Source organism: Camellia sinensis, chromosome 8 (genome assembly GCF_055761805.1).
Source record: "Camellia sinensis isolate YWXY chromosome 8, ASM5576180v1, whole genome shotgun sequence".
Lineage (NCBI taxonomy): Eukaryota > Viridiplantae > Streptophyta > Magnoliopsida > Ericales > Theaceae > Camellia > Camellia sinensis.
This window is the reverse complement of record NC_138968.1, coordinates 42,276,418-42,348,506: the sequence shown is the minus strand read 5'-3', so window position 1 is coordinate 42,348,506 and position 72,089 is coordinate 42,276,418. Positions and strand designations below refer to the sequence as shown.

At 34.9% G+C, this 72,089-nt stretch overlaps 2 protein-coding genes and 1 long non-coding RNA gene across 7 annotated transcripts; 1 reads left to right on the top strand and 2 right to left on the bottom strand.

Annotated features, from left to right (window-relative positions):
- The first annotated feature begins 35,530 nt into the window (after window positions 1–35,530).
- Window positions 35,531–50,037, top strand: LOC114309604 (alpha-galactosidase 3). 2 transcript variants are annotated; one of them, XM_082882544.1, is made up of 15 exons: window positions 35,531–35,933; window positions 36,384–36,442; window positions 37,667–37,723; window positions 37,810–37,844; window positions 38,689–38,792; window positions 38,915–38,987; window positions 40,206–40,264; window positions 40,347–40,412; window positions 40,508–40,591; window positions 44,916–44,980; window positions 45,088–45,170; window positions 45,474–45,564; window positions 45,773–45,831; window positions 48,017–48,157; window positions 49,679–50,037. In XM_082882544.1, the coding sequence occupies exons 1-15, from the start codon at window positions 35,734–35,736 to the stop codon at window positions 49,787–49,789; spliced, it is 1,287 nt and encodes a 428-aa protein (XP_082738670.1). In that variant the 5' UTR covers window positions 35,531–35,733; the 3' UTR covers window positions 49,790–50,037. The 2 variants fall into 2 exon arrangements, with proteins under 2 accessions (XP_082738670.1, XP_082738671.1); XM_082882545.1 differs by lacking the exon at window positions 48,017–48,157.
- A 1,503-nt stretch (window positions 50,038–51,540) lies between these two features.
- On the bottom strand, window positions 51,541–54,242 carry LOC114309605 (uncharacterized). Its single transcript, XR_014337617.1, has 4 exons — window positions 52,177–54,242; window positions 52,019–52,085; window positions 51,870–51,928; window positions 51,541–51,782 (listed from the first exon to the last, which is right to left on the bottom strand). It is a non-coding gene; the product is annotated as an uncharacterized LOC114309605 (long non-coding RNA).
- An 8,797-nt stretch (window positions 54,243–63,039) lies between these two features.
- Window positions 63,040–71,390, bottom strand: LOC114309568 (beta-glucosidase 18). Of its 4 annotated transcripts, XM_082882540.1 has the most exons (12): window positions 68,783–71,390; window positions 66,599–68,520; window positions 66,454–66,520; window positions 66,307–66,365; window positions 66,124–66,199; window positions 65,960–66,034; window positions 65,777–65,864; window positions 65,286–65,538; window positions 65,090–65,205; window positions 63,831–64,083; window positions 63,584–63,689; window positions 63,040–63,179 (listed from the first exon to the last, which is right to left on the bottom strand). In XM_082882540.1, exons 2-11 carry the CDS (start codon window positions 66,749–66,751, stop codon window positions 63,636–63,638), a joined length of 1,194 nt encoding a protein of 397 aa, XP_082738666.1. In that variant the 5' UTR covers window positions 66,752–68,520; window positions 68,783–71,390; the 3' UTR covers window positions 63,040–63,179; window positions 63,584–63,635. The 4 variants fall into 4 exon arrangements, with proteins under 4 accessions (XP_082738666.1, XP_082738668.1, XP_082738667.1 ...); XM_082882542.1 differs by lacking the exon at window positions 63,831–64,083; XM_082882541.1 differs by lacking the exons at window positions 63,040–63,179; window positions 63,584–63,689 and having other exon boundaries at window positions 63,837–64,066.
- Between the last annotated feature and the right edge of the window lie 699 nt (window positions 71,391–72,089).

Here is a 72,089-nt window from a genome sequence, read left to right as displayed (position 1 = left end):
TTAAAGGGAAATAATTAACGAAATTTTAAAAACTTAATGAGTAAGAAAGAATCATCATAACATGTAAAACCGCTATAATCACGGTTAAACCAGCAAATCATTCAAACCAAAAACGGTTTAGCTTAATCAGTTAGGTTAAAAGACCAAACAATTTACACAAAAATTGATTAATTAAAACTTTCAAATTTTATTTTATTAAAATTTAAATTGTCACTAAATATGAAAAGCAATCTATTAATTTAAATTTAAAATTGACACAATATAAATTTAAATTTATAATAATCTATCTCATAATTTATAAGTTTTAAATAAAAATTTTAAATTATCATAATTATCTCCTAATTTTTGTATTAAGGAGCAATATAAGTTACATTAAGGTTATCGATATATCTATATATTTTATAAAAAAGTACTTTTAAGGAGAGATATTATGAGAGTTTCAAAATCACATACAAAATTATTTTTAAAATCAAAACCTCTATGTGAGATTGTAAAATAAAAGTTAAATGGAAGCTTACCAATCGAGATTAATTGTTTAAAATTAAGGCAAAAAAAAAAATTTGTATGAGATATTGATCATAAAGCTTTTCACTAAAAATCTTATTTTTCTTATGTAAATAGGAGCATAACCTTCACTTTATGTAAGTGAAACAATTCACTTTTTCCTTCTTTTCTTTATGTGAAATTATTAAAATAAAAGTTAAATGGAAGCTAGCCGATGAAGATTTTTTTAATTGTTTAAAAGTTAACAATTGTTTGGACGGGAAGTTTATTTCGAATTAGACAATTTTAGCCGTTTAATATTTAATTAGGTCAAATTTCAAATTATTTTGAATCAAACAAATTTAACTAATATATTTCGATAAAACCTCTATAATCACAGTTAAACTAGTGAATCATTTAAATTAAAAACGGTTCACCCTATCGGCTAAGTCAAAAAACCAACCTACTTATACAAAAATTAATTAATGAAAATTTTTAAATTTTATTTTAATTTTAAAATTTAAACTGTTTTAAATTGAAATATACACAACATTACAATATTAAATGGGAGCATAATATTTATATAGTGAAACAACTCATTTTTTCCTCATTTTCTTGATGTGAGATTGTAAAATAAAAATTAACAATTGTTTGGACGAGAAATTCATTTCTAATCAAGCAATCTCAATCATTCAATTTTTAATAAGGTCAATGTTAGTTTATTTCAGATCAAATAAATCTAAGTAATATATTTTAATAAAATAGCTAAAACTGCAGTTAAATTAGTGAATCAGTCAAATCAAAAACGATACAGCCTAATTGACTAAGTCAAAAGACTAACAAATTTACAACAAAAGTTAAATGGAAGCTAACTAATAGAGATTTTCTTAATTGTTCAAAATTTAAAAAAAAAAATGATATTGGGCTTCTTACTAAAAATCTCATTTTGCTTATATAGATGAAAGCATGAGATTCATTTTCTATAAGTGAAATAATTCACTTTTTTCTTTTTCTTTTTTTTGACGTGAGATTATAAAATAAAAATTAAATGGAAGCTATTCAATGGAGATTTTTTTAATTGTTTAAAATTAAGAAAATTTAATAATTTATATAAATTGGAGCATAAAATTCACTTTATGTAAATGAAACAATTCACTTTTTTTTTTTCTTTTGCCGATGTGGGATTGTTAAATAAAATATAAATGGAAGAGAGCCAATGAGAATTTTCTTAATTGTTTAAAATTAAAAAAATTTAATAATTTTAGAATGAGAGTTTGGAACTTCTAGAAGGCTTCTCTCCCAAAACCACTTTTATAAGATTCACTTTATATAAATGAAATAACTCATTTTTTTTTTATTTCCTCGATGTAGGATTATAATTATTTTAAAATTAAATATTATGAGGGTTTCAAGATCTTAGGCAAAATTATTTTTAAAATCAAAACATCTATGTGAGATTGTAAAATAAAATTTAAATTTAAAATTAAGAAAATTAAAAAAATGAGTATGAGATATTGATCATAGGGCTTTTCATTAAAAATCTCCCTTATATAAATGGGAGCATAAGATTTACTTTATGCAAGTGAAACAATTCAATTTTTTTTTTCTTGATGTAGGATTGTAAAATAAAAGGTAAATAAAAACTAGTAAATGGAATTTTTTTTAATTGTTTAAAATTAAGAAAATTTAATAATTTTAGAATAAGGGTTTGGAACTTCTAAAAGGCTTCTCACTAAAAACTCTTTTTCCTTATATAATATAGGGTAAATTACAAATATATCTTCTGAAGTTTGATTAAAATATGAATCGCCACTTGTGATTTTGAAAATTACATTCCACCCCTTGAGATGTCTAATTTCATAATAAATTGTCAATGTTATTAATAAATCATCAAGTCAATTAACAATTTTTAACGATCTTAAAAATATGTTCCAATTAATAATTTGGGATATTTTATTATTGTATAGGAGAGCAATTATGAATTTTATTTTTTCAGTTAATTCTGTTAAATAAACAATTATAATAAGGGGGTATTTGTAATTTTTCAAACTACAGGAGACAATTTGTATTTTAAGCAAATTTCAAGGGGTGTATATGTAATTTACCCTATAATATATAGATCGATGGCGCTTCATATACCAATTAATGTACACACTAGTGTACCAATTAGTGTTATGCCATTATTATTGACCCCACCTATTATACAAATTACAAATATCTAAAATTTCTAAAATTATGTCGCATCATCTATTTATATATTAGTTAGTACATTAATTAGTACATATAGCATTATTTTATTAAGATAGATAGATAGATAGTGAAACAAACTTTACTAATGTGGAATTATAAAATAAACTATAAACTAATTAGAGTTTTTTTTTTATATGGTTAAATAGAAGTTAGCCAATAATTTTTTTTTAATTGTTTAAAATTAATAAAATCAATATTAGAAATTGCGATGAAATCGGCGAATCGATCAAACCAAAAATGGTTCAGCCGAATTGGTTAAGTCAAATGACCAACCAACTTATACAAAAATTAATTAATTAAAACTTTTAAATGTTATTTTAATTTTAAAATTTAAACCGGCTTGAATTGAAATATACACAATACTACATTATTAAGATTCATTTTATATAAGTGAAACAAGTCACTTATTTTTTCTTTTTCCAATGTAGGATTATAAAATAAAAGTTAATAATTATTTAGATATATTTCTTTATTTTATCATAAAATGAGAATGAAAAAGTGATATGTGCATATATTTCTTCACATGTATATACACATATATTTATAGAAGAGAAAAATATAAAATTCATCTCAAATTTGAACACAGCTTGGTGAAGTTTTATTCAAATGCACTTGCCTTTTATGTAATGAGGTACCCTCCACCATAGCATTGCTAGTCTTCAAGAATTCCTCTTGGAATATTATTTATGAGAGTGTTGGTCATAAAAAAAATGTATAATAATTTTAAGTTTCTCTTTGAATAACATGAGCATTTTATTTTAAATTCAGGATACTTATTGTATATGTTTGACAACTACTGATATGAACAAATCTTGACAATTAAAACAAAAATTTGAAGATCCGCTAATTAAATGAGAATTGAAGAGAAGTGGATCTCAAAGGATTTTATGGTTTGGTGTAAATGCAAATTAGGTTTCGTTAAGTCATAGTTAGATTTTTTGACTCTCAAAAGAAATCGTAGTCTATTAATTGGGTGACCAATTTTCTTGCAAAAAAAAAATGTATTTTCAAATCTAGAGTCCACAATGACAATAAATAAAATAGTCATGCTACATCCACATAATTTCTTCCTCCACAATCTCCCTAATGAGGTAGCAAAGACAAAATGCATGTAAGAAAAGTTCTACGCTGTAATTGGTTGGAAGATTTAGGAAGAGATTTAGGGCTGGTTTGGCATCCTCTAAATAATCCATCTTTTTATCTTTTTTTCATCACATCACCTTTCTACTTTTCTGCACATCTTTTCGTAAAAAGACAAAAAGTGCACTTATTTAGATCATCCCAAACAACACTTTAGAAAGAGTAAGGAAAAGGGAAAAAATAGGTGAAATGTAAATAAAATATACCTATATTTTACCTAATTTTACACATTTTTTCCCATTTTTTTTCTAAATCCCTTTTTCAAATTCCCTTACCAAATACAGTATTCAGGAAACAATTTTTTAAATTTTGCTTACATTTGAAGGGATTTGAGAACAGTAAAATTATGTGGATGAATAATTTTTTTTAAATAAAAAGAAAAAAAACAAATTAGATGAGATCCACACTTCACATGGATGAATGTCAGCTGCATTTTATTTAATTATGTGTTTGTATGGCCAACTATTAGTAAGATCCCATTCGAAGAAGTCTTACAATCTGTCTACATAGATTATGATTTGTGGAACACTTGTAGAGAACAATGACTCATTCAAAAAAAATTATATCTTCTCGTTTATAAATTTAACAAATAGGGTGTTGATAACAAAGGTCCCTTTAATACAAAAAAAAAGACACAAAATTTAAAAACATAAGACATTTTCACTAATTTCGTATGTCTTTCAAAACACTTTTACACCAATTCTAATATTAAGTAGTAGAGAAATGATTTTTTCCCCGAAATTTCTACCCCCCCTCCCGAATAGCCCGAAATTTACAAAAGAAAGAGAGAGAGAGAGAGAGAGAGAGAGAGAGAGAAGAGAGGGAAAGAGGAGGAGCTCCGCCCGCCGTCGCCTCGCTCGATCGTCGCCCGCTGTCGCCTCGTCGCAGCCCTGCCGTCGCCTCCGCCTCTGCCTCGCAGCCTCTGCCTCTGCCTCCGCTCCCCGCCCCCCCTCCAGCCCGATTTTGTTGGCCCCCTCCAGTTTTTCTTCTTCCTCCTCCTTCTTCCTTCTCTTCTTCTTCTTCTTCTTCTTCCTTCTTCTGATTTTCTTCTTCTTCTGAAAAAAAAATAAAAATAAAAACGACGAAAACGACGTCGTTTTGATTTCGGAAGGGATTTGGGGAAGGGTCTTTCGAGCTACCAATCACTATTGTAAATAGTATTCTACAAAAAAAAAATTACTATCATTTTTGACAAAAGTAATAAAAAAGCTACTATGTGCACTCTTAAAACAGTACTCACAATTACATCACAAAACTCGTAATTTTTATTACCAAAAATAACTATTTTCACCACAAAAAATTGTTTTGCGTTTGGTAGAGTTTTGTAAATATGATTTGAGAGTATGAGTAGTATTTTGAGTTTGTGAGTTTTGGAATTATGATTTGAGTGTGAAAAATTTATTTGGTAAAAGAGTTTTGAAAAGAGTTTTGAATTGAGTAAGGAATTTTTGACTTGACATATGATATTTGATATAAAAACTTACAACTCATAACCAAACATACAAATCAAAATTCTATTAAAGCATATAAAATTTTTTTAAAAATTCAAAAAATATTTTTTTCGAATATATAAAAATTAACATATGTCAATTGCAAAAAAAAAAAATTCATTGTTTCGGTCAACCGGCCGGACGACCGATGGTACGTCCGGTAGGACATCCGGTGGGATGACCGGTTAGGCCAAATTTGAAAAAAAAAATTTGAAAAATGCGTCCCAGATAGAGTTTTTAACAAAGTTGGGAAAATTTGATTTGAGAATTCCAACCAAACTGTAACAACCTTCGTAACTGTTTACCGATTAACTACCGATTACTGCTAAACTAAGATTGATTATGATTGGTAACTGAATTGATTGAAGTACTGAACTGATTGACTGAAATCTGGAACTGAATTAAGTGAGTATATCTGTTTACTTGTACATTTATCTATTTGACTGTTTGATTATCTGTTTGTGTTTTGTGTTTAAATTGCGAATTGAAGGCCTTATCGGCGGCTGAATCTGAAATTGTTTGGTGATTTGTGTTAGTTAGAATTTATGGCATATTTATCTGAAAATCGATTTGGTATGATTAAATAGATTAAAATAAGCTTAATTTCACAAGTTACAATATTTACAACCTTGCCCTATTAGTGGACCACTAACTAAACATTTTTGAGGCTTGGTTTATTTTATCTTGGCATCATTTTGTCCATCTCATTTGAGACCCTTAGCCGACCAAGAGAGCAGAGAGGGATAGGGTGAGAGAAATTGGGTTCCATCTTGAGTTTTGCTTGGTAATTGAAGTAAATTGAAGAGTTCTTTGCAAAATTGAGCTTGTACATCTTGAACTACAAGACCTAAGGTAGATTCATTGCCTCTTGTGTATGTTTTGAATTGATTCTTGCATGGTTTTGAGCAAGTTGAAGTCCAGAGCCAAGTTATGGCTCTTAATTGTTGAATTATAGCTTAATTCATGCATGCATGCCTATACTATTGAATTTTGAGTTGATTCCATGGAAAATTGTCACATGCATGCTCATAATTTTGTGAAGTCCATGATTTCATTTTGTTTTGGAAAGAATTGGCTCCTTGGAGCATGTTTTGGAAGCTTAGAGGCTAGCTAAACTCATGCATGTCATGCTTGGATTATGTTCATGAAAATTTGGTTCGAATTGAGTTGTTTAAAACACCCTTGGGCTTGGATTTTACAATTGAGCTTTGGAATCATGTTAAAGTATGAGTCTTGATGTGTTTTTTGGAAAATTGGTCCAAGAGGATCGAAATTTATGGTTTAAAACTTGGTTTTGAGCTTGAAGTTCATATCTAGAATTTCCAGAATTTGGACTCACGCTCGAGCGGGGTAACTGGCGCTCGAGCGTGGAAATCGTGCTCCCAGCATTTTGTTCTGTTTTGAAGTCCGCTCGAGCGGAATAATTGATGCTCGAGCGTGATGTTGTGTTTTATGCTCGAGCGGGTGTCGAGCGCCCAATCGAGCGTGATTTTCACCTACCCAACACTTTTGACTGTTTTGCAGAACGCTCGAGCGGGTAATTCTACGCTCGAGCGGAAACCTTTGTCTGCATGTCCGCTCAAGCGGAGTAACCTACGCTCGAGCGTGACCCCTGTTTTCTGAAAATTCTGAAAATGCTTTTAAAGTGCATCTTTGCATCCTCATCTCATCCTAGGCATTATTAGGCCTAGTTTAAGGCATCTTAATGAGGATATAGATGTAGAACCACACCAAGGCAAATTAGGGATTAAGTTGTTATTTTTCCCAACTGTGTAGCTTAGTGTGTGTTCAATCTGTAACTGTGTAGGGTTGGCGACTGGGGACGCGCTCTAGCTTTACTGTAGCCCAGAACTCTGTAAGTAACAACTGTGTAAAAATATGTTCAAAATGATTATCTTCTGAACAATTGAACTGTATTGCTTTCTGAACTGTTACTGTTAATTGAATGAATGTATATCCTATATTCTGAACTATATTGTGGCATCCTTAGCAACTACTGTTTACTGTTACTGTTACAAAGATCTCTGTCGGTTCCCTTGTTGGAACCACTACTGTTACTGATTGATGGCCATCATTTACTGTTCGGTCTTTTAAGACCTACTGTTTACTGTACTGTTATGCTAATGGATGTACCACATATGACTGAATGACTGATATACTGAATTAACGAACTATTTTCCTTACTATAAGGACATTCATTCTAAACCCCTTTACGCATTGTGTTATTCACTAGGCTTTAGCTCACTGCTCATATATATATGTAGGTGTACAGACTTTGTAACTTCAAAGTCTATATTATAAATTTGTTACACATAACTTTTATTAAAAAGTAACATTATACACTACAAAAAAAAAAAAAAAAATTATCAAAAAATATTAGAGATCTCAAAAGTTCTATCAAATGTCTCACATAGGTGTGTGATCCACATAGGACTCACATGATATGGGCCTCACACCTATGTGAGATATTTAGGTCTCGTTTGGCATGCAATAGTTTTAGCCTAAAATTCAAAAAGTTACTAAAAAAATCAAAAAAACCTATAATATATACAAAAAATTCAAAAAATTCATGTTCTCTCTACTTTTTACATATCTTGTCGTAAAAAATTAAAAAATCATTCTAATTATATTAATTTTTTTATTTAATATTTTAACTAAAAAATTAAAAAAATATTAAAATAATATATTCTCAAACGAGATCTTAATAAAAATTTTAATATGACTTTTTCTAGCATTTCTCAAAAATTAATATTTTTACCACATAAAATCATAAATTTTAACTATGCGTAGGAGTGCTTGCAGAGAAACGGTCTTTAACCGCCTTTCTTGACCATTGAACATTTTTAAACCGACCAAAGAGATCCCTTTGGTTAGGTGAACAACCATATTACTAATGTTTGATATCTTTTTAAACCTCCCCACATTCTCATTAATAGGAGTGTGAATAATACGCCTTGGAATACTTTGAAGGTGAAAAACCAATAACAAATGAAAAATGTTAGGAATATTAAATATTTTATTTTTATCAAATATTTTATATGGGTGTGAAACCCACACCATATGGGTCTCATGTGAATCTCACACCTATGTGAAATATTTGATAGAATATTTAGCAAAATAAAAGGAAAATGTTTGAGGGCCACAATTTTTGTGGTCACAATGGCTCAAAACTGTCAAAACGACATCGTTTTGGGTGCAAAATATGCCAAAACGACGTCGTTTTGACAGTTTTGAGCCATTATGACCATAAAAATTGTGACTCTCTAGCATTGTTGAAAACAAAATTGCTCATTGTGTTTTTGTCCATTAAGCTGCTTTTGTTGTTGGATTCATATAATTTGGTCCAATAACCAACACTATGTTGTCTCCAATATTTGCTTGTGTGAGAAAATAATTTACCCACATACATTAATGGACAGATCATTGGAATAATGAATTATATAATTATAGACCTACAAAATAATAAACTGTTAATGCCATTTGACTGGCGGTTGTCCTTAGTGTTTCAAGGAGAAACAAAAGCAAGTAAATGAATCAATCAAGTTAAGACATTCCTCTTTCATCAGGTGTTATCTCTATTTATAGTAGGAGATTTTTTCCCCCCTAAGCTTGTCCAAATTATAGTTGGGTTACTTACTTACCATAGCCAATTGGTGGCAAGTTTACCTTTTCTGCGGAGTCAATATTATTTTCTGGCCCACCAAAATGACTCTTTTGTGTATGTATTAGGTAGCTCATTTCACATGGGCTAGAACTTCATTTTTCCTAAACTACTTTTCCGATAATTTACTTTCCATTTCTATTTTTAATTGCCTAATTGATGAGAGAAAAATAATTAATCCATCGAATTTGAGCTCGCTTGAATTACGCGAATTAGATAAGCTGGATGTTCGGCCAGATGATCGGCGACACTCTTGTCAATTGTAGTTGTCACTCTTGTCAACCGCGACTGTCACCCTTATCTACCGGTATGTCAACCCATATCTGTCTGAATGATCAACTTCCTTCCGAATAACTGGCCGAACGACCGATATACACAAATTCGATTAATTCAGGCTAGCCCAAATACAATGGATGTAGTAATACTTTTGATGAGATAGCTAGGAAAGTGAAATTGCGCAATACCATCTTTTAGGCTGCTTTTTTTTTTTTTTTGTCTTTTAATAATCAATAAGATTAATTTTGCCCATTTCACAATGACTCTAGTATTATTACTTAGCCCAAAACACACTAGTTACATGTTTTCTAGGCAGTGATTAATTACTTTAAAACTTCTCTTTTTTAAGATTAGAAGTTCAGATATATTACATGACACAAATATACCAACATATTTATTTTTAAGAAATTCAAGACATGACACATGAGATAAATTTGTAAATATATTATGGGGGTGTTTGGGAACCTAATTTGAGGCTAAAATAGCCTCAAACACACAAAAAAAGCCAAATAGCCCTTAAACTAATGATTTATATTAAAAAAAGAAAAAAAGAAAGCAACTTAACGGTGGGGCTGTCACAGTGACAATGTAGGAACAGCCTACCACTGTCACATTTGCAGGTTGTCCCATTGTTGGTAAATGACAATTTTGCCCCTTCAAATTAATTTTGAAAAAAGTGAGGTTAGGGACAAAATTTTCATTTCAGCCTCAAACATCATTTCAAATATATTTTTCAATACAACAATTTAAATAAAAATCCATCCTATCTTCCAAAACACAAAAACTAAAATAATCTACTAAAATAACCAAAAAATCAAAAAACCTAAAAAATAACCACTTCCCAAACACCTACTATATATTTATTGTATATCATATATATAAATTTTCAAAGACAATACAATTTCAGCCTTTACCACTATAACACATTTTTGCATAAGCTCTAATAAATGTGTTAAAGTCACATGTTAAAATTGTCAATTATTAACTCTATCACTAATTGTGGCTAGCCAAATTTACAAGTAAAAATGAGCCTCACACCCCTCTAATGCTTCACTCTCCCTCTCTCTGTATCTACAAAATAGGTTTTTCTCTATAAAAATTGTAATGCTTATTTGTGTGTATATATATATATATATATATATGAGAGGGAGATTTATAATGTGGCGTTGGGCCATGGTAGAAACCGAGAAAAGAGAGGTCCGAGCATGTTTGGGCCGAGCTAACGTGGGCTTGTCCGGAGTTGGTTTGCTTGGTCGAGGCCTAGATCCCATGTTTGGGCCGAGCTAACTTGGGTTAGTCCAGGTTTGGTTTGCTCGGCCAGGTCCTAGGCCCATGTTTGGGCCGAGCTAACTTGGCCGAGGTGATTGTCGGCCGACCTTGGTTTCACGGTTCGTGCATTTAGGTCGGCGAGAAGGCCTTCTGAAGACCGGCTTAACCTATCTGGAGCTCAGTTGTACCGAAATGCTACTAAGCTCGGTTTTGGTTGAGTTCGGCGAGTGGTGCTGTCGAACTCGTTATGTAGCCCGGTCATATGAGTCCGAGGTGACACCGCTGGGCTGCCCCGTTCCTAGTAACGTTGTCTGTTGGTTTGAGTAGGTGGTGCTTAGCTGGATTTGTGATGACGGATGGGAGAGCAGCTTCACGTGTCAATAAGCGAATGGATGCAGAGGTGAGCCCAGAAAGTATATAAGCATAACTGCGCCCCCCATGTTGGGGATGGAACATCATTTTTGGTGAGAGAAACTTACATTCATTCAGCTTCTCTCTTTCTCTCTTCGAGTGTGTGCTAACTTGACCGTCGGAAGGGTTTTCTGGCAACACACCGCCGGGTAGCTCACCGCCATTGTGTTCTCAGGTTGATCGGATAGACACGGAGCTTGGACAAAAGGAGTACAGACAGCGACGAATATCTCCTCCCCGTACAATATATATATATGTATATGCTCTATTTAATTTTTTTTCTTTTCCTCATGCTTATGCCTTTGACATTTTCGTTTTATTTTAGCTTAGCTAGTCCACTGGAGTTTTTCATGGAACTGTTACATGGCCAACATTTTAACAAGAATCCTATTTTTATTTTTGTGTATACTTTAACATATTTATTTTTTAACTTAGTACATAAATGACAGTTTTTAATGTACAAGCTTGGTGATACTATGAAATGGTGAGTTTAGTCAACCTAATGGCAATGTAGTCAATATATTAGATAAGTATGATTCTGATTCATCATCAATGAAGGGTATGTTTGCAGCTACAACATTAATACAAATTTTATTTTTTATTATATAAATTAAGAAAAGTTCAGAGAATGTTTTTCTTTTCTTTTCTTTTTTCACTTTTAGAGGTAATTATAGAATACTTTTAGAGCACTCATGTGATATTACTTATGAGGTGATCCAAATTAATGACATAGCAGAAAATTTTACAGGCAAGACACGGTGACTCACATTTGTTAAATAATTAAGAGAGACGGAATAACAAACTTAGTATATATATTGTGATTTTTCATTTATCAAAAATATTAATAAATTAAAGGAAAAATTATATATATATAAAATTAAAAAAAAAAAACCTCAATGTTTGACCCTTGAATCAAAACAAATTCTGAATTTTGTATTTTGTATTTTATCAAATTAAATCCTAAATTTAATGATTTAAATATAGTCAAAAAGTCCTCATTTTAAAAGATTTGTTTAAAAATATAGCAACTCTAATATATATATAATAAAGTTTGAAGAAAGTGAGCTTCAAGTGAAAAACTACAAAAAAACAAAAAAAAAAACAAAAACAAAAACAAAAACAAACAAACAAACAAACAAAACAAAACCAACATTGGCAAGTGAGCTCAAGTAAACATTATTTTTCTAGGAGGGTCCAGATTTTGGATTGAATGATGCTATTTGGACTTGAAACGTCTATTATAGGTCTCATTTTGATAATTTGAATTATTTATTTTGTTAGATACTTTATGTATTTTGTCTTTAAAAAAAATTAAATCGTTTTGATAATTGTAACTTGTTCAATTTATTGCGTTTGTCCCTAAAAAAATGTATGGTTTATTTTTAAAAACACAATTGTTGTTTATTTTTATAATGAAAAATTGAATAAGTTACAGTCATCGAATCGACTTAATTTTTTTCATGATGAAATACATAGTGTCCAACAATATGAATGGTTCAAATCATCAAAAAGGGACCCGTGATAGGTCAGACGGGCCAAACAACGCCCTCCAATCTAAAATCTAGACTGAACAAAATCTTTCTCCATTTTTTTATATTTTATATTATGGTTAGCCAAGTTGTAAAATTTTAATTACCATTTTCTGTGCCGACAAAGATACACACCTATATATTATTTATTAATAATAGATCTGCCTGGGGTCTAAAATCACACCAAGGATTCTCTAGAGTATTTTGTTCTTAAAGTTTTCTAAAGTGATGTATTGTGTGGTTGAGATTTAATGCTGAAAAATTGATGTGACTTGTTATTAAATCTTAACCACACAATGTACCACTTTAGAAAATTTTAAGAAAAAAAAACTCTAGAAGATCCTAAAATCAGTCCAACGCACTTTGCAAAGGTTCAATTTTTTAGTTCTTATAAATCTTGTACTTTTAACAACCTCTCCCAAATAAAGTTATTGGATGAGAGATTTATAAATCAACAATGTTAAAAATACATAAATTAAACAAAAAAGTGGACACAAACTATATATATATATATATATATTGAACTCATGATATATTAAAAAATCAAGCAATAGCCTCAGATATATTCAGAGACAGTAAAGCAATTAGAGCATAAGGAGGACGATCAACACAACTCACAGGAAGAGTTTGCTTGGCAAGAGCATTAGCTACCCAGTGAGCTACTTTGTTGTTGGCTCTCCTCGTTATTACTCTCAATTTCTACCACATCCAGGTTGTGTGCTTGAGTGGACACTATTTTATAAAATTATTGACAGGGTCTACTTTTCAAAAATCTTATTTATTTATTTATTTTGTGTATCTGATTTTATGTTTGGCGTATGTATTTCTAGGCTTATTGTTCATAAATTATTGAAAAAAGTAAAGTAATTGTAAAATATAGAATTACAAACGGAGTCTGTGCTCTGATGCAAATAAAATCACAAATTTTTACTTGCATCAGATCACAGTCTCACTTACATCTCCATATTTTTATAATTATTTTTACTTTCTCCATATTAATTTCATAGTTCCTCTTATTGGATTTATGGTTAGAACACTGCCAGCCTTTTCATGGGTTCAACTTTTTATATATATCTTATGAATCATATACTTTAACTTCCCAAAATATAATTATTGGATCTTGTGGGAAAACGCCAAACCCTTAAAGATTAGTCAAATTTCAGCAAAATGAGTTAGAAATTTTGAAATCTCTTTTCCCCTATCTCCTATTTGTTTCCGAACTGTTATTGGGATTGCTTTACTTTGCATGGGTCTGGAACAGCCCCATCAGCCCAAATTATTTAGACCTACTTCTCTTGTAATTTATTATTATTTTTGGAAATATCTCATTATGAAGAGAGTAAGGTATTAACTTAGGGCTCGGTTAGTAGCCAATTTTTTACTAAAAAAGTTACACAAAAAAAAAAAAAAAAAAAAAAAAAAAAACCTAAAAAGCCATAAATATCAAATGTCACATCTATTTATTTGGCAACTTGATCTTTTTAGTAGCTTTTTAGCTTTTTGATTTTTGTTTACGAGATGAAAAAAGTTAACGTGTTTGGAATTTTTTTTTAGATGAATAGATAGTTGTGAAAAAAAAAGAGTGATTAACTAGTGTGTATAATATGATATTTTGGTATTTTTTGGTTTATTTATTTATGTTTTTTTTGAGTGACTTTTTGACTTTTCCAACAAAAAAAAAATCACAAATCAAATGGGCCTTACATGTAAATGTGATGTGTCAATTAGAGTTGCACAATGTAACTATTTATTCCCTATTAAAACTTTAGAGTTTTAAATTCCATCGTTTGTTTTGTTGGGTTGGTTTGAGAAGTGGGTTGACTTTTTGGCTTTTTGATTTTTTTGGCTATTTTAACCTGGGCTAAAAAGCTTGGTTTGGAAATGACTTTTTGACTTTTTTGTGAGAGAATAGTGTAATGATTATGAGTTGGGTGTAATGTTTTGTTTGTTGTGACTAAAATAACCTATTTTATTTTTTATGGCTAAAATAGCCAAAAAAGCCCACAACCTACCTTCACAAAGGGAGCCGTTGTCTACTTATCCTTTAAAAACACTCTCATTAATTTGCTCATACATGTTCTAGGTTTTTAGCTGAACTAAAGTAAAATGTGCTTACGCTTGCCATTTTTAATTTCATATTTAACCTCAAATTTGTTGGATTTTATACCAATCACAAGTCAAAATTTTGTCAAAAAAATAAAAAAAAACCCAAATTTCTTGATAAGCTTTTTCTTGAGCAGAGAAGTGAAAGATAGTTCATGCCCTTCTAAATGGCTCAACTATACAAAAGTAGTATTTTTGGGTGCACACTTGATCAAGTCGGTGTGCTAAGAAAATAAATTAATGAAATTAAGAAAAGGAAGGGGGAGGGGGGGGGGGAAGCAGAATAATTATCAAAATTTAAAATTTGAGCAATTAGTAAATGGGAAGTTATTTTTATTTATTTTTAAATATAAAAACTAAATTAGTTAAAAGCATAATCAACATAAAATTTTCAATTGGCAATTTGGGAAAATAGTAGAATTAAAATAAAAACCCACTTAACAATTTGAGAAGAAAAAAAACCATTTGCTTTATATATAATATAGATATAATAATAAATACATTGTGTTCTAAGCATGATCATTTTCAATAGTAAATATATCAAATTTAGGGTAAACATGATATTGAACAACCCTAATTTTTGTTTGCTCACAAATGCACTCAAGGTTCTTTTAAGAAGAGTAGCGCTAATAGCCCCCACTTTTTTTTTAAGGACCAAAGCCTATTGATATTTTTTTAATGACGATTATAATCTCAATTAAAATTATTATAATGGGCACAAATTGAAATGGAACAATTATCCTCACACAAACAACACTAGAATTGAGCACCCAATCCTATCAAATCAAATTGAACACCGAATACTCATGGTATATCACTTTGTGAGTGATTTTTTTATTCAAGTTCTAGAGTATTAGAGATTGTTTTTTAGAGAGGCATATGACTGATGCTTTAATGAAATTTTGGTGGGTGAAGAAATGTCATGACTACAGGTTTTTCATCATTTGGGCAATGGTCATAATATGTTTGGGTGTTTGGTCTGTAATATGTTTAGGCAATGGTCATAACATGTTTTGGTGCAATGGTCATAATGGCTGTAGATTTTTCATTTATGAGAAGATGATTTGAGACCCCTCCAATCACCACTCCCATCATCCCCACACACACGTGGGGTTGGTGATTGGAGGAGAAGAAAAAAAAAAAAAAAAAAAGAAAGGAAAATTGGCCAATCACAGCCAGAGAGGGTCGTGGGGGTGCCTCTTTGTGGGGTCCAAATCATTTTTGCTTCATTTATAATGTAGTTGTCGATGCTTGGTCTGTAATAGGTCACTGATAGGTCTGGGAGAAGATAGGACAACACTGTCATGGTTTTTGGGAAAGAAGGTGCGAATTTGTTAGGTTATGTTTTAGTGTGTGTCCAAATTGTTATGAGATATACAGATAGGTGGGTGTGTAATGTTTTGGAGGAGGGATAGTTTTGGTATTATGTGGGGGGTCCTTAAAATTTTTATCAATGTTTAAATTTTATAAGGGTGGGTTTAAAGAATTAAGAAGTCCTTAGAAAAAGGGTAAGGGTTATTAGCACCTTATTTTATTTTATTTTTTAGACTTTTACAAAGGGACGTAAAAAAAATAAAAAAATAATTATTTTTTTTAAAATGATTTTTTAACTAAAAAAATGAAAAATGCTTTAGAGCTCGAAATTTTCAAGGCTCAAAACGATGTCGTTTTGATTTTTTTTTTCCTTCTCTTTTATCTGTGAAACAAAGGGAGGAAGGAAGAAAGAAAGAGAGAGAAGGGAGAGGAAAGGAGAGGGGAGAAGAAAGAGAGAAGAGGGAAAGGGAACAGAAAGATCCACCGGCGCTGCCACCCTTCACAGATTTGTGTATACACAAACAGATCTGTGTGTATAGCGATCCCGGGTTTACCCTTGTTGTACAGTGATCCGGACATGTGTCCGTGGATGTTGGTTGTTGTTATTATCTAGTTTGCATCCTCTTTACTTTGTATATTGAGTTATGGGATGTGTTGGGCAGGTTTGTTACAGGTTGGTTGTGTTTGGGAGCCTAGTGTTGCTGCCCAGATTTTTGGTCCTTCGCTCGAGCGAGGAGTTTGTCGTTCGAGCGAGGAGTTTGTCGCTCGAGCGAGAGTTGTGTTGCGTCTGGTTCTGGACCTGAGAGTTCCATTTCTTGGCTCGAGCGAGCCTCCTTCGCTCGAGCGGTCTGGATTTTTCTTCGCTCGATCGAGAACTTCTTGGCTCGAGCGAGAGTTTTCTGTGTCTGGTCGCTCGAGCGACCAAGTCTTCGCTCGAGCGAGCGTGTTTTATATCAGCGGACAGCAGCGTCTTAAACATCACTTTTTCAGTCCCTTTCTTTGAGCAAAACCTAAATCCGACACCCTCTCTCTCTAAACTTGCACTCTCTCTAAGATTTGATCTCCCTATGGTGTGAATCTAGCCTAGGGCCTTTGTTAAAAAGATAGAGGGCGTTGAGAGCTTCGATTTAATCTGAAAAAGTTTGGATTTGGAGCAAGTTGATCTTGGAGTCTTCATCTCCTTTTGGGCTAAAACTTCGAGGTAGGGATATCCTACTCCTCTCTATGGGTTTTGTCTTTAAATTTTGGTATTTTGAGATGTTGGGCTTGGTTTGGTAATTTTGTGAAAGTTTGGGGCTTTTGTGTAATTTTACAAAAGTTTGGGTTTTATTCATAATAAACCTAGATGCATGTTTGGCATGAAAAAATGGAATGATTGTTGAATCATTGATGAAAATGGGACCTAAGGGTTGAAATGTTAATTATGGGAATTGACCTAATTACATTGTTTAATTAATTGGGATAATTAATTGAGAAGAATGAAGAAATGAAATGTTGATTGAATATCCATTGTGCATTTATTTTCTGTTTAGAAATAACTGCTTTGGGCTATCGGTGGAGGATAGTCGTGATTGTTGTAGACAATGCATGAGGATTAGGTAAACTGAAACTAATCAATGAAATGTGTCATGGAACTTGACGGTTGATAGAATACATTAATTGTATGTATTGGGTGATTGTATATAGAACCAATGTGTTTATATACGTTATGTGTAGAGGAGGAGATAGGGGATGTACTCTGCGGTTTAGGGGAAGATAGGGGATGTACCTCTAAACCGGTTAGTGTTGGGAGAAGATAGGGGATGAACTCCGTAGATACAGCTCATATGCTTGTCTAGAAGTGAAGATAGAGCTTATATGCTTATCTTTGTGATGTGTGGATATAGCTCATATGCTTATCTGTGAATGTGGGATATTGTTGTTATACATATCTGTTGAGAATGTGGATATAGCTTTTATGCTTATCTGAATGTGAGATATAGTTTTTATACATATCTGTGGAAATGATGATAGAGCTAGCATGCTTATCTGTTGAAAAAGGGAAAATGAAAGGTAACTTAGACTCATAAGTTGTATGACATAAATATGTGATTTGTGTGGATGTATCAGTGTTGACCATCTATCAATTGCTAATATTTTAGTCATTGTCCATGGTTGGTTTAGTGTATTTCTACTGGGCTGTGGCTCACCCTATATGGGAATATCATTTTCAGGTGCAGGAAGCATGCCACCTCCAAGGACATAGCTGGGAGGCTAGTGGCGGACATACTTTTGTCGCTTAACTTTTGATGTATTACATGTAACTTCAAGCCTAGGGCTTAATGTGTAAACGAGTTAGTACTCTTTTGTTGTAACCAAGTGTTAACTTGGAAAGCTGTAAGCCCGTAGGGCATTTTGTTATGATGTTAACATGTAATACTTATGTAATGGAACTCTAATGAATAAAAGAATGTGGTTAGTTTATATGTAAATGCATGTCTTATCTGATGGGTTTATTGTTCCTATTTTGAGGGCGTTACAGTGTGTGTATACACAGATCTGTATTGATTTGTGTATATCTCTCTCTCTCTAATTGGTTTTGATTTGTGGGTTTGATTTTTGGTTTTGATTTGAATCAGAGAGGTTTGATTTTTGGTTTTGGTTTTGATTTGCGGGTTTGATTTTTGATTTTTGGCTTTGATTTTTGATTTTTGGGTTTGAATTTCTCTACTCTATCTCTTTCCTCTCCTCTCATTTTCTCTTCTTTCTTCTTCTTCTTCTGTGAGTTATGGAAAGGAAGAAGAAAAAGAAAAAGAAAAGTCAAAACGACGTCGTTTTGAGATTTCGAACCACTTAAGCCTCTAATTTTTCGAGCTACCTAGGGGGCTGAAAAAAAATATGTTGCTAAAACAACCCTCCACTAACTTTTTGAGGGGTGAGCGAATTAGACTACTCCACACAATAAACTTTTTAACTAAAAAATATATGTTCAAATGTTTGTTGTTTGTTGCATAAATTTATATAAAATGTGAAAAAACATTAACCAATGGCATATATTATTTTTAATTTTTATAAAAAAGAAATAAATTATGAATGATAAAAAAGAGTTTTTTTTTTAATAAATTATTATTCATTCTGTTTAGTTGTGTTTTGTTTTGTTATCCCTTTTACGCTATGTTTGGTTAAGAGATTTGAGAAGGGATGTGGAAAGGAAAAGAGAAAGGAAAAAGAAAAAGATAAGTGGAATATAAATAAAATATACTTATATTTCATGTACACATCTTTTTTCCTTTTTGTGTGGGTGAAAATCTGACCACACTGCTTGCTTAGTGATCAACTGGAGAGCACAGGCAGAATAGATGGCTTCAGCAACCTGAAACAGAAAAAATAGGCTCCGGCGGTGGTTCTTCCACCCGGGGGCACTCCGACGATCAAGTCAGTATATCTCTCAAAGATAATCAAGTGCAAAACTTAATACTCAAAACATAAATTGCATACCTTAGACCCACGGGGGTACCTCTCTTTTATATTATACTCAATCCAAGTCCCACTAGAAGTATGACTTCTATGTACTCTAATTCTGTGCTTACTTTGGACTCCTCAAGAGATAAAGATAAACTCCCTAAGAGTTTTATCCTTATCTTGGTTAAGTCCCCTCTTCTTCTTAGGACTCTTGTCCATTATCCGTTTATCTCGGATTCCGATATCTTCGGAGGAAACCTCAGCCTAGCCGAGATGACCTCGGCACAATGACCAAGACACGTGGCACGTCGGCTGACACATCGGCGTCACCTTGCCACGTGTTGGTACTCAGAAAATATATCCCCACAACTGCCCCCTAGGTTCTATTACCTCAGCATTCTGAGGTGATGGAACCTATATTGACATTTCTTTTTGCATTGTGGCCAAGAAACTGTTTAGCCGAGATAATCCACTTCCAGCCGATGTGTTCTCTTCGGAGAACAAGGTTTCGAACGTACTCTTCCACGCGCATGAGCTGTCATGCATATCTAACCGTTCCTTTCACGTGTTTTATTTTTATTGGCCCATTCCTGCGATGCGCCTTAAGGCTGTCTCTTCATCCGTCTGCGCCGTCTGACGTATACGGTGCTCCAGGCGTAATAAGTGCCTATTTTTGCCGCCGTTTCAAGTTTTTGATAAAACTTTTCCTTCCATCTTTTCCTTTCTTTACTTTTTGTATTCTGACTTCTTGCATTCTCTCTCTCTAAACTTTCTGAAATCCACCATTGTTCTAACTCGAAGTTCTACGATTTTCTTTCCCTTCACCTTAGCGAAGTTTCCTCTGTTTCGTCGTGCCTGCAATCGTTACCATTTCTCGGCGTCGTTCCTTCCGACTTCATTTGTTCTGGTAAGGCCCTGTTCTTTTTACTCCCAATATTTTTCTGTGTTTTTACCATTACTGCTTTGTTGCTTGATTTCTCTTATATTTTGAACATTTGCACTGTTTCAACATTTTTCTTGCCACTGTTCTTGATTTTTTTTTCACTTCTGTATTTCTTTTGTTTCTGAGAACTATACCTCTGGTCTTGAATCTGAAACTCCGTCTTTGTTTTCTCTTTTTGTATCTGCCCCAGATCTGTGCCTTCGATCGTGATCTTTATAGTTCTTAGGCTTGGGATTTGTGTGTAGAACCTTCAAATTTTAGGAAAAAACCGAAACAAGCCTAATCAGTCCTTTCCTAGGCCTTTGGCGAGGTTTTTCCAATCTTTCTAAAACGCCCATCTTCTGAAAAACACTCCTTTTTGTTTAGGCCGACGTAATGGGTATGTGGAGACATAGGGTAAATACCCCAACAAAACTCGAATACTTTAGGCAGGAATTCTCTATCCCAGTCGATGTTCATCTTAAGCTAGCTGGGGATAATGATACCATTATGCCTACAGACTATACGATGCCCTTTCCTATAGTGGCTTTCACCGAATGTGGACTTCGGCTTCCACTTGATCCCTTGTTTCGCGAAGTTCTTCATTTCTACAGACTGAACCCCATGCAACTTACTATCAACTCCTACAGGGTGATTAACGGTATTATAGCTTTAGCTAGACAGGAGAATCTTAGGATCACCCTGGCCGACCTTCAGTACTGTTATACAATGTGCCCCCTTAACCTGAAAGATAGGGGCTTTGTTTATTACCTTAAGCCGAGGTCAACTGAGTTTAAAATTGTAGCCAACCTCCTAGACTCCAACAAGGGGGCTGGGGATGACTTTCTTATTGCTTCGGAAAATTGGGAATTTGGCCCAGATGAAGATGTCCACCTATACCCTCTTCCTCGAACATTTACAGAGGGCAAGGGTAAGAGCCCTGAGCCAACACTTAGTTGTTTTTATTTAAGTCTTTAATACCTTCTGTTTCTGACGTCTGTTTTTTTTGTCCTGCAGATCTTCATCAGCCACCGAAAAACTTCCGTCAATCCTTCTTCCCAGGAACAGATCTGAAAAAACTCCTTGACCTTCCAGTCCATAAACGAAAAGCCCCACTGTTACTAAACTTCATCCCTACATATAAATCCACTTTACCCGACGTCCCGAAAAGGAAGAAAAATAGTCTTTCTCCTCCTACTGCCACAACTGTAACTGCGTCTTCATCCCGAACAGATCAAGGATCCACCTCTGACCCAGCTGATCTTCCATCCACTTCGGCCCCCTTCTTAATACCTATTCCAGAACGTAAACGTCGACGAAGACTTGTAAAGACTGCCGAGATGGTTCGTCCAAGGCCTGTCGTTCAAGATTTTCTTGCCGACCTTCCAACCGACGCTGATGCTGAACCATCGCACGCGATGCCCCCACCAAAGCCAAAGAGAGTAAAAAAGGCTCAGCCCAAGCCCAAGGCTACTGACGCCGAGGTTGATGATGCTTTGCCTATCTCCCAGCTGGCAGAAAGCAAAAAATCAACCTCTGCTTCCACCAAGAGGTCTGCTGGAACCCAACCCTCGGGGTCCACACAATCAAAGAGGCCAAGGTCATCGTCTGCGACGACCTCGGTGTCAAAGAAGCCTGACGTTCCATGGGCTCCTGAACTTACCCTGGAGGATAGGCCTATCATGGCCAGTGAAAGTGCCGACGATATCAACGTTGGTGTCGCCCTCAGCACTGCTCTTCTTCTTCCAAAGGATTTGAATCGAAATGCTGAGCTTAGTGAGTATGAGAATTACGCTCTTATGCTCCAGCACTCCGTTCAAGTAAGTGTTCTTGTTTGTACTTGTGATTCTTCCTTCTTGTTTCTTACTGAGAATATTTTCTAATACTTCTGTTTTTTCTTCAGGCCATCCAACACGCCCATTCGTTTTCATTGCAATCTTTTGAAAATCGGCAAAGGTTGGTTGATATGAAGAGGGAAGCATCTTCCATGAAGAAAGAGATCAAATCTCTTGAATCAAGGATGAAAAAATTGGAAGATCAGGCCGAGGCGGCTACTAAGGCCCAAACTTTAGCTCTTGAGAAGGCCGAATCCGCTGAGGCCGTTAAAAAAGTTGCAGAGGCTGAGAAAAGAGAGGCCGAGACTAAGAAGGCCCAAGCGGAGAAAGAGCTCCAGCAAGCTCTGGCCACCAAAGAGGCCGAAGTCAAGAAGGCCGATGAAAAGGCCTATGCCCAGGGCATGGCCGACATCGCAGAGGATTATAAACTTCAAGTCAGGCAGGCATGCAACAGGGGATTTTCCCTTGGTTGGATGTCTCTGATAAAAAAACTTGATCTTCTTGCTGACTCGCCCTTTCGTAAGGCCGATGCCATTCCTTTACCATTTCCTCCTCCAAGTCAGGTTGAATCAGAGACTGAGGCTGATGCCGAAGATGAGGATGAAGGAAAAAATGATGATGAAGCCTTGGTGAGAAAACCCAAGGATGCTGCTGATGCTAAGTCCCCTCCTCCTGCTGAGCAAGTAATGGATTTAACCTTGGATGAGGAGGGTGATGAGGTTGGGGGGGCACCCAAGGAAATTGCCATCGGGCAACTATCATCCGACCTTCTTTTGGCTGAAAGGAATCTAGACAATACGCTGGCTGAGATTGATGCTGAGATTGAAGCAGAAAAGGTTGCTGAGGAGGTTCCACCAGAATCGTCCGAGGTCCCAGTCTCTGCAGCGGCTAACACTGAAGAGTCTTGAAAAAAAATGTCTTTTGTACTTTTTTCTTCTTTTTCTGTACTTTGCAATTTGTACTCTCTTTTTAAGTTCTGGACAATGAAAAACTCCTTCTTATGGCCGACGTAGCTTTTTCTCTATGTAACTGCAACTGTTCCTTCTATGAATGTTTTTAATCTTCTGATGTTCTGTTGATTGCTTCTGCATAGTTCTATACTTAGAAATTTTTGCATGCTTTTTCATTTTGCTTCCTTTGTGTAATCTTCTCGGGGTTATATACCTCAGGTATAACAATAAAACTTTTACTTCGGCAAGATACTGACCTGCAAACTTTTCATAAATTTTAACAAGTATCAACATATACTACTTAATGTAAACTTTGCAAGTTTCTTCTCAAGTTTCAACAAGTATCAAACAGTGATCTCGGTCTAACCTACTTGTAAATTGCTACAAATGTCAACAAGTGTTTAAATAATATACTTATCCTTTACTTCAACCGGTAAATTTCTGTACACCTTAGCGGGTGATCATATGTCGGCTTAATATAAACTTGTAAATTGCTACAAATTTCAACAAGTGTTAAGCATCTTCCTTAGGTTTAAGCAACCCACATATTGCTATGAGAACTTAAGCAATAACCTCGGCTTAACTTCAACTTGTAAATTGCTACAAATTTCAACAAGTGAAGATAAGGAATCAGCTTAATTCCAACTTGTAAATTGCTACAAATTTCAACAAGTGAATTAAGGAATAATCTCGGCTTAACTTCAACTTGTAAATTGCTACAAATTTCAACAAGTGAAGATAAGGAATCAGCTTAATTTCAACTTGTAAATTGTTACAAATTTCAACAAGTGAATTAAGGAATAATCTCGGCTTAACTTCAACTTGTAAATTGCTACAAATTTCAACAAGTGAAGATAAGGAATCAGCTTAATTACAACTTGTAAATTGCTACAAATTTCAACAAGTGAATTAAGGAATAATCTCGGCTTAACTTCAACTTGTAAATTGCTACAAATTTCAACAAGTGAAGATAAGGAATCAGCTTAATTCCAACTTGTAAATTGCTACAAATTTCAACAAGTGAATTAAGGAATAATCTCGGCTTAACTTCAACTTGTAAATTGTTAAAAATTTCAACAAGTGTTAAGGAATAATCTCTGCCTTTTCTTTGTCCCCAATGTGAACCTGAATTTGACTTGGGTATTAATTATGTCTTCAATAAACATCAATGCATAACTTTCTCAATCATATGTGTTGAAAGAATTCTGAAAAGACTTTATTGATGATATCGGCCAAAATATGATGTACATCTAATGATAGAAAAATTTCAAATTACAAGTATTCCAAGGTCTGGGCAATGCTTTGCCCTCATTGTTCTCAAGCCGATAAGCTCCATTGCCTAATACTGAAGTGATTCTGTAGGGTCCTTCCCAGTTTGGGCCGAGCTTGCCTTCCCTGGGATCCTTCTTGTTCCCGATGAATTTTCTCAGGACTAGGTCGCCGACTTGAAAATCTCTTGGATTGACCTTCTTGTTGTAAGCTCTGGCAAGCTGTTGCTGGTATACTGCAAGCTGAATTACAGCTTTCTCTCTTCGTTCTTCCAACAAATCCAGATCTCGGGCTAAGAGTACGTCATTGGTGCCATTCTCTACTCCCTGGGTTCTGATCCCTGGGATGCCGATCTCCAATGGGATGACTGCTTCTGTGCCATAAGCCATGGCAAAGGGGGATTCTCCTGTTGATCTTCTCGGCGTAGTCCGATATGCCCAAAGTACGTTGGGCAACTCGTCTACCCACTTTCCTTTTGCTGCCTGCAGCCTCTTCTTTATTCCATCCAGTATTACTTTGTTGGATGCCTCTGCTTGCCCATTGCTTTGATGAAAACTTGGTGTTGAGAAATAATTCTTGATTTTGAATTTTACACAAAAGTTCTTGATGAATTTGCTGTCAAACTGTGTTCCGTTGTCGGCAATTATTGCTCTTGGAATCCCAAATCTGGTGATAATGTTTCTCCATATAAAATTCTTGACGTCCACATCTCGGATTTTGGCAAGAGGTTCTGCCTCTATCCATTTTGTAAAGTAGTCTGTTGCTACTAGCAAGTATTTTCTCTGTCCAGTTGCCTGGGGAAGTTGTCCAACCAGATCCATGCCCCATTGGGCAAACGGCCAAGGGCTAGATACTGGGTTCAGGTCAGCAGCTGGCTGATGTATCAAAGGTGTAAACCTTTGGCATTGTTCACACTTCTTCACATAGGCTTCAGCATCCTTTTGCATGTAGGGCCACCAATACCCCTGGGTAATGACCCTGTGGGCTAATGATCTGCCCCCAACATGGATTCCACAAATTCCTTCATGAATTTTGTAAAGAAAATCTTCAACCTGCAAAGGGTGTACGCACCTTAAAAGCGGCCCAGTGAAGGACCTTCTGTAGAGATGGCCTTCTGCTGTTAGACTGAATCTGGCCGACTTCAGTCTGATTTTATGTGCTTCCTTATGGTTTTCTGGCAGCTTCCCCTCTTTTAGGAATGCAATGATTGCATCCATCCAGCTTGGTCCCAAGTCTACGCACATTGCTTCTTATTTGGTGCTCTGTTTATCTATGCTCGGGGCCGACATGTAGTCGATCATAATTGTCCTTGTTCTTCCAGTTTGAATTGAACTGGCCAGGTTAGCCAACGCGTCGGCGTGGGTGTTGTCATCTCGGCTAACTTGGAGTAATCTGCAGTTCTGAAATAGGGCTGCCAGTCTGATGACTTCCTTTGCGTATGCCGACATTCTTTCGTCTCTGGCTGCAAATTCTCCTGTTGAATGGTTAACAATGAGTTGTGAATCACAAAAAACAATTACCTCGTCTGCCTCTGCTGCTGCTGCCAGCTTTAGCCCTGCAATTAATGCTTCATATTCTGCTTCATTGTTGGAGGCTTTGAACCCCAAACGGATGGATTGTTCTACTATTTCTCCATCTGGAGAGATCAGCAGTACTCCTGCCCCTGCTCCCTGGCGGTTTGAACTTCCATCGATGAATAGTCTGAATGAATCGCCGATGTAGATGCTGCAAGGTCTGAGCTTCTCTTTCTCTTGTTTTTTTGTCTTTGGCTGGGATTCTTTTTACTTGTTGGGACAATTCTCATCTTGGCTCGACGGAGCCCGATGTGGGATGGCTTCAGGTGTGAGTTCTGCGACGAAGTCGGCTAAAACTTGGCCCTTTATTGTTGTTCTCGGCCTAAACTCCAGGTCAAACTGGCCCAGGGTTACTGCCCATTTTGCTATCCTTCCTGTTAAGTCTCCTTGTTGCAACAAGGACTTCAGTGGGTGCTCTGTTAGGACCACAATCTTGTGTGTCTGAAAGTAATGGCTCAACTTCTTTGAAGCCATTACTAAGGCCAGCATTAATTTTTCCAGTGGTAGGTATCTTGTTTCTGCGTCGGCTAAAGTTTTACTTACATAATAAATAGCCTTTTGTTCTCCTTTTTCCTCTCGGATTAGCACTGCACTGACTGCGTGTTCTGAGACTGCTAAGTACAAAAACAGTTCCTCCCCTGGTACTGGGTTGGAAAGAACCGGAGTTGTGGTCAAGTACTTTTTTAGGTCGGTTAAGGCGGCTTCACATTCTTCTGTCCATAGGAAGTCCGTGGCTTTTTTCACCAGGTTGAAGAAAGGTCTGCACTTATTTGAGCTTCTGCTGATGAATCTGTTTAGGGCTGCGGCCCTTCCAGTAAGCATTTGAACTTGCTTTGCCGATGTCGGGCTCTGTAAGTCCAGAATGGCCTTGATTTGGTCAGGGCTGGCCTCAATGCCCTTTCTTGTTACCAGATAGCCTAAAAATTTACCTGATCCAACTCCAAAGGAGCACTTTGAGGCGTTGAGTCGGAGTCGATATCTTTTGAGTATGTCAAAGACCTCTTTTAGGTCGGCAAGGTGACCCTTTGATTCCTTGGTCTTCACGACCATGTCGTCGATGTAGACTTCTACTGTTTTGCCAATCAGGTGCTTAAACATCTTTGTTACTAACCTCTGATAGGTTGCTCCTGCGTTTTTTAACCCAAAAGGCATTACCTTGTAACAGTACAGGCCTTTAGGGGTGATGAACGCGGTCTTCTCCTCGTCTGGAGGGTACATGGCAATCTGGTGGTACCCTCTGTTTTAGCGCCTCTTCGCTCTTTTCGGCTGGTTCCTTCCCAACGTCTTCTAGGACCTCCATGTCCTCATCTTCAACTTCTGCTTTCCTTGGCTCCCGTATACTACAGGTGGATTTCATTGCTGTCATGGAGCAATTTTTTGCTTGCAGTTGATCCCCTCTAACTTGTTCAATCCCATGCTCTGTTAGGAACCGCAGTAGTTGATGCAATGTTGAGGGAACTGCCCCCATTGCATGCAACCACGGTCTTCCCAAGATGATGTTGTATGGTGAGGGCGTGTCAATTACCAGAAATTTCGTCTGGATCTTCTTAGTGCCGGCTTGTACCTCCAAGCTTGTTGCGCCCAGTGGCCATGTCGGCGTTCCATTAAAGCCGACCATCGGGCCGTTGGATTGTTCTAAGTCATCAGGGTGAAGGCCCAGCTCCTTGTAACATCTGACATACATGATGTCACAGGAGCTGCCTTGATCTATTAGGATGCGTTTCACTTGGCACTCCCCAACCTGGAGGGATACTACCAAGGCATCATTATGCGGATGTTGGACCAATTCCAGGTCGGCTTCAATAAAGGCTATCATCGGCCCTTGGCATTCTTCTGGCCGATGTCTCTTCTCCCCGATTTGGTAGATATGCTGTAAATGTCTTACCCTCTGGGTCTCTCCTCTGACTTCGTTTTCGTTGACCCTAGAGTGGATCACATTAACTACCCTCGGTCCTCCTGCTGGTGGTAGTTGTGCTGGGGGAGGCGGTGCTGCTGGTGCTCGAGGCAACCTTGCCTGTTCTTCCCTTGTCTTAGCCTCATCGACCAGGTCCCTCAGAAGGCCTTGTCTTACCAGGTCCTCCAAGTGTGCTTTCAAGGCTCTACAACCTTGAGTTGGGTGCCCTTCTTCATTGTGGTAGCCACAACGTCTACCAACGTTCCTTCCCATGAATTCCCCTGGTGCTCTTGCCGGAGCCCTGAAATAAGGTTGATTTCGAATCTGATCTAAGACTTTATGGATTGGGATCCGGAATACCGTTGTTACCGCCTGTTTATTTCTCAACTCTGTTTCTTGTTTGGTCGGCCCATTGTTGCCTCGGCTTCGCTTCGGCGAGTCGTTTCCCTTTTCTTGCTTTATCTCTTTGTTTCTCGATGTATCTTCTTCGGCTCTGGCATACTTCTCGATCCTTGCCATGAGTTCTTCCATGCTTTTTGGCAATGTTTTTGCCAAAGACTTCCGTAGCGGGCAGTCATCTTTCAGGCCGTTCTTGAAAGACACGACCGCTACCTCTTGGTTGCATTCGGGTATTCGGTTGAACACCTTGTAGTACCTCTTCGCATAGGCCCTAAGGCCTTCTTCCTTGGTGATTCTTAGAGCTATCAAAGCATCAACCCTCAGGGGTTGCAGCTTGTTGGTTACGAACCTGGCCACAAACATCTCGGCCAGGCCTTCCCATGTCTTTATGCTTCCCTTTGGTAATTTATGGAACCAATCAGATGCAATTTCCCCAAAAGGATGAGGGGAATACTTTGCAGAGCAATGGCTCGTTCCCTCTATATAACGCCATTGAATTCAGGTATAGTCCAACATGAAAGTTTGGGTCTGACTTACCATCATAAATTTGAAACCTCGGCATACTGAATCTCTTTGGTGGTTCGAATTTGTCCAGTTCCACCGAGAAGGCTGTTTTCGGTTTTACTGGGGAGTTTACCTCGGCTTCAACATTCTGCTGCCTCCTTTTTAGGTAGTCCCTCAGGTCTTCTTTACTCCTCCCTAGAGCTCGGCTGTCTATGGATTTTAGTCTTTTTGGTACACTGCTTTCGTCCTCGTGGTGGGCCCGTTTGGATCTTTCTCCATGGGTTGTGTCAAAGCAGAGTGCTTGCCTTTGAACATGCCGATGTTCTTTGGGCTCTGGATTCTTCATGTGGTGCGTCCTTCGGGACTCTTCTTGCCTCGGCTCTTCTCGTCCGACTTCCCTGGAAGGCCGGTGAGAATGCCTTCCGCTCCTGGTATGCTGAGGGACGTCGGGGATTATTTTTCTTCCGCCCTTCTGGGCGTTGGTTGCTGGCATCGGCGTATCTTGCAGCGGGTATGGTGGCTGCATAACATTATTCTGCATCATGAAGTTGATGACTGACTGAAGGTCTGCCAACTTGTTCGCCAATTCTTTTACTTCCTCATCCCTCCGTAGGCATCTGTCCCTCCATACCTGGAGGTTATCTTCATTGTAGTATTTTCCTTGATCTGTCCTTTTTGACGTGTCACCCTCCTGGATGACGTCTTTCTCTCTATGACCCTGGTCACGGGCTTCTGTATTGTGGTTGTCTCCTTCAATGTCGAGGTCAATTGGTCTGCCACTCCCAACGGGAGCGTTATCCCCAATATTTTCCTGCTGTCCGTTACTGGCCATCTATTCTTCCTTCGTTCCCACAGACGGCGCCAAATTGTGTGGGTGAAAATCTGACCACACTGTTTGCTTAGTGATCAACTGGAGAGCACAGGCAGAATAGATGGCTTCAGCAACCTGAAACAGAAAAAATAGGCTCTGGCGGTGGTTCTTCCACCCGGGGGCACTCTGACGATCAAGTCAGTATATCTCTCAAAGATAATCAAGTGCAAAACTTAATACTCAAAACATAAATTGCATACCTTAGACTCACGGGGGTGCCTCTCTTTTATATTATACTCAATCCAAGTCCCACTAGAAGTATGACTTCTATGTACTCCAATTCTGTGCTTACTTTGGACTCCTCAAGAGATAAAGATAAACTCCCTAAGAGCTTTATCCTTATCTTGGTTAAGTCCCATCTTCTTCTTAGGACTCTTGTCCCTTATCCGTTTATCTCGGATTCCGATATCTTCGGAGGAAACCTCAGCCTAGTCGAGATGACCTCGGCACAATGACCAAGACACGTGGCACGTCAGCTGACACATCGGCGTCACCTTGCCACGTGTTGGTACTCAGAAAATATATCCCCACACTTTTCTTTCTAAATCCCTTCCAAAATCTCTCAATCAAACACAACATCAGAAAACAATAAAAGATTTGTTGAACTATTTTTTAAATAGAGATTTTGTGGCAGGTCACGCTTCACAAGTTCATTTGAGCTTAGATCCAAGTAAAATATTTTAACTCAACCACAGTGGCTATACACTATTTATTTTATGTACATATACTTAATTAATAAATTTTATATTACAATTTTACTACTAATAAATTTACTAATATAGACATAAGTATACACATCTCACCTCAAATTTAAATTTTCTTAATACACATATTTGGAATTAAAAAACTCTTAATACACATCTATTAGAAGTCTAACATTAAAACACTCTTAATATTCATCTATTAGAAGTCTATGCATACTTATTATACCCTCATTACTTATACAAAAGGCAGCCCCGCTCTCTCTATCCATCTTTCTCTGTCTCTCTTTATTATTTCTTTAGGAGTCTCACACCACCACTGGCCACCACCATCTCCACCGTTGCCAGTGACCGCCACCGTCCACCGTTGTTGGCCACTACCACCGTTCACCAACCTCCTTCTTCATTGCCAATCTGCATACCACTGTCGCCCATCTACCGTTATTATTCACTAACCACCTCTACTGTTACTGATCTACACTTCACCATTATTGATCTACACTTTGCCGTCTTCCATCTACACTTTATTGTTGTCGATCCACCGCCACTATTTACCAACTACCTCCATATTTGCCATCGAGATGCAGCCATTACATGGTCGCCGTAGCTCTTATTAGTGAGATTAGGTCTTTATATTTCTTTCTCTCTCTTCACAGTAATGGATCTCCATTAATTTGTTGGTAAAGATCTGGTTAAACCAAATTTGTTGTCTATAAAATTTGAATACATCTATTAGTGAATAAAATTACAGTGATAGATTTATCAATCTTACATTTTTTTTATTTTTTTGTGTGTGCAAGTATGTGGGTGCGTTTTGTGAATGAATAACTAAATGAGTATGAATGTAAGAGTAAGAGTAACTAATTAAGTGATGTCCTTTGATAAATATTATCACTGATATAACTGATAACATTGGCAATAAATTTATCACTGTTGAATTTGTATTCTCCTTTCTCACTTTCTCTTGTCATTACCAGATCTAAGGAGGTTGTGGGAGTAGTGACATTGGTGGAGATGGCCAATTTTGATGAAAAAATCATTGAAGAATTATTAAAAAACATTGCTAGAAAAATATATTACTAGAGATTGGAGGTGGTCGTTGGCGGTCAAAGACGGTTGCTAGAGGTGGTCGCCAGCAGCTGGAGATGACAACTAGAGATGGTTGCCGAAAACTAAAGATGGTGGTCGGAGGCCATTAACATGGAGAGGGAGAGAGTCATGACAATGTTAATAATGGAAATGAAAAAGGTAAGGAAATGGAATTGTGAGAATATTGATAGGTAAGAAAAAAACAAGGCTTATCGATAAATAAGTCTAATTAACAGGATCTGCCTGTAAGTGTCCTTAAAATTATTAAGGTAAATTACAAATACACCATTTGAGATTTGTTTAAAATACAAATTGCTCTTTATGATTCTAGAAATTACATCTCGCCCCTTAAAGTTTTTAATTTCATAATAAATAACCCATTTTGTTAATAAATCATCAAGTCAATTAACAATTTTTAATGATGTCAGAAATTTATTTTAATTAATAATTTAAGTAATTTTATTATTGTATAGAAGAGCAGTTAGAAATTTTATTTTTTCAGTTAATTCAGTTAAATAAAATTTTTTGACAAGAAAGTATTTTTAATTTTTTAAATCACAAGGAGCAATCCGTATTTTAAGCAAACATTTATAATTTACCAAAATTATTAAGGTAGGGCTTTTCTTTCCTTATATAAGACTATAACTTTCAAATAATTAATTCTTTTTTTAGAGTATTACAATTTTGAAATTATTTAAGGAAGTATGAATGTATTATACAGCCAAAATTTTTAATTTTCTTTTTTTTGTATGACTTTGCTATTTTTTATTTGGGGGATTTGGTGATAGACCCCCTCATCGTCTAACTTGACCCTCAAAAGGACGAAAATTATATGGATTCTTTCAAAATCACATAGTATTTTGAAACTTGTTTCTTTTACTATAATATCCTCATATATATATATATATATATATATCAAATCTGTGTTCTTTCGCTCTCTCTTATCTCTGTCTCGCTCTCTTGCTACCATCGCTCACCATGAAACTCTTTCTCTACAGTCTTCATCACCATCGTCACTCATTGCGTCTACAACCTCAGATCTAAGATAATTTACAATTGTCGTTGCCAGAAATGACAGCTCGCGAACCTTAGATATGAGATCCTTCACTCACTCTCTCTCTCTCTTTTTCTCTCTCTCTCTCTAATTCATATAGTTTGTGCTGTATGTGTCATTCACCATTTATGCTCTCTCTCTCTCTCTCTCTCTCTCTCTCTCTCTCTCTCTCTCTTCTTCTTCTTCTTCTTCTTCTTCTTCTTCTCATGGTTTTATGTTCTTCGAATAATAAAATTTTACTCTAGTTCATGATGCAACCCTCTCTTGTAAAGCCATCATTGCAACGCGTTTCAGAGTAAAATTGTACTCGTTACTATGATTCAAAGTAAAATTTCATTGTCGTTAAGCAAATCAGTAATCAAACTTTATTTTTGTTAACCAGTGTAAAATTTTATCGTTACAAAAAACGAAGTGCATATTAGTTGAAGGAATCATAATGAAATTTCACTTTTAGATCTATGAACAAATAAACAAAAAAAAACTCTTGATTTTTCATTATAATCTCTCGTTTTCACATTTTTCTATCAAATCTGAATTCATTTATCTCAAATCTGAAGTTATTGATCTCAAATCTAAATTCTTAAGTGTCTAATCTGAGATGGTAGTGGTTGACGGTAAAAATGGTGGTCGCTAGTCGACGGTGAGGATGAGCAATGCCGGTTGACGATGGAGATGGTGAAAGAGGTGAATAACCATCGGTAGTAGAGTTGGAGAAGAAAGAGAGCACTATAAAAGAAAGAGAGAAAAAGAGATGATATAACAGTCAGATAAAATATTCAAATAACAAATTTTCTCCTTCATACCATACTTTATAATTATGAGGGAGTTTTCAAAGTATTTTATTTATTTATTTATTTTGTCTCTTTAACCAAAAAAGAAAATTAAGAAGAGTTTATGGCCAAATTTTCTTTATTTACAAGTTAGTAAATTGTCAACCCCCAAGGGTTGGCCTAGGGGTATAGGCTTGGGACTTAGGAGTTTCCTCCTCTTTAGGTTTCAGGTTCAAAACCTCTTAGGTGTTATCAATCTTTGAGTTGGGCCAGTCCATACGAAACTTTACTCTAGCTTTAAATGGCCTCCTTGCTAGTGGACGGTGTGATTGGTCTCCCAGAGATTAGTTGATGAGGTGCATACAAGCTGGTCTGGACACCCTGAGTTATAAAAAAAAATAATAATATGGATATTGCCTATTTCTCTGTAGATTCAAATTCCCAATCTCTCCCTTGTTTCCTTGGCAAGAGGAAGACTCATGTTTTGGGATTATGTTCCTCTTTGTTACTTCATTCAACGATAATTGTAATAATTTTTTTCATTTAAAATAATTATAAATTTATATTATTATTTCATAATTATTATATGTGTAATCATTATAAATATGTAATGGAGAAAATTAAAATTCATGTTTTTGAATTTGTTTGTCAAAATTATTTCAATATAACTTTCTTTTTTGGATAAATTATAAATAGGGCAAATTACATATACCTCCCTCGAGTTTTGACTAAATTACAGATACCCCCTGAGATTTCAGAAATTACATCCCGCCCCCTGAGGTTTGTATTTTCATAACAATTTACCCCTGAGGTTTATATTTCATAACAAATTACCCCCTAATTTGTTATGCAAATATAGCATTCAGGGGGGAATTTGTAATTTAGCCAAACCTCAAGGGGGATATATGTAATTTGCCTATATAAATACATATTTAAGATTTACTTAAAATACGAATTTGCCTCTTGTAGTTTCCGAAAGGGTTTGGCTTCTCTCAAGTTGTTATCTCAACTTGAGAGAGCATTTAGGCTTAGTAGACCCATTTTGGAATCGATTCCGATGATCCGAACTGTTCACTGTTCACTTTTTATGACTTGTTAAGTAGAATATTCATGTAAAAAATCAAGATGATTGGACATTAACAACTATATATTTAAATCATATTTGTTTTAAAAAAAAATAGATGATCAATATATTTTCAGGAATAACCATTCATTTTTTGTAAATATAAATTTGATTCAAACATATAGCTACTGATGTCCGATCATCTTAATTTTTTGTATGAATATTCTACTAAACGAGTCTTAAAAAGTGGACGGTTTGAATTATCGAAATAAGACCTATGATGGGTTCCATAGATCTCTCAAGTTTTTTTTATGTTGAGATCTCAACATGAGAGAATGTAAATTACATCCAATCCGTTCGACTTTCTAATTGCACAGCAAATGGCCAATTTAATTAATAAATTATCAAATCAATTAATAATTTTTAATAATATCATAAATATATTTCAATTAATAATTCAAATAATTTTATCACTGTATAGGAGAGTAGTTAGGTTATTTATTTATTTATTAATTAATTCTATTAAATAAAAAATTCTAATAAGGAGATATTTTTAATTTTTTAATTAACAATTTAAGTAATTTTATTATTGTATAAGAGAGTAGTTAGGATTTTTTTTTCCCTATTAATCTTGTTAAATAAAAAAAAAATTCTAACAAATAGATATTTGTAATTTTCAAAATTATAGGGATAATATGTATTATACGCACATCTTAAGTGTGTTTGTAATTTACCTTTCTTTTAAAAAAATAATTTTTCAAAATTTAAAAAATATATATTTTTTATATTTGTTTTCAGGACAATGCTACATCTATATAATTTCTCTCCCCTGATATCTCTGAATGAGGTGCTGGTAAGAGAGAATCCATGTAAGAAGAGTTTTCAAATTTTACCTGCCACGTCGACGTGAAAAGAAAAGATTGGGTGAATGAATTATTTTTCTTATTTTTTATTAACTAATTTCTAATTGTAGTAATAATATGAATCCAGATTTAACTATCAAAAAAATTATTTAAATTTATCATTTTGTGTTTTAAATTTATTCTATATATAAATCTTATACTACATATATTTAGGGCTGGTTTGGCATAAACTATATAATTCATCTTTTTATCTTTTTTTTATCACATCACTTCTCTACTTTTCTACACATATTTTTATAACAAAATAAAAAATACACTTTTTTAAGACAACCCAAATAATATGGATTTCTAAACGTATTGTTGTAATTATTATTTTTAAATTAAAATTTAAAATTTAAACTGTGAAAAACTCATCGAACAGAACGTGATTCATATGAATATTAACTATAAAAATCAACTATTAGGATGGCTTTCGTGTTCAGCTTCCCAGCCTTTGCTTGCTTGTCTTCTTTTGGAGTATAATTGTGTTTTGCTGCAAGTTCTTTTTCTTCTTCATCATCAATTGCCCTCATCATTGTTCTGAAAAAAGTGTGACAGAGAGAGCAGTAATGGCGAAGATGAGTGGCATAGAGTATATACATATACTGATTCTGTATTTATCGACGATCTCTCTGACAATCGAAGCAAGTGCGGTGCCAGTTCGGCCCCTGTTGCGAAATCAAGAGAAACCCAGTTCCGATATCTTTGATACTTCCAAGTATGGCATTCTTAACCTCAACAATGGCTTGGCTCTCACTCCTCAGATGGGGTATGTTTACTCTTTTTTTCTTTTCTTTCATCAAACCCCATTTGTTGATTTTGTCTGATTTTTTAAAACCCCATTTGTGGATTTTGTCTATTTTTTGTCTTTCACTGATAAATGCTGTATAGAAGCAGGATCGAAGAGTGTAATTCGAGTCCAAAGAGAGAATTCAATGCCCAATTCTGTTATGGGATTGTAAGATTATTGTAGTGATTAAGTGAATTTTTCAAAATTGGGTTTGGCTTATCTGTTTTAATTGGTTGAGGAAGGAGTGTGTGTGTGTGTGTGTGTTTAACTGTGTATTTTTGTACGCATGTATGTATTTGTTGATTGTATGGTAATTAGGAATTGGGTTTTGCATATGGGCTTTAGTTTTGGATTTTGGATTTCTTTAGCAAGTTACTACTTACTTTAGAGTTGGAGATTATTTGATTTGATTGTGTATGTTTGAGGCAGATGGAATAGCTGGAATTTCTTTGCATGCAACATCAATGAAACAGTTATCAAGGAAACTGGTATTGTCTTGCTCTTTGTTGGAATTGATAATCAAGTTTTTATGATAAAATTTTTTTAGGATGTGGGTATCTTATGGAATTTGGATGAATCTGTTAGTTGAAGAATGGCTGCAAAGACATATTAGATCCCGTGATGGGTTTGCTAGAATTGCAATGATTTGCAAGTAAAAAAAAGAAAAAAGTTTTTTGTACTTACTGAAATGGTTATTGTCAGAGTTATTGTGGTTCTTCCACAGCCATGGTTGTGAAAGCATCTGAATCACCTATTGAATAATCCCGTGCAAGAAAAAAGTTTCATGTGTCTGGATCTCCATTTTGGAATCCTATGCAGATTTTGTTGGGATTTTCTGTCAATATAAAATAGGAATATATTTATTAATATTAAATTGGATTTTTCATTGGGAGATTAAAGGAAAAGCCACATGAGGTATGATGCAATGTTGGATTGCATGCATGGTTGGCATAATAAATGGCTATATGGATCATTGTTGACACGACAGATGCATCTTTACATGGTAATGATCTCTGGGACATGTAAAGACTTGATGTTGGTTTCATACCATTGGTGGCATCAATACACGGCTTGTTTAGGCAGATTGCATGGAGCACTGAAAATTACAGTTGTATATGGGTGAAAGAGAATGGTGAGGAAAATGTGTAATTGAGTTGTATATGGGCGAGAGAAAAATACATTAACACCAGGATGAGCAATGGCTCAACTACCTTGACATGGGGTTCGTTTAGTGGTGTGTGTTTTGCGTATTTTGGCCATCTCACATGTACTCTTTATTCTATGTTTATAGTGGATTTACCTCTCTCTCTCGTGGATGTAGGCATTTGAGCCGAACCACATTAAATATTGTGTGTGCATATTTTTATTTGGGGATTTATTTGCAACAGATTTTAAACGTATAAAACATATAGGAAAGCTTGCACTTCATTTACTTCAATTATTTATTGTTATTTATATGTATGCCTATCTAATAAATTGATGCCTATACATGCAAAGGGCAATTAGATGAACACACTTTTGCAGTTTGCTTCTTTTGAATGCCTGTATAGAAATACCCCTCCCCCCCCCCCCCCCCCCCCCCCAAAAAAAAAAAAAGAAAAAAAGAAAAAAAGAAAAAGCATGTACACCCATACAGGGAATGCTATTTCTATCATGTTTTCTATACTCAATGTGACAATTTCCCAAATACTAACATCTGTTCTCTTTGACAGCCGATGCGCTTGTCTCAACTGGTTTGGCCGATTTAGGCTATGTTTATGTAAACATAGGTATTCTTTCGCTTGATTTATCTATTTGATTCTCCCTCACAACTTGGTTTATGTTTCATACTAACCAAATTTCTTAAGAAATGCAGATGATTGCTGGTCAGCTCTAAAACGAAATTCAGAGGTCAATTTTTATCCTACCACATTTATGTTATGGTTTGTTTCCAACATTATAGTACCGGATCAATAGTAGAATGTGCCAGCTACCTTTGCTGTAAATTCTCTTGGTGGGTAATGTGCCAGCTACTATAGACTTGAGAAGATTGAATCCCATCTTTATTCCCCATTGGGGGGTAATTTGCAACCCATAACCATTGGACCAAATAAGGAAGAGCAAAGTACACAAACAAAGAATTTGTACAAATTTTTTTTACAGAATGATATGGCTCAATGTGGACTTTTTACTTTTAAACAAAACACTCATTAAGGCCTAGTTTGGGAAGACTAAATAAGTGCACTTTTTGACTTTTTATGAAATATGGGTTGGGTTTGGGTTGGGTTTGAAGTGATGTGTTAGAGAGATGATGTGACTTAAATAAGATGATGTGACTTAAATAAGATAGTGACTTTTTGACTTTTTGTCTTTTTTCAATCTTCCCAAACTAGGCCTAAGATAACTTTTATTTACAAAACTGACATTGCCATATCATTCTTGCGGGGTTTTTTTTATTTTTTTATTTTTTAATAGAGTTATCCAAAAGCAAATTAAACAATTGTATACCTTGTGGTCTATTAGGAAAACATCTTCTTTCTCTCGTTAGGACTTTGTATTGTACTAATGTTTGCTTTCCTTGAGTAGCTTTTTTTCCAATTAAACTTATTGAAATTGTTATGGAGGGCATATGCTTATTAATATAAAGATATTGGTTGTTAAGTTTAGAAATGGTAAATACTGAATTGTAAAGCCCAGGTATAGTAAATAGTCTCAACTTGCTCTGAATTTATATCATTGGAAATTGGTTTTGCAGGATCAACTAGTCCCTGATCCAAAAACTTTTCCATCGGGAATTAAAGCTCTTGCTGACTATGTACATGAGAAAGGCCTCAAGCTTGGAATTTATTCTGATGCTGGGTAGGATGAATTTCCTAATATCGGGTCAGAAAATTAGAAGTTATATCATGACGGAATTATTGTTCTGTTTAGCTGTTGCAATCCCCTTTCTGTCTCCTGACTTATTCAACTGGATTTTGTAGGGTTTTTACATGTGAAGGTCGACCTGGATCAATTTACCATGAAAATGATGATGCACAGCTCTTTGCCTCTTGGGTTAGTTTGTGATATATCTTATCAAATATAAGTATCTTATTTCTCCAAATATATGTTGACATTGATTGCATTAAGTAAGGCTTTATCAAGGGGGCTTTTGGATTTCCTGTCCCAAGAAAGTTATTGCAAAATATTGGAATCACCACCAGCATTGATAATATAAAAATATGTATAATTTCTTGAAATTCTACAGTTATCGTCAACATGCTGTGAAATGAGCCCAATTTAAATGGTAATGAAAACACAACGGACTCATTTAAGGCATAATCTGAAACAAATTCGAGCGTTTGCTTTGCATGCTGATTACAGTACTCAGCCTTCAATGCTGAAAATTAAGGATGCCATATGATTAAATATGTTGGGCTTGGGCTCTAGACTAAGGGTCAAAGTTTGGAAGTGTGGCTTCAGGATTTGAGGATGGAATAGTGGTGAGAATGATTTCGACTTCAGGCTGTTTTGGTTCTGAAAATTTAAGGAGATAGGCTGCTCGGAAAATCTGTATTTTCTGGACAGCAAGGAAATCTTAGGTCTAAAATATCAAGGTTAGGATTTGTAAAGATCTTAGGGTTTAAGGATTCACTTAAGGTAACAAAAAGGCTAGTTGTGGCACTTATTTATGCAAGGTTTGCTGGAATTTAAACAAATAAGAAGAAACTTTAGAATCTCACTGAGGTTTTCTAGGAATCTCACCTAGAAGGATTTAATGGAGCCTCACCATATAAAAATTAAGCAAAATATGCACACACACTCACACCAAAAAAAAAAAAAAAAATCAATATCTAGATTTGTTTGATTGTTGCTACAAGCTAGCTTATTTAGAAGTTAAGAGTATTTAGACTCTTGCTTGACTGAGAATTTCCTAAAATTCTTATTATGAAAGGATTTCCAAAACTAACTGCCACTTGAACATATTCCAAATAATAAAGGACATTTAATAAACAAATACCTAAAAAAATTTGGACTCTAAATTAAAAAATTATCAATTTTCCCTATATCTGGAAATTAAAAAGATACCCCTGATCAAATAATTTTTATTTTGCCATCTTTTAGCATATAATCTAGTAGGGACTGATCCCATCACACTTGATATGAAAGTGAATATCATGTCATACAAATTTTGAATCCATCATGATGCATAGATTTGGATGAAAATTCTCAGTTACCGCAAATTCTCTCTATGGACTTTCAGTTATTGATATTTTATGTTGTGTTGTTCAGGGTGTGGATTATTTGAAGTATGACAACTGTTTCAATCTTGGAATCAAACCTGAGGAAAGGTTTGGTTCATTTTGTTCTTGTTGAATTTCAAATCCTCATAGTTCATTTTCTATAAATTTTAATGTGGTTTCATAATTCCAGATACCCACCAATGCGTGATGCTCTAAATGCAACTGGACGTTCAATCTTCTATTCAATTTGTGAATGGTAAATTTGGGTTATTGGTTATGTTGTATAGCTATCTGAGTTCATTTAGTTGCATCTTAACCGCACTCTTTGTCTCTTCTTTTTGGGCTTGGCAGGGGTGATGATGACCCTGCGTTATGGGCTGGCAAGGTTGGAAATAGTTGGCGAACAACAGACGACATCAATGATTCATGGGCAAGGTTTTAAATTTCTGGACTCCCAACAACTCTTGGGTGGTATAATGAGCAAAAGCCGTTTGTTATATGTTCAAAAATCACATTTTACACAAAAATATTACATTATAACTCAGTCACATTCTCTTATTTCTTTTGTAAATTGTAAGGGAAGAAGAAATAGAACTTATGAGTAATGTGTCCCTAAGAAAGATGGAAATTTGGATACTCATAGTGATGAATGGTGACAGAATTTGTGCATTTTGCTACTTACAATCTGACTCACCTCACCCTTATGGAGGTCTGGTACAAGGCCTTGAGCTGCTAAATGTTTAGATCACGGATTTGAACAGGGACTTGGAGAGGGAAAGAGAAAATTTTAGCTTATATTTCATTTACATCTCCCTCATCTTTTGCCTTATACATTCCAAATCCTTGTCAAAATCTACGATCCAAACACAACCTAAGTGGAAGCGGTTTACCACAAATCTGAATAATTGCTGGGATCACGAGCCTCCACAAACGATCACAAACCCACGAACCATGTAATAGCACTTTCAAGCCAATGGGTTGGTTACTAGAGTTCTCCATGATTTTCACACTCCAAGGCTCTCTGATGGTAGCCTTAGAGAGATTAAACAGAGAGGAACAGAATATCTTTCTGTGGAGTTTTTCAGTCGTCGTTATGTACAACGTATTCTTTATGTGTATATAGAGAGTCTCCTACAGATAAGGGATGCTGTGTAGTCATCGACAACCACCTTACATCTACTGCTAAGATCCCTTTATTTAAATATATGAGTCTGTCAAATAAATCAACTTGGTACTTACTGATAATGATAAGAGCACTAATAGCATATGCAGTGATTAATCATTAAGTAGGCTAGTTATAGCTATATATAAACTTCAGTTCTTTGTGTTTCTAACTTCAAAAGTTAGGCATCAAATCCGTGATGCAAGGTCCATATTGTCTCGTGGGCTATGGTGTCAGCCTTTTGAAATCTCATTGCAGATCAGGCATGTAGAAATTTAATGTATAAAGAGAAATAGAGAATTGTATTATTGATTGATTTATATTGATTGATATATTGATGATGTTGTGTATTACAATTACAAGGATTCCTATTATATAGGAGTGTGTTTGGGAGTAGGTGGAGAGTAGGTGAAGTGTGGTAGGTGGTAGTGGTAGGTGGAGAGTAGGTGAAGTGTGGTAGGTGATAGTGGGTGAATTTTAACAGCCCCCCGCAAACTCAAGGGGGATAGGAACTAACCAACTTGAGTTTGGAGAGAGTTACAAAACAAGAAAATACATAAAAATAAAAGAGGATAGGAGACACTGTATGGTCGTGTCAGACCGTTGGTGAAGGCACTGTATGGTGGTGTCATAACGTGGTAGAGGACACTGGATAGGGGTGTCATAACGTTGTAGAAGACAATGTTGTGACAGTTTACGGAGTCTTGCTGGACCCTTGTAGAAACTAACCGGAATCAATGTCGGGACAGTTTACAGAGTCTTGTCGGACCCATGAAGGAGCTAACCGGAATCAATGTCGGGACAGTTTACAGAGTCTTGTCGGACCTTTAAAGGAGCTAACCGGAATCAATGTCGGGACAGTTTATAGGGTCATGTCGGACCGTTGAAAAAAGTTACACCCTCAAAAGGTGTGCCCAATTTTGTCAAAAGGCGTGCCATCAAAAGGCGTGCCCAATTCATCAAAAGGCGTGCCATGTTGTCGGCGAGCGTCGAGCGGCGCATGAAGCGCGGGTCTGCCTTGGCTATTTAACCAAGGTTGATGCTGAGGCTGAGGCAGACAAAAAACTTCTGAAAATCCCCTGAAAAACTCTTCCTTTGCTGAGAGAGATATTCTGTAACACTCTGTTGCCTAGAAAAAATGGCCTCGTCTTCCCGGAGTCTGCTCACTCTCTTTCCTGACCTGAACGAGTCAACAAGAGAGATAACTGGTGCGGTGGCCAGTGAACCTCAACCAAACACCGCTGGTTTTGCTCCGTTGAACTTCCCGATGCGGTCTGTGGAGCAAAAAATGGCAGGGCAAACAGATATTGAAGCCAATCAATATACACTGAAGTCATGTGTGGAGACCATGACGGCGGTCACAAACTTGTCGCACCGGCTGCAGAGTAGGACAAATGAGGTGCAGCATTTAAACGCCCAACTGGCTCTGCTCCAACGCATGTATAAGGATGCGCGAGCAGAGATAAGTGTGCTGAAAGCAGAAAATAAGGAGCTGAAGCGGAAGGCCACCGTAATGTTCCGATTTGGAGGTCCGCCATATGCTGCAGTGGAGGAGTATGGGGGAGTGATCATGCCCAGTGGAGTGGGAAACACGGAGGCAACACCGGCAAGGACCGCCCAGGACGGAGGCAAGAAGAAAAGACCGGCGGCAGAGTAGAGAAGAAAAATCCCACCTGTGAATGTGGTTGTTTGTTTGTATTTGTTTTTATTTTTATTTTTAGTTTTTTTGTATGTGGAAACATGGTGATCGGGGTGAGCCCCGACATGAATAAAATGAGTTTGGTGTGCAAATCTTTGCGTCTTTTTTTTTTTTTTTTTTTTGACGGAAGAGAGGGTGATGCTCACGAGTTGTATAATAAGGAAAATTGATGGAAAAAGAAAGATAGAAAAAATAAAATAAAATAAAAGTAGGAGTAGTGAAAATATATTATAATAAATATATATATATATATATATATAAAAGAAAAGTGGGAAAGAACGTGGGTGCAAAAGTGTGAAAGAATGTGGGTGCACATGATTTTGGTTTTATGATGCATTATTTTAATATATATATATATATATATATTAAAAAAAGAAATGTGAGATGAAATTTGTTTGGTGTGCAAAGCTTGTGATTCGGTTTCTTTTCAAAAAAGATGGATTAGTGCCCCTGCAAAAGAGAGTGCAGAGTGGGGTTAGTGCCCCTGCAAAAGAAATATTTTATTGATTTATGTATTTTTTATTTTTTTATTTTTTTGTGTTAGCTTCAAAAAGATGCCTTTGTTGTTCAAAAAAAAAAAAGAGGCCTTTCTCTCCCTAACCTCTCTCTACCAGCCCTCGAACACCTAACCTGAGGCTTGAACAAATCATGATTTAGCTAAACAGATTCAACGAGGGCCAGTATCAAAACACACGCCCAGCCCAAATCATTCACTCTCTCACAATTTGAAAGTCGTAGACTCACGATGGGTTCAATCGCCGATCCCGGCGGCGAGTTCGGCGAGTTGCCCAGCGTCCGCCGCCGCCGAGCTTCGACGAGTTCCAGAGACAAACCTCTCTGATGACGAGCTGTACTCGCAAGGAGCAGTCTGCACTCCGGGCTGTCATCAAGTGCATTGAAGAGTACAAACTTGAGGCCGAATTCCCTTCAGAAAATCTCAGGAAGCGCCTTGACCAATTAGAGAAATCCAAGACTGAGAAGAAAAAGCCAGCTGCTGTCCCTGCCAACAAAAGAACACGAGTGAACAATGGTGGCCCAATGCCACCAGCAAAGGCTGGGCGAAGGTGGAGAAGGCGGCGCGGCGCAACGCCGAGCTATCTGCGAGGGCGGCGCAGCTGAGCGCGGAGGCGTGCCCGACAGAAAGCAGACCACGGGAAGAAGAGGAATTCACATTGGCCTCAAGAGAGAGGATTTAGGCAGTGATGGGAAGGTATGTGTAGAAAATAAGCGGAATAGGTTGAGGTCCGGCGGGCGGCCAAGGCGAGGTTGCCGCCCGCCGGTGAAACGAAAAATACTAAGTGCTTAACCTTGCTCTGATACCATGTAGAAATTTAATGTATAAAGAGAAATAGAGAATTGTATTATTGATTGATTTATATTGATTGATATATTGATGATGTTGTGTATTACAATTACAAGGATTCCTATTATATAGGAGTGTGTTTGGGAGTAGGTGGAGAGTAGGTGAAGTGTGGTAGGTGGTAGTGGTAGGTGGAGAGTAGGTGAAGTGTGGTAGGTGATAGTGGGTGAATTTTAACAAGGCATAAATCAGATACATTGGAATTTAACCCCTTAAAGCTTTTACAGAAGTTTCACTGCTTACATGATGCAAATCTAATCAAATGCATTTTTTATTTGACGATTTTCTCCTTCCAAAGAATGGGAGGTAGCTAGTTTTCCTCATGGATGTCATCATTTGCATGTACGATTAATTGATGAGCTTTACAGCCCAAATTTGTAAGAATGAACTGTAGTCAGTTTTTAGTAAACTTTTAGTTAACATTTTAACAAAAGAGTGCTTGTAATGTGTGTGCACGCTTGTATTTACATTCACACGTAGTTCACTTGCCAAGTAAATCTTTACACTGATTGAACCTTTTTTTTCGTATTCTGTTTAGCATGACTACCATTGCTGATCTTAATGACAAGTGGGCAGCCTATGCTGGTCCTGGTGGATGGAATGGTAAGAATGTGATCTTTGCAAAGAGTTTTGAGTGTGGTCGTGGCTATCGGTCTCCACTTGTGTGTGTGAATCTGGATTTTCATTCTGCACATCTACCTTTCTGGCAGATCCGGATATGTTAGAAGTTGGCAATGGTGGCATGACTTACCTGGAGTACCGAGCACATTTTAGCATCTGGGCTTTGATGAAGGTGTTCTTTATGAACTTCTTGATTTTTATCTACTCTCTCTCTCTTTTTTCCTTATATACTCTTGCTTATGCTATTGGATTATTTTGGTGGAATCAGTGAACCATGTGGCATTCTATTTTTTTCTTCTTTTTCTTCTTCTGATTGCTAGACTAATTTTGATTGCATCTGCTTCATATCATCTTTGTATCTCATTTAGAAACTACTTTAATTCCATCAAATTTTTACCTTCTGGGTACCTTTACCATATATTTTTTTACCTTTTTTAGTTGTAACAACTTAAAATTGTTTTGCTTGAATATGCAGGCTCCACTTTTGATTGGCTGTGATGTAAGAAACATGACTGCGGAGACATTTGAATTACTAAGCAATAAGGAGGTTATTGCTGTGAACCAAGGTAGACTTTGGTTCTCTCTTTGTTACTCTGTCTCTCTCTTTCTCTGTAGGAAGGAGAAACGGTTGGAGTAGTGAGCAGCTTAAGACCTTTGCTTTAATTTTCTAGTTTAAAGATTTCTTTGCATGCCAAATAAATAAACGCGCACCACTCTATGAATACATTGGGTATCATACTGAGAAAACTTAGTAGGATTTGTCTCTTTCTGCAGACCCACTTGGCGTTCAAGGCAGGAAAGTGCATGTTGCAGGAACAAACGATTGCCGCCAGGTCTTTCCATCTTGAACCTCTTTAACTTTGTATCATTTGTGGTGATAGTTACAACCCACGATAACAGCATATCTTTGATAGTACCAACTTGTAAATATTTTCCTGTTCAATAGCTATTAGTCCAAATATGTTGGGAAAGAATTTGAGTTTGACCCATCATAGAAATCACTCTTTTAGTGCAGATTTAGATGCATTATTTCACGTGTTCCAAGAAATCGAATGTGTCAATTGTTTTCTCATTACAAATGGTATTTTCATTCAACTAGTTGGAGGAGCAGTTGCAGGTATTGAGTGTTGTGAGGGCTTTCATTTGACTGAAAGAAAGAATGTTAAGATGGAGATATCCTTCTGACGAACAAAGAAAACAAGGTGTTGGAAAGAAATAAAAGGGACATAGAATTCCTGAGATAAGACTTTCATATATTAAGGAATCCACCACTTGGGAGGTTAGCCTCTGAATCATCCTCAAAAGCCCTGTTATTAGAATCGTACGATTCGCTATTCGAATCGTACGATTCGATTCAGTAGGTAATTGATTCAAACAGGTTGTGTGAATCGCAAATAGCTATGAATCGTAGGTGAATCGGTGAATCGTGAATCAATTCGATTCGCTAAAATCGATACTTGGCCTTCTTTTTTGGTTTTTTATTGTTGAAAAATGGTTCACACAACCTTTTTAAGGTCTCTAGGATTACTATATGCCGTCTTTTGACTTTCTCCCTCCCTATTTATTCTCAAATACTCAAACCTTAGTTGCAAAATATGAACTTTCTCTCTCTACAATATTCTAGGCTTCCATATTCAATTTTATATAAGTACTTGCATTTACAAAATGAATTTTTTGAAGGCATCAAGTGAGATTTTTTAAAATTTATGAAGATTTTGATTTTTTAATCTTGTAAAAGGTTAAAAACATTGTTGTTGAGTTATTGTTACTTGGAAGTTAAAGTTTGTCTTTATTTACTTTCTTTATTAAGAACGGTTGATAAGAAATAATATCTAAAGGGGAAAAGGTGAACTGGTAAACATGGGAACCAATGTTAACTTCTTATCCAGACCACATGATCATCATTTAAAACAATATATTTTTATCGATTTAAGTCTAAATATTTCATATTTATTAGATATATTTAATATCAAAGTGTATAGATATATTTTCTATGTAATTAAAAACAGGTGACCGAATCTTTATGATTCACAATTCGATTCGTGATTTGGTACAATACTATTTTGATTCACAATTCGAATCCTGATTTGACAACTATGCTCAAAAGAAGCAGCTATATTCTAAACATATGCCTTGTGATAGGTCTCATTGAAACGTCAAGGAGATAAAAAAATCTATTGGCAGTCTAGGATACTCACTTTTCAAAAAACAAAAAAAGAAAAAAAAAATAGTTGCCTGATACTTGGGCTCTGTTTAGGTGAAGGATTTGAGTGGGGATTTGTGGAGGGAAAGAAAAAGGGAAGGGAAAAGTGAAAAATTTTAACTTCTATTTCATACACTTTTCCCATCCTTTTTCTTTTCCCTTCACAAATCCCTTCCCAAATCCTTGATCCCACCACTGCCTTAAGAGATGCTTAGGAGTGTGGTAAGAAACCCCCAAAAGAGCAAGTAGCTCACCTTTATGGGGCATGTCCAGATTAGCTGATTAAAAAGTTGGAAATTGCTAGTGCCTTCATGGTTATTGCTTATGCCTACTCGATCTGAATTTCAAATTCTACAACCATCACAAATTCATCTTTACATACATCAGTGTGGCTGAAGTACTGGGCCAAAGGAAACAACACATAACCATCTCTGAGAATTTCCTGATGATGGATTCCTTTCCATTTGGGAGACATAAAGCCACAAAAGAAGCCAAAGCTTTATTACTTCTACTGGCAGCTGAAGAATTGAAGTAATCATGAGTAAATTCTCAATGTTGAGCATACAGCCCTTAACAAAGTGGAATGATGAAAATGTTTTATGTAGCCAACCCCACTTGATTGAGACACAGCCTTAGGGGCAGTGGATGGGCACAGTGGCTTACGGCTCTTTTTTGTTCTTGTAATTTATTTTTCTTTTTCTTTTTCTTCTGGTTTCTTTTATTTTCTTATTTTCTTTCGTCTTCTTCTTCTTCTTTTACTGAATAAAAAAGGGGAAATAAATATCTTAGTTTATAAAATATGACTCGGTCTTCAGGTTTGGGCTGGTCCTTTGACTGGACAAAGTCTGGCTGTTGCTCTTTGGAATCGATGTTCAAAAGCTGCAACTATTACAGCTGCTTGGGGTGCACTTGGACTTGAATCCTCTACCAGTGTCTCAGTGAGAGATTTGTGGAAGGTAAGAACACTGGCCTGCATAGACAAAGTATATTAGATGGTGTGTGTCACTTAAATTTTAGCCTCAGGTACAGGCTCTGATACAATTCCTCAAGACATTGTCCTAAAGATTTGAATTCCCATGTTATCTTTACCTTGTAGTGTCAGGTTGCTACCACACACTCGAAAATTCCCAGATTCTAGTCTATTGTGGCCCCAAATCTGAGTCCTTATTGGATTATGCACCATTGTTACTATTTGATTAGCAAATGCACTTTTTTAAGCTCTTTGTTTAGTGACTATGCTTCAATGCTTCCAAAATTCCTTTGAAATCCTTCTGACCACAAACTGTTAGTTTGAGTGGTACCTCTTGTCACTCGATGAGTGGAAGGATGCAAGGTTCAAGTTGTGACATGGATGTGTGCGCACGTCTTATTAAAGAAGGAACAGTGTTCTTTTAACCCTTGTGGATCTGTACATAGAAAATTGAGACACCTCTAGTTAAAGTCAGTGGCTTTTAGAGTTTATGGCATCCAATATTTGTTTCATTTGTTATTGTTAAAGTTAAAAAAGAAATTAGCTGCATTAACTTGGTCTTGCTGTACTTGTAGTTAAATAGTTAATTTGGAAATGGACCTGCTCAACTTTTTCTCCCTGGGCTAGGTTAGCATCTATGAAGCAGGGATACAATATAGATACAAATACGGCAATATGACAAAAATTTTAAAAATAGGATGCGGGTACTGCTAGCATATGTCGAATTTTTTTTGTTATATAATGTATTATATTGTACATTAGCTTAAAGAATAATGAGAAACTATTCTGTACGAATTAAATTTTAGTTTAAGAGCATATGGTCTATTTAATCTTTTTATTTTTTTTTCAATGAGTAGATTAATTTATAAATCTGCAAAAGTAAGAGTACTACTCTAGTCTCACAATTTTCTTCTATGGAAGGAAATAAAAAAAATATTAAAAATTATTCTTGTATTTATTATAACAAATATACTTTAATACTATGCAAAAATTATTACAATTTCAATCTCATAATAGTTTGAATATGTGACTTAAGAGTGTCCAAAAAGTGTTTGATGCTTCTTAAAATTAATATTAAGTATTGGATATGTTTAGAAAGTATAGTATCCGTGGAGTATCGGTATCCAATTCGAGTACGATATAGATATGACTTCCTTTTAAAAGTATTGTGCTTCATAGGTCAGCATGATATAATTGACTCTGAAGATTGGAGTCGCCATTTCTATCAGCATTTGGATTGTAATTGGGGTAAGACTATATACATCTTGTCTTTCCCAACTCCGCTAGCAAGAGTCTCGTGCATTAGGTTGCTTTTTTTTTTTTGGTTTTTTTTTTTTTTTTAATTTGGTTGGATTAGATGAGAAGACATCAGGTTAATCGTATGAAAATGTTTTCTAGCAGTTGATTGGTTTTCCAATATTACTGTTTTGGCTAAATTGTTTGATTAGTTTTTTTACCTGTCAGCTGTAGAAGTTTACCCTATTTCTAATATTTTAACTGGTTACAGCATCAAGATGTTGTGGGAGATGTGGTGGCATCATTTAGTGCTCAAGTTGATGCTCATAGCTGCGAGATGTACATTTTCACTCCCCAGACAGCGTCTTGCTCTACGGTTTAAGTTCATAATATTACTGGCTTCATTTATTGCTTGGCTCAACTTTCCAGCAGTCAGGTTGATCTTTTCTCCTTGGTTGTGAAAACGTGTGTGCGTGCATTTCTAATTTTGTTTGCAGTTGGCATCCAGCAACAATAAAGATATTCATGTCACCATTGTAAAGTTTACTTGGACAAACTGCAGATGATCATGTCATTTAAATTACATCCTTGGACTTGTAGCGAATAATACGCTCTCAATTTTCGTTGTCCTATTTTCATTGGTGAATTTCTAATGTCCAATTAGAACACCATTGCGTTCCCCGGTAATATAGGAAAACCCTATGATTTCACCATCCCCTACTACGAGGGTGCAACTAGAATGAATGCAGTCCTTCGCATAATAAGTTGAGTACTAATGATTAATGCCAATGAAGTCGATACTGCCCTTTATATAGTTCACTTCTTTAGGAGAGAAGGTAGGTAATTTGTTTCCATGGTAATGCCGCATTTCTGGAGGGTAATCTCCATATACTAGGGGATCAAATACCCTGTTTCACAATAGTAAAGAACTACTTGTGGGTCAAAAATCTTTTTTGTCATCACTGCATCAATAAAAGTTATAAGTGGAATCCATTAAATCAAAACAACAGTAAAATTTGGCATGTTAAAAAAAATTAATTACACAAATGTGATCATCGTAATAATGACTTAATTCTGAAAATTTTCTAGAGTAGTATTAAATATGAGCGATTTTTATCACCATTTCATTTGAAGCAAGATAATGACACTTTTTGTTTTTTTTGTTTAATTATGTTTCCAAGCACAAATCAATAGCTAATATCCAATTAGGTAGACATCAACAAATGGCAGTTGTCCACACGTCGATGAATGGACTATCCACCAACCAAATACTTGTAGGCCATGTTTGTTTGGACTGACTGGATTAGCATTCCCATGACTAATAGTCCTAGGACTATAAATTTGTTGGATTATGTATCCTATCTTAACTAATAGTCAAGTTTAAAATAATTAATTTCTACTTCAATTATTTAACCAAACATCGGATTAATAATTTTATTGGACTATTAGTTCAATCCCAAGCTCATGTCTACCCAAACAAACATGACCGTATTGTTTTTGGACTCTTGCATAATGTTTTTTGAAAAGTTTTTATTTAGTTTTCATAGTGCTTTTTGAATTGGCATATTTTGGTGGCCTGTCCTTACAACATCTATTACTCTTGTTAATTTTGGTGGTAATTCTCATTTTGAAAATCTTAGCAACCCTTACCAGGCCAGATCAAAAGCCAAGGCCCGACTTGCAGCTTCCCTGTCAAGTTCATCATCTGTCATTGGCTCGTACGTGAATGCACATGCCACAATTCCTATAAATCCACCTTGTTTTGGCTGCGCCAACATCACTTTCGTTAGTCAAATTATCAAATATAATACTATATATAGGGGCTACCTGAAAGCACTCACGTCACGGTAGAGCTTGGTAGCCTTGGCATGTGACGGTAACATGTTGTGCATTGCAATGAGTTGCTCCATGTTAGAATTGCTAACGGAACAGTTTCCATAGTTCAGAACAATGAGACGGTGGAAATATCCCCTCTATGTGGGCCAATTCTACGAATAAGTTAGGCTCATTGATTGTGATCCAGTACTTCACTCGATCCCCAAAGTTCTTAAAACAAGTTTCAGCAAAATGTACAAAATCTTCCCTACAAAAACACAAACATGTATATAGGTAGAGATTTTTATGACAGTTCCTCCAAAGATTGTCGATGATTTTGTTATAGAACATGACACCAGTTGGATTGACTTCACCAAATCTACCTCCTAATACAGCTCAAGAAATCTTTAATCAACTTATAAATATGAACCAACCAGTGTATGAATAACTAATATACAGTAACAAGTTGTTTTAGAAGACAAACTAGGTAGAACTCTGGCCCATGAGATTGAGAATCTGCAAGCATCAACCCCTAAAGAATGCGTTATCTCAATGTCTTCCTGTAATAATCAGAATAAAACAAAATTAATTTCAGTCTCTTTTTTCAATGTTACAGACTAATTATGAAATTAATGCAAGTCTAATACCAAGTAACGGTGATAATGATCATTGGCAACATCTCCATTTGCTCCATTTCTTCGGCCATCTAACAGAATTCAACAAACAGTTAGTCAAAATCCAATTATGTTACAGTTAGCTTTTGCTGGCATTTTAGATGAGACCTTTCTTCAATTACCTTGAATGTGAGTGAAATTATCTCAGTTGCTGAGACTCTTACCGTCTTCAAAAAATGCTCCTTCAATCTGTGCCAAAAATATGGCAAAAGTCTAAGGAAGAGAGAGAGAGAGAACACAATTTACACAATTTAGAAGGCAAGAAGAAGAAGAGACATACTTGGTATGAAGAAGTGGATGTTCCAAAGAAGAAACCATGTGGGAATTCTGATCTTTTGATGTCTTGTGCTGTCAATTCTTCATTGAAGCTCCCAACAAAAGAATGAATAGATGATAAAAGGAGGAGAAGCAAACAGAGGTAGAAATGGGTACTGTTCACTTCCATTTTGGATTGTTTTAATTTGTCAAGATTTCATGATCAGTGTAACTAAAAACAACAAAATTATAGACATTCAGGGCATTGGCTCAGTTACTATATATTTTCTTCATAGATTTGGAAAAGGGCAATGATAAGTGAGTGCTACCACCTGTAGCCTTTAGAGTGGGACCCACGTTGATTGTGTTCAGAAATGTGCTGCCTTTTTTATTTTGTTTTTTAGATTTTTTTTTTGTATTTAAGTAAATATTTTTTGGAAAATTACATTTCAGTAGTGCAGTGATTATTTTTATTATTATTTTTTTTTTTAATTTTTTTTTAATTTTTTTTCATGGTGGTGTAAGTTTTTTGTGTGCATGGTGCAAAATGCAAATTCATCATGTGTGTTAGAGGAGAAGTTACTTGGTGCATAGTACAAATTCATCATGTGTTTTGAAACACCGTGACGTTGTGCCCTTAATGTGTTGTGATTGATAGAAGGGATGTGGCCCACAATATTGGGTGATTAGAAAATATAATGAAGCATGATAGATTGTGATTGACCAGGGGTGTGGCCACATGACGCCCTTGGACCAATAAATAATTTTTCATGTCAAAATTGCACCACTAAAAATTTCATTTATAGTGCAATTACTTTTCTACTACCACAATGTGACTGATTTGCTATTTCCTTTTTTTTTTTTGTACATATATTTTATTTTTAAATACATAAGTTAGGTATATCTAAAAATTATTCATTAAAACATTAAAAAAAAAAATCATTAAAAGACCAAAAATATGAAAAACAAAAAATCAAAAAACAATTTAAAAAAATAAATCAAGCAAGATAATTTTATAGACTAAACCAACCAAAAACCACACACTCAACCATAAAATATAAATATATTATATAGTTAATTCTCTATCCATAAAACTATTATGGAAATCATGCCCGTCTTGTCTTTGTCATGATTAGACAAGTTCAAAACAAAATTGTATGGAAAATAAGTTGAACCCCGTGGTGGAGTGACCCCCAGCACCCCCATTGTTTTGTGATTTGATCAATTTTTTTTTTTTTTCTTTCTCTCTGCAAGTCACAGCCCCTCACGTGGAGGTGGGGATACTGGGGGTCCCCAGCAGGACTGAAAATGTATTATGTCTCAATCAATGAAATTAATTATGATCCAAGGTCTATTAAAGGATCTCTTCTATTATTATTAGGACAAATTACATGGACTCCTTAACAATTACTACTGCCTCCTTATTAGGGATGTCAATTTGACTCTGACCCGATAAGTACCTGACCTCCGACTCCGATTTGAGCGATTTTTCCCAAAAAATATTCCTAACGGGCTGGGGATGGTATTAGAAAATGAATTCCCGATGATATTCAGGCTGGAGGCGAGGATACATTTCCCATCCCCAGACCTGGCCTGGCTTCGACCTCGATCCTGACCCCGACCCCGACCCCGCCCCGTTCCCCCGCTGTAAAATGATTGTTATGCCCCTGTTTATATATATGTGTGTGTCTAGGGTTTGGTTGACAGACACACAAACAGGTCGCCTCCTCTCTCTCTCTCTCTCTCTCTCTCTCTCTCTCTCACACACACGGCTACTACGTCCCTCATCGTCGATTGTCAAAGGTCTCTCTCTCTCTCTCATTAAACTAATAATCGATCTCTATTTTCTTCTGTCAAAGAGTCGATCTACTGGCTGCTGTTCTGCTCCCTTACCGCTCCTCCCTCACTGCTGATTTTCAAAGGGTACTCTCTCTCTCTCTCGCGTTAAACTAATAATCGATCTCTGTTTTCTTATTTGAAAGAGTCGATCTAGCATTTTCGATCTAGGGTTTACATATATATATATATATACATATCTAAGTGTACAATACATGAAGATTAAAGAGTGTTGATTTATGATGTGAGGAAAAAAAATGAAACCTTTTCTTTGCTTGGAACTGAGCTATGTGTATATATAGGCAGGGTTACTCTCTCTCTTTCTCTCTCTCTCTCTCTCTCTCTCTCTCTCTCTCTCTCTCTCTCTCTTTCACTCTTTTTCAATTCCAGACGATGGAAGTTGGGTTTTCCCTTTGCTTTTTTCTTTTCTTTTCTTTTGGAGGGCTGTATGAGTGTGTTTGTGTTCTTCCTGATAGTTGTTTTTTTGTACTACTTTAATTCATGTATGCTTGTGATTTTGTGTTCAATTGTGGTTGATTTTCTATCTCATTTTTTAAAATACATGTTTGTAGACGGAAGATGTGAATTTTAGTCTGCCTTTTGTTTGAATACAATACTCATCATAATAGTGGGTAATTTAGATGGAAAACATGTGTGTTTGTGTAGAGAGAGAAAGAGAGAGAGAGAGAGAGAGAGAGAGAGTTCAATGTTGTCTACCTTTGGTTGTCTAATTCCAAATTAAGTTCAAAGGGAGGTCGCTAATGTTTGTATGTGTGTATATATCAACAAGTGCTTTGTATTGATTGGTGCATTAACGGTTTTGTAGTTTAGTTTTAAATGGTTGGTCGTTCTATTGGATTTATTCAGTGTTGGGTAATTTTTTATTTATTTATTTTAATTTTCTAATTATAATATACTGGAGGACAATGATGGGCTGCCTCTGTTTATAATTTTCAGTGTTAGGTTTTGTAGTTTACTTAGTGTTTACATTATAATGGGCAGCCTCTGTTTATTCATTTCATATTATTTTTATAAAGGTTAAAAATGTCAGATGTTAACACTTAAGTGCCATTTGAGAGCGAGGCCTCACAGCAATCATCGCCAGCTATTAACTCACCAACCAACTTACTGTCTCCCCTCTCGAATCAAAATGTTATTGACTTGGAAGAAGAGTCTAATACCTATGGAGGAACTAAAAGAAAAACAAGTGTTGTGTGGGAACACCTTAAGAAACAACAAGTCAATGGGGTGTGGAAGGCAATATGCAATTATTGTAATAAGTATCTTAGAGGTGATTCAAAAAATGGAACGAGACATTTGCATGATCACTTTAAGAGTTGCACTAGGAGAAAAGTGATAGACATGAGACAAAAAGTTTTAACTAACAACCTTAATAGAGAGAGTCCAAAAATGAATTCTTATATTTTTTATCAAGATTTTGCTAAGAAACAGTTGTCACATGCCATAATATTGCATGAATATCCCCTCTCTATCGTAGATTATATTGGTTTTAAACGATATTCAGTAGCATTCCAGCCATTGTTTAAAATACTTTTGCAAAACATGATAAAGAGTGATATTTTAAAATTTATGATTATGAGAGGATGAAGACATTGAGTTTGGTAGAGAGTAACAAAAGTAGGGTGGCAATCACAACTGATATGTGGACTGCTAGTAATAAAAAAAAAAAGATTCATGGCTATCACAACACACTTTATTGATAATTCATGGACATTGCAAAGTCGCATTTTGAGGTATATATTTTTAAATTTGCAAATCATTTAGAAATTCTATCTTATTCAGTTCAATTTGCATGTTATTAATAATTGTTCATGAATATTGTATTTTAGGTTTATATGTGTTCCATGTCCACACACAAAAGAAGTTCTTTATGATACTTTGCTTGAGTGTATGATGGATTGGAATATTGATAGAAAAAACTCTACTGTTACTGTTGATAATTGCTCCACAAATGATGTCATAATTGCCATGTTGATGGATAAGTTGAGTAATACATCGCTTTTGTTGGGTGGTACTTTGTTTCATATGCGTTGTTGTGCGCATATTTTGAAATTGATTGTCAAAGATGGACTAGATGTCATACGAGTGGGTGTAGAGAAAATTCGGGGGAGTGTAGCTTATTGGACAGCAACACCTAAAAGACAAGAAAAATTTGAAGAAACAGTCAATCAATTGCGTAATCCACATACTAAAAAATTAAGACTTAATTGTGAAATTAGGTGGAATTCAACATACTTAATGCTTCAAATTGCTTTATTGTATAAGGATGTCTTTTCTCGGTTGAAAAATAGAGAGCCCCAACATAAAATCGTGCCAAGTGAGGAAGAATAAGAGTTTGCTAGAGAGATCAGTGGGAGGTTTAAGATTTTTTTTTTTTTCTATCACAGAGTTAATTTTTGGTACTAAGTATCCCACAACCAATGTTTGTTTCCTAGCTTTATGTAAGATTAGGATAACATTGTCTCAATGGCTCTCTTGTGAAATTGAAGTGATTAGAAAAATGGCATAAAAAATGGTGGAAAATTATGATAAATATTGGTTAGTGATACATGGTGTTATTGGAGTTGATGTTGTACTTGATCCTAGGTACAAGATGAGTGTATTGGAGTTTTATTTAGAAAAACTTTATATAGACAAAGCTGAAGAGGAAATTGATAGGGTTCGTCAAATTTGTTATGATTTGTTGCAAGAATATCAACACCGAGTTGGTATGAAGACCGATGTTGTTGGTGATTCTTCTATCCATCCAGAAATTGTTACAGAGACCCTTTCAAAGTATGATTTGTTTGTTAGTAGAAACAGAAGTAAAAAAATGTAGAATTTAAGATCAGAGTTGGATCATTATCTAGAAGATGATGTTTTGCCAAGAACTTTAGGTTTTTGATATTTTGAATTGGTGAAAAGCCAATGGAACAAGTATCCGATCTTACAGGTAATAGTTAGGGATATTTTAGCTATTCCTGTATCCGCTGTTGCTTCTGAGTCCGCATTTAGTACTAGTGGAAGATTGGTGAGTCCACATCGTAATAGACTTCATCCAAACACATTAGAAGCATTAATGTGTGCACAAAGTTGGTTGTGGGTTACAGAGATGAAAGGTACTCAAGTAAATATACATATTATTATTTCAATTTTATATTACCGTAGAATAATTTCAATACTTAATTTATATTATTTACTTTTTACGAAATTCAACATTGGAATCGGTGGGCTATGCGACTATATATGATGATGATGAAATTGACTTGGATGAATCGTGTGCCACTTTTGTGTTAGTTGTTATCTTTTTGTTTTAATTGTTAACATTTTTTACATCTTATTATTAATATTGATTTTTTTTTCCTTTCGTTATTTAACAAGAATTCAAGTTGAAGAAGACGATAAAAGTTGTGGTTATATCAGAGTATTGGAGAAACAATGTTGTTGTTGTTGTTTTTTTTTTTTTTTTAACAATGGATTTGGTTTTTTTATTGTGGCTGCTAGCTTGGTAGGTAGTTCAACCCTATGGCATTATATAAGGATATGTTATTTAATTGTTTAATTTTCTTATATTGTAATGAATTTGTTTTTTTTTTCTTTCTTTTTTTGGTAGCCTATCCCTTGTAGGTTGTGCTTGAGACTTTCTTTTCTCTTTGAAACTTGCTCAATTCTTCTTTGTGTGCAGCTTGAATAGGTTATGGTTTCTAATGGATGGAATAAAGGGATGCTATATATATTTTTGAGATGTGACAGTGTGAACAACTCATTTTTTGAGATCCTGTCTTTTTCTTTTGAAAAGGCTTAGATTATTTTTGAGTAGTGGCAGTGTGAAGAACCCAGTTGGAATATCTTGTGAAAGGGCTGATGTTGTTTTGGTTTGCTTTGTAATCTTCCATTTGATATGCTTTCTTGGTTTGTAATCTTCCCTTTGATATGCCGTTTTAGCCCTCTGATATGCTTTTTTGGTTTGATGCTGTGTTGGCTTGTTTTGTAATCTTCCCTCTGAATTAAAAAAAAAAAAAAGCAGTGTCAATTTTTGAATTTAAAGACATGAGAACAAATGGAATTGCTATTTACATATTTGGAAAATTCGGAGATTTTCGGGATTAAGGATACCTGATCCCCGTTAGGGGGCGGGGGCGGGTGATGGGTTTCCCGCCGGGGATTGGTGGAGGGGACGAGGAATTTATCACCTTCGGGAATCGAGGATGGGAAGTATATTCTCCGATCCTGCCCCGTTGCCATTCCTAGTCCTTATGGGTTCTCAAAACTTAACTCTGTTAACAGAGGATATGAAATTATGAAATTGCCTCATATATTAGGTGTGTTAAAAACAAACCATATGTGTGGATGGGTCTTCCACAATTGGCTCTCTTTCTCTGCTCCAAAAATCCAAACTCAAAAGCAAAACCCCAATGCCAAGAGCTAATGTTGGTCTGTTACTGAACGCAATGGTTGAAGCCATTGTGATGAGGAGTGTGAGCAACTATTGTAAATATTTATGAACAACAATCACACTGCCACCCACATCCCAACTCTCATAACCAACAGCCTCCTCCTCATCCTCCTCCTTCATCACCCACCCATCTCTCACCCCCAATACCAACAACAGTCATCTTACTAATACTACCTTCCTCTCCCAACCCCATCACCAATATCACCTAACCCACAACTACAACTTCAAATGGTCTTATAATCATTTTGTCAAACAACTGATCTGCAAAGTAACATCCAAACCCAAAAAGTCACAAATAATCAAAACCCTTAAACCGAGGCTTTTCCCAATATAAGCCTTTTTTACATTGTATTTCCAAAACTAGGCCAACTTCTGACGGAATTTCAAAACTAAGCTAAAGCGCCATTACTATTCGCGCTTTTACTGTTAGGAGCGCAAAAGTAGATGAACAGCAAAATCGCTATTACAAATAGCGACTTTGATTAAGAAGTCGCTGTTACGAATAGCGCTTCTAGGGTTAATTTTTTTCCCAAGGAAAACGCTGTTAAGAACAGCGCTTTTTACACAAAATTTTTTTGCGAAAAAAACGCTATTGCTAATAGCGCTTTCACTGTACATATAATTTTTTTTTTTTTTTATAAAACGTTATTTGAAATAACGTTTTTACTGTTGAGACATTCACCAAAACCAACCCATCTCTAACACACGCACACACCCACACACACCCAACCCACACTAAGCATTGCTTTTAATATAATTTTTATATATAATAATAAATTATATAATTTTTATAATTTTCGTAAATATAAATCATTTTTAGGTTATGGATGGTTTGATTTATAACACGTATGTAAGGGTAAAAAATTTTGTAATCAAAAATAATTTTTACAATTTTTATAATAAAAAATAATTTATAAATTACCAAAAATAATTTATAATACGTATGTATTATAAAAAATTTTTATAATAATTTATAATATATATGTATTTACTTTAAATAAATTATATATAATCCGTATGTATTATATATATAATTTTTATATATTTACTTTAAATAAATTATTTTTGATACGTACGTATTATATATATACTTTAAATAAATTATTAATAAATATATAATAATTATTTTATAAAATAAATTATTAATAAAATTTTATAACACATATGTATTATAAAATTTTTTATAATAATTTATAATACGTATGTATTATTTAAATCTTTACATTTTTTATTTAAAACTTTTTACAGTAAACCCATCTTCACATTTTATAATACGTATGTATTATTCAAAAATAATTTATAAAAATTTATAATTAATACGTATGTAAATAATTTAATACGTATCTTCACATTTACATTTACAGTAAACTCATCTTCACATTTACATACGTATGGTTTAAGGGTAAAATTTTTGATAAATATATAAATTATTTACTTTAAATAAATTATTAATAAATATATAATAAATTATTTTATCATTTATCAAAAATTTTACCCTTAAACCATACGTATGTAAATGTGAAGATGAGTTTACTGTAAATGTAAATGTGAAGATACGTATTAAATTATTTACATACGTATTAATTATAAATTTTTATAAATTATTTTTGAATAATATATACGTATTATAAAATGTGAAGATGGGTTTACTGTAAAAAATTTTAAATAAAAATGTAAAGATTTAAATAATACATACGTATTATAAATTATTATAAAATTTTTTATAATACATACGTATATAAATTATTTTTGGTAATTTATAAATTATTTTTGATTATAAAAATTGCAAAAATTATTTTTGATTACAAAATTTTTTACCCTTATATACGTGTTATAAATCAAACCATCCATAACCTAAAAATGATTTATATTTACGAAAATTATAAAAATTATATAATTTATTATTATATATAAAAATTATATTAAAAACAATGCTTAGTGTGGGTTGGGTGTGTGTGGTGTGTGCGTGTGTCAGAGGTGGGTTGGTTTTGGTGAATGTCTCAACAGTAAAAACGTTATTTGAAATAACGTTTTATAAAAAAAAAATATATATATATATATGTACAATGAAAGCGCTATTAGCAATAGCGTTTTTTTCGCAAAAAAATTTTGTGTAAAAAGCGCTGTTCTTAACAGCGTTTTCCTTGGGAAAAAAATTAACCCTAGAAGCGCTATTCGTAACAGCGACTTCTTAATCAAAGTCGCTATTTGTAATAACGATTTTGTTGTTCATCTACTTTTGCGCTCCTAACAGTAAAAGCGCGAATAGTAATGACGCTTTAGCTTAGTTTTGGAATTCCGTCAGAAGTTGACATAGTTTTGGAAATACAATGTAAAAAAGGCTTATATTGGTAAAAGCCTCCCTTAAACCCCCAACCAACCACCGTTTGAAGAATCCAATCACGGAGAGATTTGGGGAATCAAATCCACAGTGCTCCACCCACCTTCCATGTAACAAACCTTAATACTAGACAACGTCATTGGTCGAGAATCGGAATCGAGAAACCGTCTTTAACCCTTGGATTTTCTACGTATTATTCAGGCCAAGTTTGGCATCTCCCCAAAAAGATAAAAAGTTAAAAAGTTACTCATAAAGTTAAAAAGTTACTCATAAAGTTAAAAAGTTATCACTATTCACCAAAAAAAAATATTAAAAAATTAATTTTCCACACATCTATACAACTCAGCAATCATATATGTTCAGCGTTGTGCAATGTTTGTGAAGAAAAATTGCACAGTTTGGGTGCAATTGTCACACACGGTTGTTCGGCCCGTGGGGGCCCATCACGAGTCCCTTTTTGATAATCTGAACCGTTGAATATGTAAAAATCATCGAGTACTATATGTCTGTAAAAAATCACATTGATCGGATATCAATAACTACATGATCAAATCAATTTTGTATAAAAAAATGAATGGTGTTATAATTAACGATTGAAAAAAAACAAATCTGATCAGATAGCTATCGATATTCGATCAACGTGATTTTTTATAGGCATATAGTACTCGACAAGTTCTACACATTGAAGGGTTTAGATTATCCAAATGGGACCCGTGACGGCCCCCACAGGCCGAACAAAACCGTCCAATGCAATGCTCGAAAAGTAGCCAATAATTTCTTCCTATCAATTCGACTGTGCAGATTGTACAGTTGTACAACACACATCTCTAATCTTCTCCTACACATTTCTTTATATAATTTTTTAATATACATTTTTTCATAAAAAGTCAGAAAGTTAACCCAAACATTTATATTTTTTCTCAACTTTTTAGTCCTAAAAGACAAAAAATAAACTGATTTAGGACATTCCAAACAATCCCTGATTGTAGCTGTCCTTGGTGGTTGTGGTATTTGTTGTGTTTTGATTTTGTAGTGAAGAACCAGTCACACCCCCATCGTTGGTTTGCCGTTGCGCTGCCGTAGAAAACCCTAACCCCGGCGTTGAGTTTGCGAGTAGAGAGGCGGCAACAATTGAGAGAGAGGACAATGGTAAAATAGGAAATTTTAATCTAAAAAGTATTTTCCGGTTAAGTTCTCCGACGGACTTCTTACGGAGAGGGTTCAAGTGAATTTCAAATGTTAGAAGGTCTATATAATTTTCTCATACTCGTGTCGTGGGGTCTAGTCTAGCATTCCTCTTAGGACAATATATATTTTGTATTCTTGACTTTTTAAATATTGATTTGATTTCAAAACATAAAACATATCTTTATGTCTGACATGGAATTAGAAGAATTTTAGAAAAAATAAAAAAGCCCAAACTAAAAAAGTTAAATCTCTTATATATATATATATATATATATAAATTAAGTTTAGTAATGACTAATCAAAGTTTGCTTCATAAATAATTCAAGTTTAATGACCCAAAACGTTTTCATTTCGCCAACCGCCTCAGACAATCCACCTTTTATTTATTTTGGTTAGATAGTTCAGGGAATCGACGTTAAACTAGCAAAATTGTATAGTTGCACCAGACTAACCAAACAGGTAGTCAAACCAACTTGTGTATGCTACAGTAACTCACCATCATATATGCTATTAATCTTTGTTATTATTAAGATTTATGAGTGTACAAAGAAGTAAACAATAAAAATAAAAAAATAAATTTGAAATTTGAAGGAAACTACAAAATAATTTAGGGATTGTTTTGAATGTCCTAAATAAGTGAACTTTTTGTCTTTTTAGACTAAAAAGTTGAGGTTAAAAATATGAATGTTTGGGTTAACTTTTTGATTTTTTATGAAAAAATGTGCATTAAAAAATTATATAAATTAATGTGTAGAGAAAAATTAGTATTGGAAGTTGTGCAGCCTTAATTGTTGACTTTTGGTGAATAGTGATAACTTTTTAACTTTTTGAATAACTTTTTGACTTTTTGACTTTTTTGAGACTTCCCAAACTTGGCCTTAGTATACATCTTCACAAACAAACAATATACAATGTTGGAATCTAATTACATTACTGCCAGTATGGTATTTAATCCTGTGAGGAGAATATTTTTTGTCTCAATGAACTTGTTCTACTCACCATCACAACCCTATCTTGGAGGCTAATAGGCCCAGTAATAGTACTGTTTGTTAGAAAATCCGTATACCATTTAGCAGATAGCTTTGGTATCCGTCTTAAGGTTGGTCGATCGACATAGTAAAGTCCAAATGCGATGCTATAACCATTTAGCCATTCGAAGTCATCCATCAATGTCCATATGAAATATCCACGTACATCGGCTCCATTCCTATATCCCCAAACAAAAAACATACACATGTTAAAACGTCAATAGTTGTCCCTTATCACTCATGAATCGTTCTCTCATGTGTTAAATTATCTCATGTCGTTAGTACCGCTCCTAAGAGTGTAAAAATTATCTTGGCACCTCCTTACCCGGACACTTCGGTGATTTTTCCCCACCCTATCCCTGCCCCAACAAGGAATTAGGCTGGGACAGTATACAAGTGGGCATGTTATAACTGTATTGTTAAAAGAAGAAAAATGCAAATTTTTGTTCAAAAGCTTCTATCAAGAAGCCCATTTTTTCAATGGGCAGAAGACAATATATATATATACATGAAGCAGACTAATTCTGAATTCGTAATAAGGATTTGTGTCCGGTTAAAAACAAAGTGATGAGAATAAAATTACCTGATTGCTGTGGCCAAGGAAGAAAGGTATGCTTGGTGAAATTCAATTCGCTTCACATCACATAGCAAGTTTTGCATTGCAATACCTTGTCGTCGTTGAGCATACCCTGAGTTACCCAAATGAAAAACAAACTAGTTTTCAAAACACAGGACAAAATAAATAGGTGCTTTCTAGTATGATGCCAAGTACTCACCATATACTTTTAATACATAAATCGAGACTAACTTGGTATTACAAATTTTCATACCGGTTCTCCAATTGGAACACCATTGCGTTCCCCGGTAATATAGGAAAACCCCATGATATGAACATTCCCTTCAAGTCTGCAACTAGAATGAATGCAGTCCTTGGCATAAAAAGTTGAGTAATGGTTAATGCCGATGAAGTCAATACTGCCTTTTATAAACATCCTTTCCTCTGCAGAGAATCTGGGTAATTCGTTTCCTTGGTAACGCCGCATTTCTGGAGGATAATCTCCAAATACTAGGGGATCAAATATCGTGTTTCACAAGAGATTAATCACTTTAATTGTATGATTAGCAGCTTCTAGTTCAATTTTCTAACAGAAAAGTTTTTTAATACTAATGATTTTAAAAACAAACTTAGGACAGTGGTTTTTTAACTATTTTTTACCAAATAAATTTAATAATGCAAAGAGCCGCCAGACACTGGATTTCAAATGGTAGCTAGATAATAATTTTGACAAAAATAAGTATATTTATGCATTGAAGCACAATTTTCCAACTTTTAATCATGACTTAATTCTAATATAAGTTTCTAGAGGAGAGTTATAAATAAACCAATTTTTATCACCATATTATTTTGAAGCAAGGTGTGTTTTTTGTCCTTAATAAAATTTCTTTTAAACTCAAACCAATAGAAAATATCATGTTAGGTGGAGATATAAAACAATTATAAAATTGAGTGATATATAGCATTATTGAAGTTTCTCTTCTCACAAAATTTTATTCTCTAAAAGATTATTATGATTTGGAACGCACGATGCGAAACATAATACACTTTCCGTGCCAAAATGGTAAATTTACCGATCCAAAATGACACCATTATTTTTTTCTATGTTTTCATTAAATTTCTCCTTAGTAGATGGAGTGGAAGTTTTCGAAGAGATTCTGGGAAACCTTAAGATCAAAGCTTCCTACAAAATTTCAAAGCTCAAGGCAGGACAGCTACTTTGTTTACTTCATAAGCATGTACAGTAATTATTATACTGTGTGTGGATGAGTGTATGTGGTCAACAATAATACAACACCCCCAAAAAAATATAAATAAATAAATAAAAATGAGACAAAGAAGGGCTTTAATTGTGGGCCACAGTATGTATATGAATAAACTATCCAACAAACACTCGTATAGTTTTATTATTAATGCATAAAATGAATTTTTATTTAAGTTTCTAAGGAGTTACTTGAATTGACATATTTGGGTGACCAATACTTTCACTATCTACTACTCATCTTAATTTTGAATATCTTAGCTAAATCTTACCAGGCCAAATCGAAAGCCAATGCCCTACTTGCAGCTTCTTTATCAAATTCATTGTCTGTCAGTGGCTCATACATGAGTGCACACGCCACGATTCCTATGAATCCACCATGTTTTGGCTGCACCAACATCGATTTCATTGATCAAATTATCAAATACAACATGCAACTATAATTAAGAGTGCTTTCACTTTAATTACCTGAAAATGCTCATGGTAGAGCTTGGCAGCCTTGGCATGTGACAGTAACATGTTGTGCATTGCAATAAGATGCTCCATGTTAGGATTTCCAGCTGAACAGTTGCTATGAGGTTCAGAACAATGAGCCGGTGGAAATGATCCCTGCAAGTAGGCGCTTTCTACAAATAAGTTCGGCTCGTTGATTGTGATCCAGTACTTCACTCGATCCCCAAAGTTCTTGAAACAAGTTTCAGCAAAATGCACAAAATCTTCCCTACAAAAACACAAACATATATATGTATATATATATATGGACAAAGATTTAATGACAGAATTTACAAGAAAATTATATTAAATACTAGGTAGGGACCAACTTGATTGAGAAAAATAAGTACACAAATTAAACCACAGGAAGCATTCTGGGTATTTTTCAGTGATTTAATTCTGTGTACCTAGAATTGTTGAACGAGAGAGAGAGAGAGAGAGAGAGAGAGAGAGAGAATTGGGCATACTGCATAAGAGGACTGAGCCAAGACCCATATCTGTCCTCGAGTTCTTGAGGGAAGTCATTATGATTTATCGTCACAAATGGCTCAATTCCTGCATTAATATTTTGCCTCTATTCTGTTAAAATATATTCTTGTTTACAACATGAGGAATTCTCTGAGTAGATTGAAATTTTGCTCACAGAGTACCTTTGAGCAAAAGATTGTCAATGATTTTGTTATAGAACATGATACCAGTTGGATTGACTTCTCCAAATCTACCTCCTAATAAAGCTCAAGAAGGTCATTAATCAAGTTATATGAACCAATCAAATTATGAGTAACAAATAATAACAGATTATTGGAAAATATACTAGGTAGAACTCTGGCCCATGAGATTGAGTATCTGTAAGCATTGACCCCCAATGATTGCACTAACTCAATGTCCTCCTGTAATAATCAGAATAAGATAAAATTAATTTGACGATCTCTTTTCATATCTTTGTTATGCAATTTAAATGTACAGACTAATTATAAAAGAAATGCAAGTCTAATACCAAGTAGCGGCGATAATGATCATTGGCTACATCTCCATTTGCTCCATTTCTTCGGCCACCTAAATGAATTCAACAAACAGCTAGTCAAAAACCAATCATATTACAGTTAGCTTTAGCTGCATTTTAGATGAGACCTTCTTCAATTACCTGGAATGCGAGTGAAAACATCCCAGTTGCTGAGACTCTTACCATCTTCAAGAATTGCTCCTTCAATCTGTGACAACAATATGGAAAAAGTCTAAGGAAGAGAGAGAGGACACAATTTAGAAGGCAAGAAGAAGAAGAGACATACTTGGTATGAAGAAGTGGATGTTCCAAAGAAGAAACCATCTGGGAATTGTGATCTTTTGATGTCTTCTTCTTCATTGAAGCTCTCAACCAAAGAATGAACAGAGGAAAAAAGGAGAAGAAAGCAGAGGTAGAAATGAGTACTTTTGTCTTTCATTTTGGTTTGTTTCAATTTGTCAAAGATTTCAAGATCAGTGTAACTATGAAAAAGTTATAGACATTCTGGACATATTGGCTCATCTATATATATATATATATATATTTTTTCATGGGTTTGGTAAAGGGTTAAGGATAAGTGCGTGCTATCCCTTGTAGCCTATAATAGTACCGACGTTGAAGTCCTGGATATGTTTTGAAAAAATTATTTTGTTGATGACTAGATATGCAATAATTTAATAGATATAGTACCAATCAACAACCACATCATGGACCATAAAAAAAATGGAAGGAGTCGCCCCACACTGCAACTATAAATGTGCACCAAAGATCTTAAATTCTAGTGAAGTATTTTTATTTTATTTATTATTATTATTTTTTTTTTTTTGGGGTGGGGGGGGTTAGTTTTTTGAAATGATAAAAGCTTTTTCAAACAAATTAGGTAGGGCAATGTGATAGAGCAACAATTTCAATGGCAAGCCTCACCATCTCATATATAGGACCCAGTTATACTCTATTAATCGATTATGTGATTAATTCTCTATATTGTTATTATTATTATTATTATATATAAATTACTCCTAATTTTATCCACAATGATGTAAACTATTTCAAGATCACAATCCTTAATTATTAATTTTTTTTTTAAATCAATTACCTAAGACCTAACCCCTAACCCCTAACATATCATTAACATGAATTTCAAGATCATGTTTTAAAAATTTCTAGCATTTCTTTAAAAATATGCCAAATTTGTCAAGGTTAAACAAGTTATGCCAGATTTGTCATGGACTCAACCAATGCCATTAATTATGGTCCAAAGTTTGTTTAGGTTTTGTCCTGCTTTATTAAAGATCTCTCCTATTATATCCTAAATGGATTGTGGTTGTTAGCCAATAATCTATCCTTTTTCTTTTCTTTTCTTTTCTTTTCTTTTTTTTAACAGAGCATTAGACTAAATAGTTTTTAAGATTAATTATACAAGTATGCGTACCTTTATTATGTCAAGTCTGAGAGTATTCCAAATTAGTGACGGAATCAGGAGTATTTTAGAAAAAAAACATAAAAAGCGTAAACTAAATTTAAAAAAAAAATAAAACTAAATGATAATAAATCATGTTAGGTAATGACCAATCAAAATTTGCTATAATTTGAGATTTACCTAAATCATATTCAACTCACCTACTCCCTCCGGCAGCCTAATCACCACAATAAGCCACCACCACAATCAACCTTCCCCCATCACCCCTAACTTCCACCTACCACCCCCAACTTCTACAACCATTTTTTAGACTCCGGCCAGCCAAATTTTTTGGCCGGTCGGCTAATTTGTCCTACTATCCCATTTTCTGATCCACTCATACACGAAATGCATATACACTGGGCCTCCATTGTCAAAAGCACTTGCCTCTTCAAAAAAGAGGAGCTACAGCAATATCCCATCGTAAGGGTGGAACATTGCTTACAAAGATGGGAATATTTTTGCATTCAGATCCTCTAAAGTATATTCCCCTGGAGTATTCCTGAAGTAGTCGTTTTGCTTGGGTTAGTGAATTAAAAATAAGGAACAATAACAGGAAAAATGCAACCGATAAAGAAACCAAGAAAAGACCATTGGAGTGATATCACCTCAGCAAACCAGCAATGAAACCATACGCTATCACTTCGGCAAAGATGAACACTGCCGGGGCTCTCTTACCTCGACAAACCAGCGACGAAGCAAGCAAGGATGACCACTGGAGCTCTCTCACCTCTCAAATCATTTATGATCTGTACACGTACTAAATAATTGCTGAATAACTGTATAACTGAACATTAGACATCACTCTATTGAACATCAAACAACATAGTACTACTTTGCTCCAATAACTGAGAAAAACATATTGCAAAACCAGAACCCATGATCTATTTTCATTGCTAGTGCCAGTTATAATATAAAGATTGTAACACAACACATCAAATAATCAATAATCAATAATTGCCTTTGATTTGAATTACATCAATTTATTGGGGCATACATAATAGAACTCACAATGATTCAACATTTGTTAAGAGAGACTTGGAATTTGCACTCAATTATCCATCAAACAGACAATTTGAAATCAAAATCACAAGAATGGGGCTTTACGAACTTCGAAACCTCCGAATACGAATATCTAAAAGCCATACTCATTCAAAAAGTCGTAGTGTGTTCCATCGAGCTTCAATTTCAATCCATTCCTATCAAAGAGAGTCCTCATTCCTAAACCCACCCAAATACACCAACCTTCCTTTGTCTCTTGTTTCACTCTCTTCAGTACACGCGACGAATCGATCGATTAAAGCCGCCAAGTCTAGGCCACGCGGAGGGATCGACGGATATTACGGGCTAGGTTTTGAGAGAGACGACACAATGGGAGTCGACGCCGCCGTAGATTAGGGTTTTGGTGTGGAAGGGAGAGAGAAGGTCGTCGGAGAGTCTCCGGTGAGAGTTGTGATTTTTGTTTTTTTTTTCGTTTTTTTTTTTTGTAGTATTATTATTTTTACCAACAATAACTAATGCATTAATATTAGTTATAAATATTAAAAACATTTTAAATTATATTGTATTATAACTTAATATATTAATTAATGCATATAACATTATCCACGTCACAAACTAGGATGGGATTTTCTCCCGCCGCACTCCCCCACCCACATCCCCTTGAGCCCCTCATGAATTTTTCCTGCCCGATTAAGAAGTGGGGATGGAGATGAATTTTACTTCTCTGGCCTTGTATTCCACTCGAATCTCACTTTGCTTATATTTATTAAATTATTTATATGTATATAAGATATAATATATTTATTTTTTATTATAATAAAATTACAATATTATATTTAATATTAATTTTTATTGATTTATTTTTTATCTTATATAATATAATTCTATTAAGTATAAATTATTATTCATAATATGTTATATTATCTATAATTTTTATTAATATTTTTACTTTTCAATTTATAAAATTAATCACCTCTTACCCTGCACCTATTCCACTTTCGTCACCTTTCAATTTGTCCCTTCCCGATATGATATGAGCCGAAATGAATTTTTATAAATTAGTCTTAAACTCAGCCTGTGACCGTCCCCACTATAAACTCATTCTTATCAACTCAAAACATATTCATAAAAAAAAATATAAAATAAAATAAAATCAATGAATACAATTCATTTTACTCATAAACTCACATTTTATCAATTTAATTTTAACCACATAAACACATTCCGAATAAATTATGAGTCCATAAGGGTGATACATTTTTCTATTTTTACTAACACAAAACATGTACATTTACTAAAATAAAATGGAAAATTAGTCTAAGGTCTTTCTTCCATTTTAGTAATGGAAGAGATCCACAATATTATTTTATGATGTCTAAGATCCTTTAATCTCACACTCATATATCACAGAGAAATTTGATTCTTTCACATCAAATCTTTCTCTATGGGTTCGAAACCTACCAAACTCAACACATAAACCCAGAACTAGTCCACTCTCTCTCTCTCTTCTCTTCATCTGTCCAAACAAACCACTAGCCTACTCACGATTTGGATCTCGTGGTGGCAATAGGACAAACATAGTTAAGAGGTTTCGAAGCGCTCTCTCTCTCTCTCTCCACCAATCTCTATCTATCTATCTATCTATCTATCTATCTATCTCTACACATAGAAAACTCCAATTTTGAAACCTTAATTTTGAATTCAGAATCTTCGATGATCAATCTGAAACCACCGGAGGCTCGAGTGTCGTCGTCATTGGTGCCACTGCTGACTTCGGAGAAGGCGTTCTTGTTCATATGGTGAGGTTGGAAAAAAGTCAAAGACTTTGCGGACGCCAATCTCCAGTGATGAAAGACAAAGCCAATTCCTTCAAAAACTTGGCTTCGTCTTTCGATCAAGAGCTCAAGAACTTCCTCAATTCAGCCTCCAGATCAACATTCTTCACACTTGCTATTAGGTCTTTGCCTCCGGCTAAAATCGATTTTGTGAAGCGATTGCATCAATTGTTTCAAAACCAAATGTTATAACAAGTTTTATGTCAGTACAATGAAATGACTCTTGGGAGTATTGTAAACTTGCATGATTTTGACATTTTATTGCAAGGTGTATGTTCTTAAATATGCTGTTTAATCAAAAGTTGAGGTTGATTTATTCAAATGGCTGTTGTTGTTGAAGGCAGAAAAAATGGTAAACAAATCAGAGAAAATTATAAGTAAATCAGAGAGAATTTCTTTGGTTTAGACCAGAGAAATTCAAAACTAGATGGCTGTTGTTGTTGTTGAAGGCAGAGAAAATAGTAAACAAATTAGAGAAAATTAAGCAAATCAAAGAGAATATCTCTGGTTTGGGTTGAATTGAATTTTTTCTGGTTTGGACCAGAGAATTTCTTTGATTTGGATTGAATTTTCTCTGGTTTAGACTAGCGAATTTCTCTGGATTGAATTTTCTCTGATTTGATTTGAGGGGCCTTAGACATTAATATTAAATATTCTTTATATTATAAAATCTTAATACCAATGACCTTAAAAAAAAATCTCTAAAATAAAACCACATCCTTTTATCTACTTTAGGAATACTCCAGAAAAATATACTTCAGAGGATCCTCTCTCCGTATAATACCTCCATGGCTTGAAGGATGATGGTGGAAAAAGTGAGAGAATTTATTAGAAAATGTTAATTAAAAAAAATGTAAGATTTATTAATTCATATATAGCATTTTTTTTTGTAGATTTGGTTTAGGTATAACCGGATAATTGAATGGTAAAGATGTAGTATCTGGTTGGGCTTTAGAGTATTGACTAAAGAGTTGAGAATCAACTAGGTTGACTAATTCTAATGAATTCATATGTTCTTCAATCAGTTTGTCTTTTAAAGGGTACTTATTGTGAAATTGTTCTAGCTGCTGTTTAAGCTGTCTATTCTCTAATTCTAAACATTCTATGTCAAAACTAGTCTTAGTTTCTATGTCGTGTATTTGTATCTTAAGTTCTCTTACTTGTAATTCTAATTCTCTAATTGTTAAATGTAATTCTCTGCTTTCTAGACTATGATCTTCTTTAGTATTTCCTAATGCTATCTTATGTGTCATATTTAATTTTTCTAGACAGACTACACAATAGGTTATACTGCATAATAAACATTGAGCTCGTTTATCTTTAGCTGGAAACCAATTACAATAGCTGCATCTAGTGGTATCAAATCCTAATCCTATTTGAAAGTTATGCTGACATTCAGTATCTGCATTACATTCCATCATAAAGAAAGTATCTTGGGAAAGTGTTAGTCCTATTTCTTGGTTGAGTTGTCCTAAAAGATT

What these genes read in the sequence shown, in the direction of transcription:
- LOC114309604 (XM_082882544.1), top strand. Translation starts at nt 35,734, where the DNA reads ATGGCGAAGATGAGTGGCATAGAGTATATACATATACTGATTCTGTAT. An exon ending in CACAGCTCTTTGCCTCTTGG is followed by an intron (nt 38,988 to 40,205) that starts GTTAGTTTGTGA and finishes TGTGTTGTTCAG; the next exon opens with GGTGTGGATTATTTGAAGTA. An exon ending in GGTTATTGCTGTGAACCAAG is followed by an intron (nt 45,565 to 45,772) that starts GTAGACTTTGGT and finishes CTCTTTCTGCAG; the next exon opens with ACCCACTTGGCGTTCAAGGC.
- LOC114309568 (XM_082882540.1), bottom strand. Translation starts at nt 66,751, where the DNA reads ATGAAAGACAAAAGTACTCATTTCTACCTCTGCTTTCTTCTCCTTTTT. An exon ending in ATGGGCCAGAGTTCTACCTA is followed by an intron (nt 66,035 to 66,123) that starts GTATATTTTCCA and finishes GAGCTTTATTAG; the next exon opens with GAGGTAGATTTGGAGAAGTC. An exon ending in TGGCTCAGTCCTCTTATGCA is followed by an intron (nt 65,539 to 65,776) that starts GTATGCCCAATT and finishes GTGTTTTTGTAG; the next exon opens with GGAAGATTTTGTGCATTTTG.